The sequence below is a fragment of the Centropristis striata genome, chromosome 1 (assembly GCF_030273125.1).
Source record: "Centropristis striata isolate RG_2023a ecotype Rhode Island chromosome 1, C.striata_1.0, whole genome shotgun sequence".
In the NCBI taxonomy this organism is placed as follows: Eukaryota; Metazoa; Chordata; class Actinopteri; order Perciformes; family Serranidae; genus Centropristis; species Centropristis striata.
The window spans coordinates 44,487,243-44,559,331 of record NC_081517.1 but is presented as its reverse complement, the minus strand read 5'-3'; the positions used below and the strand labels follow the sequence as shown (position 1 = coordinate 44,559,331).

The following is a 72,089-nucleotide window of genomic DNA, read 5'->3' as shown; positions in this document are numbered from 1 at the left end:
GACTGAGGAGGACAGGGAGCTGCAGGATGGGAGAGACCCAGCAGAGGACTGTGAGCCGACTGCTCCACCTGCTCAGGTACTCTTTCTTTTCTTTTTTTGGCTTCAGTCTTTCATTTTTTACTTATTACCTTTTTAGCAACTCCTTTTGAAGACATGGGGATAATATCATCTTTTGTCCAGGTGCTCCAAAGTTTCACAGTAATCATTGTTATTGGGTACACACAGTGGTGGAAGAAGTATTCAGATCCTTTACTTCAGTAAAAGTACTATTACTACACTGTGAAATTACTCCTCTACAGTAAAAGTCCTGCATTCAAAACATACTGAAGTAAAAGTACAAAAGTATCAGCATCAAAATTTACTTAAAGTATCAAATGTAAAAGTTCTCGTTATGCAGAATGAACCCACTCAGATTGTTTTTATATATTCTAAATATGTTATTAGAAATTTGTATTGATGCTTTTATGTAAGCAGTGTTTCTAAAGATATGGCTCATTTAATTACTTAAATACTGTTATAAGATTTAATTTAAAAAAGTCTAATCACTTTATATTTTGATGGGTTTTTTTATGTTAAATCTCGACTTGAAAGTAAATAAAGTTGTCAGCTAAATGTAGTGGAGTAGAAGTAAAAAGTTAAAATGCATAAAATGGAAATTCTCAAGTAAAGTACAAGTACCTCAAAATTCTACTTAAGTATAGTACTTGAGTAAATGTACTTAGTTACTTTCCTCCACCGGCTGCACATATGTTAAGGAGTTCAAGCCTACTATACTGTTTAATGCAATGTTGGTTCAGTGGGAGTGCAATTGTCAGCTCCTGTAAAATATGTATATTTAAGGTGTGTCTAACCAACACTCCATCTCTATACATCTTCTGTGTCTGCGTCCCAGTCTGGCTCACAGAACCAGTCCGGACCAGATCCTGAAGACCCGACCCCCCAGCTCCACCCTTACCACAGCGGTGCAGATGACGACTCCCCTGCAGCCACATACTCAGGTCAGTCTCACTTAGTCAGGCGGCTTAGGAACGGATTTGAGAAGAACGGGGACACGTCGGACAAAAGCACCACATTTTTTCCACATGCACTCCATCACCATAAGTTTCAATTTTTGATGGGAGCCACTTCGCCAAGATTGCGAATCGGAGATGGCAGCCATATAAAATCTATGAGAACCAATATATCTTCCAAGCCACTCAGAAGGTCAATCTTGGTGTCAAAATCTACATTTTCTGGGTCAAAGAATCATTTAAAGCTATTGAGAATATCACTAGATGATTATTTGATCAAATAGATCAGTTTGTTTCGGCCGTCTATTTACATAATTTCCAGCTCAATTTTCAACCACTTCGGACATATATTAATATAGGTTATAGACAGTACATGCATTCTGAAAAATGAACATGCTAGAAATAAGCGTGTTGAACACTTAAAATAATAAATTAACTCTTAAAACCAGATAAATGAAAGCTGCCAGCAGTGATGAACTGGCCCGAGCAGAGTGACCTGATGATTATTTGGTTCTTACCAAGATAAAAAAAAAACTTTAGATTTAGGAGTATTGGATCATTGATCTTGTTTTTTTTAGAGTTAGTTTCTTTTTTTAAGTGTTCAACATGCTTAGATTTACTGTTTTATCTGGTTTTTAGACACACCTTTTTTGCAGTGTACGAGGTCTGTATCACACAGCAACATTTATGCATTTTTACAGTAAATTAGTTGTTTAGTTGTAAAAATGTCTTTTGTTCTCTGTGTTTCAGTGCAAGAAAATGTAGCTGAGGTGCGGCTGGGACTCCCCCTCTCAAACCTTAACGCATCAGAAGAGATGGAGGAGCAGGAGGAGGAGGAAGAGGATGAAGATGAGGATGAGTTCATCGTTCTTGACTCTGAACATGTCTGTAACTTCTCCAGTATTTTTGCAATCATTTTTATTACATTTATATATCTGGTCATACTGCTCCTCAAAGAGAATTGTGCTTTCTAATAACTACACAGTGTATCAGCACAGCTATTTTAATGTTGCAGAGAGTTGAATATGCTCCCAGTTATAGATATATCTGCAGTACTGTGAGTTTATAAACATCATACTAGATATTTTGCCCTCTGCCTGATGTCATGTTTGTCTGTTTTCAGCCGCTGGTCAGAAGGCAACAAGCTGCTCTGAGCCTCCAGCTCACTAATCAGCTGGAGAGGATCAACCTCAACCTGAGGGAAAAGGTTGGCTACTTCCTCTCTTCTTTTTTCTGTTTTTTCATTTTTCTTACCCCAGCTTTGCTCAGTTCATACTTGCATACACAGATATACACAATATGTAGTTCACTTCACATTTACATGAAGTTCAGGTTTTCCTGACTTACATCTAAAGAGCCTCAGTACGTCCAGAAGATGGTGCTGTTGGCCTGATTAGAAACTCAATTAAAATATACATATACAGTCATGGAAAAAATATTAGACCAGCCTTGCCTGGTACAGTTAAAGGTACATTTGTTTGGACAAGTGGTCATTAGTCATTATACATCTTTTTGGGAAATTTTGTCTTTTTTTGGGTCAATTTGTGTCTTTTTATTGGTCATGTTACATCTTTTTTGGTCATTTTGTGTCTTTTTATTGGTTATAATACGTCTTTTTTGTTCATTTTGTGTCTTTTTTTGTGGTAAATTTGTGTCTTTTTTGGTCATTTTGTGTCTTTTTATGGTCAATTTGTGTCTTTTATGGTCATTTTACGTCTATTTTGGTAATTTCACGTCTTTTTTGGTCATTTTGTTTCTTTTTTGGTCAAGTAGTTGTTGTTTTCTTCAATATCAGCTCTTAAATTAAACTGTTATGAGCTATTTTTGTTGTTATCAATATATTTGTCCAAACAAATATACCAGCCATTAAAATGAACAAGAAATTGGAGAAAAAGGGCGGTCTAATAATTTTTTCCATGGCTGTATATTTTGATCTTCATTCCCTAGATACATCTTCCTTTACCATCTGCATCAATAGTTGTAACCCATGAATATTATAATTATTATTTTTAAATGGTCCGCTGTGCATAATGAGTATTTTTATTACTTTTGCTACCTAATATTTTTGTATATTTACATTACAACGAATATCTCTTAGTGCAACAACATATCAGTGACGGTGTGTGCATGACAACAGGAAACATGTTAGAGCAGGGGTGGGCAATTAATTTCCCCAAGGGGCCACATACCACGAAGGTTGCAGGGGCCGGACCAAAACTCAGAACTAAATTCTGCTCAATATTAATGTAATTGCTTTATAAAATATAGTAAATTATCTGGTTTTGAGCTGCTACTGATAGGAATGCATGTTATGATAAGACTGTTAATGTGGAGTAAATCAAGTATAGCAGTAAAAGGTAGTAAATACTCCAATCACTATATCACTTTTCCATTTATTTTAAACACAACTGTAAATGACCTTTAGCAAGGTTCCTATTTATGTTTTTGTAAATTTTCAAGGTGTTTTACAATATTGTGATGCTTTTATTTTGAAAAGGTGTCATCCAGTGTAAAACGGGTGCTTTAATTTTGAAAGGTAGTGACAGGAAATAACCAGTAGAAAGGTTAAATGAAAAAACGGTAAATAATAACGAGTGCGTCGTAATTCATATAAAGTTAATATAAAGTATCAAAAAGGCTTCTATAGTGGCTGACTGACAGGACACAAGGTTTGTTAGAGTTTATTTTATTCTGTCATACATATAAGTGGCTATATTTGTTGTCTTAACTATAGTAAAAGTGCTTGTTAGCTCTAGTGCTAATGATAATGTTTGCTATTTTTTTTTTCAAAATAAAAGCACTGCGGTTATATGGATTTCTAATTTCTTGGTAACCTCACGCGGGCCGGACAAGGACAGCCAACGGGCCGGATGTGGCCCGCGGGCCGCCCAATGCCCAGCTCTGTGTTAAAGTCTGATAGAAAGAGAGACTCTTCATCAGTTTTTCTGTTTTCCTGTTTGCTCTCTTCCTCCCGCTGCTCCAGCTGGCCATAGAGAAGGAAGAAGATAACCACCTGCAGGAGATACGCATTGAGATGTTCAGGGTTCAGGAGCAGCTGGCCAGACTCCAGAACAAACAGGATGAGCGTCATCATACCAAGACACAGGCTGAAGCCAAACACCAGCAGACTCAGGATCAGCTGGAGGCCCTGAGGAGCCAGTTTTCTACCGCTAGCAGCCAGGACACCAAAGCTAAAGCTAGCGGTGAGACTCAGACTGGACGGTCTCTCCTCAGTGTAGATGCAAATTATATTCTATTCTTACTGTGCTGCACCATTTACAGGTGCATCTCAATACATTAGAATATCATAGAAAAGTTTACTATGTCAGTAATTCCATTCAAAGCGGTGAAATAACACATTATATAGATCCATTACACACAGAATGAAACATTTCATGTCTTCATTTATTTAACTTCTTCTGCTTATAATGATTATGGCTTACATTTTATGAAGACATAACATTCAGTGTCTCAAAAAATGTTTGAGACACTCAAAAAAAGACCAATTTTACGATCTTCACGATCTAATCTACGTTTTTTTTAAATATTCAAATTTATATTAGAATTTCAAATATTCGTTGACAGCCTGGTCAGACTCCTCTCCAATCTACTGTAACTTCACTTGTTCTGCTTATGATTGTAACTTACCCTTTGAAAAGTGAAACAGCTGCAGGAAATGATTGTCTCTGTAGAAGTCATCTATATTAAAACACATGGGGCGAGATTTTGGTGCAAAAAAAACCTTTTCCTCAGTTCAAAACACAATAAAGGGCTCGATTAAATCCGATCTGAAATTAAATCAGGTTTTGGTTTAACATTTTTGACATCATTATTGACAGATTTACAACATTGACTGGTGTATCATCTCCATAGTGTCCCAGTTACAGGCGGAGCTGGACGACCTGATGCTGCATCTGGTCTTCACACAAGGAGTCAGTGAAGATCTGCGCTCTAATGTCAAAGCCATGAAGAACGTCAGAAGCAAAGCAGGAGCTGAGAAGAGCCAGGCGGAGGAGCAGAAGTTCAAACAGGTGGACATTTGAACATTTCTCCTGTACTAGGCATCATCATTTATTATTATTTTATTGTTATTGATTGAAATCGTCTTGTTTCATCAGGATTTGTATGTGGAGCGTCTAACAAAGGACATGGAGAGGCTGACGCAGCAGGTAGCCATGTATGAGGCTCAGACCAGAGCTCAGGTAGAGGAGACACAGGCAGCCCAGGAGGCTCACTCACAGGTAAATAAATATATATATATATATATATATATGTATATATATATATATATATATATATATGGCGGAGGACAGGATATATACCTTTAAGATCCTTTAATCACCAAGCAGGTACTGGAAATCAGTGCAGCTATTCATTCTACAACTATTTATTATTGACAGGACTTTGTAAAGATCAAAGTGGCATTAATGTACATTTTGGCCACTTGGTGGAAGGTATACTATATATTACTATAAGGGTTACCCTTTGATGCACAACATATTTTAGCCCCTTCTAATGCACAACATGGGTCAAAAATGACCCTCATTCTATCCCCGTTATTTAATGTTGCTGTCTGTTTCTGTGCTCTATCTTTTGATATCAACTTATTTTATGATTGAATATTCCAGGTATTCTTTAAATATCCTGTTTTTGATAAAACAGATCATTATTTCTATTTTCCTCTCATACTTTATGAAGAAAAAAAAGTTTTTGTGTTATTACATAGCTAACTTCTTGGTTAAGTAGCTTGCTAAGCTAACTACTTAGCCAAGAAGTTAGCTAAGTACTTAGCTAACTTCTTGGCTAAGTATTTAGCTAAGTACTTAGCTAAGCAAACTACTTAGCTAAATACTAGTCAAGAAGTTAGCTAAGTAGTGAGCCTAGCAAACTGCTTAGCTAAATACTAGCCAAGAAGTTAGCTAAGTAGTTAGCCTAGCAAACTGCTTAGCTAAATACTTAGCCAAGAAGTTAGCTAAGTAGTTAGCTTAGCAACTGTCCAGCCAAAACTAAAAAAAATGGACTGAAAATGAAAACAGTGAGCTAAAAGATGCTAAATCCTCACTGCATCATCAGGTGAGAATTTTCTCTGAATTGATCAGTACAATGGACACATTTCAGGTTACTCATATTCTAAAAAATATTGATTATTGCAGTTCGCAAAATGTTTTGGCTTTTTTTTATTGTGTTAAGCTGTGTTAATGCTTATGCCATTTTTTAGTTCAACGTCAGCTCCTATAAAAAAACATTTAATAAACTGTGTAATCGACATCCAGACACTCAGACCCATAAAGACAAAAATGTCCCATTGGAACCCATTAAAATCAAAAAATTTTGAGCCCATGGCCATTACACCATAAAATCATGCATTCTATTATATGAGGCTTTAAATCTGGAGCCCTGGCTTTGAAACAGTAGTTTTGACTTTCTTCCACCAGATTGAGCCATTTTCTCTATTTTCTGCTCGGGGCCTTGCTGCTGTATTAAGGAGCTCTACAGTGTTTGATGCAATGCATCAAAAGAATTGTATCATTGTCCTCTAAGGACACCAGAACAACTTTTTTATAGTGAGGCATGAGGGTTAATGCATTAACAAATATATCGTATTTCTTATTAATCCAACCAATTATTGTAAATTGGTCTCAGAAGACAAATACATCATGATATCTGTGACTGTTATTATGTACAAGAACAAGTATTGACCTGATTTGATAAGAAACAACATCAGTCTCACACAACTAATGAACAGAGTATGGCCTTGTCTTCAAACATACAACATAGTTTTCATCTGTAGAATCAAATAATATAATATATTATGCATATTCTCATATTTTATGAGTGCTGGTGGAGTCTATACTGCCCTACAAAGTCTAACTGCAGTAACTAGCAAAAGGTAAAACTGAGAAAAACTGATTTAAATTTTTGTTTTTTAACCTTTTTTTAACTGGCCAGCCAAATGAGTTATAGGTAGGTAAGTGATATGACACTTATTTGTAAATATACTGATTATGTAATTTTTATGCTCAAAAATAATGGTGATTTATTTGACCTTTGACCCCAAAAACATAGTTACGGTATTGCTGTAAAAGGTTTTAATAGTAATGATAAACAGAGTGCAGTAACTATAATGTTGTTGTCTTCTTTCAGCTTTTATGTTTTGTTTTTAGTGAATAAACATTTTTAAATTGATTTTGTTATAAATGTATTTAAATGTCTTTAACAACTATATTCAAAAATTTGCATATTTTAGACTTAATCTTCTCTCAAATAAACCTATCATTTCTATTATTTTTATGGTTAAATTAGGATATATATCCAAAGCAGACCATGGTAAGTGCAATTACTGCTTTGGTTTTGTGTTGGATTTTGTAGTAACTGCAATTTTTATATAATTATTATTCTGAAATAAAGCAAAATTGAGATCTAAAACTCTGTCACAAGATAAAACAGACATGAAGGAGTTTATTTTTTTAGCTAAAACTCAATTTCGACTAAAAGTGTAGTTACTGCAGTTCAGCATGGTAGGGCAGAATACAGCAACACTGATGTGTGTGTGTGTGTGTGTGTGTGTGTGTGTGTGTGTGTGTGTGTGCAGGCTGAGATAGAGATGGAGTCTCTGGTGATGGCTCGTAAACAGCTGCTGCAGCAGTGGAGCAGCAGCCTGGTGGGGATGGCGAGACGAGACGAGGCCTTCAGCGCCATGCAGGACGCTGTACGGTGAGTAGAGGGGCATTATATTAATATATAATATACTACTGATCCTCTTTAAATGTTCTAATGCGTTCCAAACATACATAAGTGTTTCCCCTGCCACTATATTAGGGGGTAACGGCACTCCCCACCCCCCTTAACGATCAAGTTAATTTTATTTTCTATTAAGCACCAGATCACAACACAAGTCATTTAAGGTTACCTTTCCTTTATTTCTTGTCCTTTTAATTAACAAGCTAAATAAGCTTGTGTTATTTATCCTATTTACTCGACGGCATGTCATTTCTGTGTCTACATGGTTGGTGTTTTCAATTCTCGTCTACTCTCTGTATTGCGCAGACGTATATTGTAGAAGGATTAGCCACTTCAATATGATATTATTGTGATTTTAAGCATTTTGTGATATGGTGAGTGTTGACACAACATATTGAGATTTAACTGTTTAACTGCATTTTGTGTCCACAAAATTAAATTCAATCAAGAATTGTTTTGTCAAATAAGTGAAAATTCTCAGTCTATTCATCTCACTTGAGTCTTTTTATTTCTCCACAATGAGAGTCAAACCCACAGACTGACAAACAAAGTATTCAGTCAAACTGAACTCAACTGATATCAAACATATTGGATGACAACAACTGCAGCATTTTATCAAACTTTGAAAAACAACAAGCTTCACTGCTCTGAATTTTTATGAATGACACATAAAAACGCCTAATTTTGCAGCGTTATTTTGACAACTTCCCGACACGATATCCTGACACATGGTGCCTATAGATTCCTTAGATCTTCTAGTTCTATATGAAACCAGTATCTCCAGTATATTCCTAAAAGTGAGCCCGATTCAGTCTCCAAAAAAAACCCAGAGAGAATACTGATAAATAAATAAATATCAATACTTGGTGGCCATGAATCGATATAATATTGCCACACAAAATATCGCGATACTATGCTGTATCAATTTTTTGCCCACCTCTACTAATAATATCCCTGCAGGAGACATGCTTTGCTTCTTCAGAAAGCAAAGCAAAAATATATATATAGATGTTTGTAGAAATATATTGAAATGCAACACAGTATTTGTAAGACAAACAATGTTAACCTGAGATTTAAAAATAAAGAATCTTAATGAAAGCAGGCCTGTATTGATTGTGTGCTGCTGCCTTTGTTCCCTCAGCACCGTGGAGCATCAGGTGATCCTGCTGGACAGAGAGATCGAAGGTTACAAGAGATCCATCAGTGAAGAACAGGAGCAGAATGAAACGTTAACCATGCAGCTCAACTGGTCCCAGAAGGACGGAGAAACCTCCAAAAAGCTGATCAGTCAGAAACAGGCCCAGCAGGAGGCGCTACAGGCTCACTACAGCACCTGCCTCCGCACTCTGAGGGAGACGGAGCGCTCCCTGGCCAGGCTCACTAAGGTACAACAACATAGACAGGACTAACACTGTTAGGACAACAAACACTGTTAGGACAACAAACACTGTTAGGACACCTCTATACCGGACTTATCCAGAGAGGTGTCTATGGGCTGAAATATGTGCCACCAGAAACTGAACTTGAATTATTAGGGACCGAGCATTAACGGTGCGAGGACCCTATTGTAATTGAAGGAATTATTATTATTTTTAGTCCAAATGAATCGCCTTTTTGGGGCCTTTAACATATCCCAAAACTCACCATTTTTGGAATATAACTCGATCGCCCCCTACATTTCATTTATATTTGAATTTGAATTGGTTAACTTGTATAACTGCATTAAAAAACTGAATTTCAATGCAATGATTCAAATTGAACAATACAAAATTCAATTTATGTGATTCAAATTCAGTTTTTTAATGCAGTTATTCAAGTATATTCAGAATCACATAAATTGAATTTTGTATTGTTCAATTTGAATCATTGCATTGAAAAACTTAATCTGAATTGTAATTTGAAATTGAAGAATTGTAATTTGAAATTGAATAATTGTAATTTAGAATTGAAGAATTGTAATTTAGAATTGAAGAATCGTAATTTGAAATTGAAGAATTGTAATTTGAAATTGAAGAATTGTCATTTGAAATTGAAGAATTGTAATTTGAAATTGAAGAATTGTGATTTGAAGAATTGACTGATTTATTAGTTTGGAACTGAACATTCAGTTCTCACAATTCAAATTCAGTTCACAAAATTCAATTTCAATTTTCCGGGTAGTTGAAACAGAGCAATCGAGCACAGGAAACAGAGGTGCTGCTTGTTTTTAGTCTTAATTTTTTACATTTGAATGTCATTTTACATGTGTCTCTTTTAAATGCTTTTAATGTTCTGTGTAAAGCACTTTGCATTGCCCTGTTGTTGAAAGTTGCTATACAAATAAACCTGCCTTGCCTTGTCTAGGAAACCAGCAGCCACCAAGCGGAGGTGATGGATCAGAGGAGGCAGCTGGAGAAAGAGAGCGCTGTACGTCTGGAGTTAGAGGACAAGATCATGAACCACATCCAGCAGAAGCTGACTCACAACAAGGCGGCCCAGTACGCCCAGCGGCTCAGCAGCAGGATCGCCACGCTCAAGAACGACAAGGTGAGAACTTCTGAACACATGTTAACCTGTTAACCACATACCAGAAAGTAACCTCCATAGAGTCCTTCCATACACATGTACAGGTACATCAAATTCAAAATTAAAATATTGTGGAAAAAGTTCAGTATTTCTTGTCAATAATTTCAGAAAGTGAAACTTGTATACTATATAGATTCATTACACATTAACTCTCCTGTACCCTTTGGGTCCTTTTTGACCCCAAGTCATTTTCAACATACGATTAATAAAGTTTAACTTTCATAGAATTGCTTGAAATCTTTTCCACTATTACTATTGAAAAATATATTCAGGTTTTATTACTTTTTTTCTCTTGATATGAGGCCTAATTTTGTATATTTGACTAAAATTGACCTTATAATATTATAATATATAATATAATATATATATTAATAATATAATAATATGAAAATTATATATCGATGTGTTGGTCATGAGTTGCCTTAAAAGGTGAAAAAAAAGTTGTCATAACTGACTAGACTAGACCTTAGACTAGTCTGATGTCATGGGGTCCTTTTTGACCTGAAGACCATGGGTGTGATTATTTTTTTTATTTTTGCTGACATCCAAAAATGAACAATGCTTTCAAAACATAAGTTTCCCTAAAAGTTGACATAACCTACTCTGTGCATTCCCATCAACAAATTATTATTTCACTATAATTATTTTAAAAAAATTCAGGTTTTATTATTTTTTTTCTCTTGAAATGAGGCCTAATTTTTTTTGGTCATGAGTTGCCTTAAAAGGTGAAAAAAAAAGTTGTTAATATTTTTTTTCTACATGTCCAGTCTAAACCAGTCTAATGTCATGGGGTCCTTTTAGACCCCTGAGGACCTTGGGTTTTATACTTTTTTTAGGAGTACACAAGGGTTAAGGCACTTCCTTATTGGCTTCACTTTTCAGCCCTGAAAGCTGCCCTGTAATAAAGATATGTGTGATTAAAAACTTTTTCATCATCTCTTCTCTCCTCTTTTAGATTTCTCAGTTGTGGCAGCTGGAGAACGATATAGTGGCGATGGGACTGGAGAGCAGCAAGGTGGAGCAACTTCTGGAAAGTCTGAGTCAGACCAATGAAGCCCTCGATGAGGAGATTACAAAGTACAACAAGTTACTGACGTCCAGCCAGACCAAGATTTCTTCCTTTGTGACGCTCATCGGGCAGAAACAGGCCACCATCACCAACTACAACAAGCAGATCTATCACATCGCAGCCAGGACCGGGGTAAAACCTTCTGGGGAAGCAGCATTCCCTGGTTGTCTGTTGTTATTGTTTAGTATGAAGCAGTCAAAGGGTCTCAAACTCAAATTACCTGGGGACGCTGGAGGCAGTATCAAAATGACCAAAAAAAGACACAAAATTACTAAAAAAGACACAATATGAGCCAAAAAAAGATACAAAATGACAGAAAAAAAACCTAAATTATAAAATTATTTTAAAAAGACACAAAATGATTTTAAAAAGACACAAAATTGTTACAAAAAGACACAAAAGACACAAAATGACCCAAAAAAGACACAGAATTACCAAAAAAAAGACAAAAAATTATTTAAAAAAGACACACAATTATTTTACAAAGACACAAAATTGTTACAAAAAGACAAAAAAAGACACAAAATGACCCAAAAAAGACAAAAATGACAAAAAAAGACACAAAATGGCAGAAAAAAACAAAATTACTTAAAAAAGACACAAAATTACCAAATAAAGACACAAAATTATTTTAAAAAGACACAAAATTACTAGAAAAAAGACACAAAATTATTAGAAAAAGACACAAAATTATTTAAAAAAGACACAAAATTATTAAAAAAGACACAAAATTATTAAAAAAAGACAAAATTTCCCAAAAAAGACACAAAATTATTTAAAAAAGACACAAAATTATTAAAAAAGACACAAAATTATTAAAAATGACACAAAATTATTAAAAAAAGACAAAATTACCAAAAAAAGACACAAAACTACAAAAAAAAGACACAAAATTACCCAAAAAAGTAATTAAAGGGACCTTCCACACACAACACGGTAAAGTGCCATTCATATAAAACTCACATTAAACTTTCATATCAAGGTGGGGGCCACAAAATATCGTCACAAGGGCCGCTAATGGCCCGGGGGCCGCCAGTTTGAGACCCATGGTATAAAGTCATCATAAACTGTCGTAATGATCAGATATAAGAATCACATTCTGCCTTTTTAACTCCCAGAATGAGGACCTGAGTCCTCTGCACATCAAAGTGGAGGCCTTAATGTCTCAGATGAAGGAGCTGACTGCCAGGATCAAGAGTGACAGGCAGCTGTGGATGAAGCAGCAGGGGACTCTAGTGGGTCTGACCCGGGAGATACAAACCAACAGCAAGGACATGTTCAGACTGCACGCAGAGTACACCGGCAGGCAGCAGAAGAAGATCTGCTTGGAGAGTAAGTCATGTAAAGAAGAACACACTGCAAATACACTGCAAAAAAGGTGTTTAGTCTAAAAACCAGATCAAACAGTAAATCTGAGGGAAATGATCTTGCTGCATGGACAGATACTTTACCTTGACAAGATTTATTAAATTAAGATTATTAAATCTAGAAATAAGCATGTTGAACGCTTAAGATAAGAAATTAACTCTTAAAACCAGATAAAGTAAAGCTGCCAGCAGTGATGAACTGGCCCGAGCAGAGTGACCTGATGATTATTTGGTTCTTACCAAGATAAAAAAACGTTTTGTGTCTTTTTTACGTCTTTTATGTCTTTTTTGTGTGTCTTTTTTTGTCTTTTTGTGTGTCTTTTTTTTGTCTTTTTTTTCTCTTTTTGTGTCTTTTTTGGTGTCTTTTTTTGGTCTTTTTGTGTCTTTTTTTTGTGATTTTTTACATCTTTTGTGTCTTTTTTTGGGTGTTTTTTGTCTTTTTTTTGTCTTCTCTTCTTAGATTAAGAAATGTGTTAGATAATTGATCTTGTCTGACATTGTTATATTATTATGACATAATAATTAAGTACAACAATGCATGAGATGCTATTAAACCAACGTTAAGCGTCTTTGAGTACCTTGTAAAGCGCTCTCCAGATACACATGCTTCAAACACACACACACACACACACACATTTTGAGGTTAAAGGGCATAGGTTGCTGTATATGTGTGTATAGTGTAAACACACCGGCAGTAGCCCCCGTGGCCCTTTCAGAATTTCCCAAGAGGAAATTTTCTAGTTATTAATATTATTATTATTATTATTATTGTTAATGTTAACCCCACCAGGAGAGATTGAAGCGGAGCTCCGTGAGGAGATGGAGCTGGAGAAGAATGCGAAGATGCTGAGAGGAGATCTGCTGAAACTCAACAACCTGCTGAGTAAGAACGGACAGCTGAGCCAGGAGCTGGAGCAGGAGAACGTCCTGACCGAGACAGACTTCCTCCAGAGACTAAAGGCACGACAGGGACATTACTTTGGTTCTTCTTTTCTGCTGTTTTTAATAAGAATTGACTGTTTAATGTGACGTCATGTGTCCAGGAGGCAGAGCGGGAGTCCATCGAGATGCAGCTGAAACACGAGAAGACTCAGGAAGAAAAAGAGAGACTCCTCAACAGTCTGGTGGAGGCTGAGTCAGTCACACATTCATCTTCTGTTTATGATGGATGGATGGATGGATGGATGGATGGATGGATAGATGGATGGATAGATGATGGATGGATGGATGGATGGATGGATAGATGATGGATGGATGGATGGATAGAGGATGGATGGATGGATGGATGGATGGATGGATGGATGGATGGATGGATGGATGGCTGGATGGATGGATGGATGGATGGATGGATGGATGCATGGATGGATGGATGGATGGATGGATGATGGATGGATGGATGGATGCATGGATGCATGGATGGATGGATGGATGGATGATGGATGGATGGATGGTGGATGGATGGATGGATGGATGGATGGATAGATGGTGGATGGATGGATAGATGATGGATGGATGGATGGATGGATGGCTGGATAGATGATGGATGGATGGATGGATGGATGGATGGATGGATGGATGGATGATGGATGGATGGATGGATGGATGGATGATGGATGGATGGATGGATGGATGGATGGATGATGGATGGATGGATGGATGGATGGATGGATGGATGGATGGATGGATGGATGGATGGCTGGATGGATGGATAGATGATGGATGGATGGATGGATAGATGATGGATGGATGATGGATGATGGATGGATGGATAGATGATGGATGGATGGATGGATGATGGATGATGGATGAATGGATGGATGGATGGATGGATGGATGATGGATGGATGGATGGATGGATGATGGATGGATGGATGGATAGATGATGGATGGATGGATGATGGATGGATGGATGGATGGATAGATAGATGGATAGATGGATGGATGGATGGATGGATGGATGATAGATGGATGGATGATAGATGGATGATGGATGGATGGATGGATGGATGGATGGATGGATGGATGGATGATAGATGGATGGATGGATGGATGGATGGATGGATGGATGGATGGATGGAAGGATGGATGGATGGATGGATGGATGGATGGATAGATAGATAGATAGATAGATAGATAGATAGATAGATAGATAGATAGATAGATAGATAGATAGATAGATAGATAGATAGATAGATAGATAGATAGATAGATAGATGATGGAGGATGGATGATGGATGGATGGATGGATGGATAGATGATGGATGGATGGATGGATGATGGATGGATGGATGGATGGATGGATGATAGATGGATGGATGATGGATGGATGGATGGATGGATGGATGGATGATGGATGGATGGATGGATGGATGATGGATGGATGGATGGATGGATGGATGGATGGATGGATGGATGGATGGATGGATGGATAGATAGATAGATAGATAGATAGATAGATAGATAGATAGATAGATAGATAGATAGATAGATATAATAATAATATTAATACAGTATATAATATATAATATAATACTTAATAATAAATAGCAATCCACTTGATTAATTTTATTTCCTAAACAAATATACATATTCCTATTCTTAACTAGAAAGAAAGAAAGAAAGAAAGAAAGGAAGAAAGAAAGAAAGAAAGAAAACTAGTGAACAGTCCATAGACTCATTAGGGAAATGTTTACAGAGGTAATAAATAGGGCTGGGCGATATGGACCAAAAGTCATATCCTGATATATTTGTGCTGAATATTGATATACGATATATATCCTGATATTTTTATTGCAAAGTGAGAGCAAATGTTCAGTCAAAGTCATTATTACATTATTGGTAAAAAAGTGTATTACATTATTGGGAAATGCGCTTCATTACATTATCGGGAAGTTATTACATTATCAGGTTTTATTACATTTTCAATGGACTCAAGTGCAGATTTTTATTACATTATCGGGAATTTATTACATTATCAAGAATTTATTACATTATCAGGTTCTACAGAGGTGTTTGCTCACATTTAGCTCTCAAAATGCACAAGATTGATGCATTTTACTTAAAATTGTACAAAAATGTCCCCATTTAGCTCTTTCAGTTAATGACAGCTCACATCAGTCAGGTTTTATCTTTTTTATTTGTTTTACTCATTTACATAAACAGCTGATTCTACACATATTAGGACCTGTTTTTAGTGTTTTGTGTGTGTTTCAGGCGACAGATTCTGCTGTGGGAGAAGAAGACCCAGCTTATAAAAGAGACTCGTTCAACTGTGGACTCAGAAGTAGGCCAGGGAGACATCAAGATGATGAAGGCAGAAATACACCGTATGGAGGTAAACACATTGCACACACTGTGATTATACGTAGAGACAATAAACTAATATTGAGTTGTTATCCACTGTTTACTGTCTACGTGTGTGCAAACGTACTGTATGTACATACGGGCAGTAAAGTTTTAAAAGCAGGCGTGCTGCCAGTAACTCTTCTTAAGACGGGGAGATTCCTTGTTTAAAAAATGTTTGTTTAAAAAATAATAAAATCTCAATTTTGTTTACCCAAGTATTAACTTTGTTAGTTAGTTAGTTAGTTAGTTAGTTGCAAAGGGATTATTATGAGGAAATTTGCTGCAGAGACACATATCAAGATCAATGTTATCAATTCAAAACATATGTCAAGGAAATATTATGTGTTCACCTTATGAATCATGTGTTTTTTTCCATAATAAATACTGTGGGGCTTGGGAACAATTGGTCTAATATAACTATTATTTCAAGTCAAAGTTTATTCATGGAGCACATTTAAAAACAACCTCAGTTGACCAAAGTGCTGTACAGTTATTAAAAAACAATAAAAATCACACACAAATATTGTCATAAATAAAAAACAATGAACAATAAAATGCTAGAAAAACAATAAAATAGTAATAAAAATCCAAAACTATTATAACCTTGATTCAGAGATACTTTATTTAATTTGAACCATGCAGCATATGTAATTAAACCAACATTAACATTTTTAATCAGAGAACTGAAATTTGAGTGGGAATGAACTAGAGTTGTATCATCTGCAAAACATTATTTTGGACAAAGAATATTTGAGACATTTGATAAATCATTAATATAAATAAGAAATAATAATGGTCCAAGGATGGATCCCTGTGGGACACCTTGAAACTCATTTTATTATGTGTGAAATTATGTGTGAAACAGTGCAATAAAATAAAGATTTAATAAAGACACAATATTACGAACTAGAACATTTCTAAAGAAATTTTGAGTGTGCTTGACTCTCACCCATACATTATTAGATTACAATTTGAAGTGTTTTCAAAATGACAAAAAAACCCCACATGAAAACACACAAAAACAATTTTTTTAACAAAAAAGACATAAAAACACACTCAAAACACACACAAAAACAAATAAAACATTATTTTGGACAAAGAATATTTGAGACATTTGATAAATCATTAACATAAATAAGAAATAATAATGGTCCAAGGATGGATCCCTGTGGGACACCTTGAAACTCATTTTATTATGTGTGTGTGTGTGGGCAGGTGCGACTCAACCAGCTGATGAAGCAGCAGGAGAATCTTCTGAGGGAGAGTGAAGCTACGGTGGCGAGGAGGGAAACCATCGTCCTACGCAGAGAGGTCATAGGTCACAGCTCCCACAAACAGACCACAAAGGGCGAGCTGAGCCACCTCAGACAGGGCCTGCAGCGCAAGATCCACGACACACACAAGGTACATGTAGGGGGGTTTCCATAGTTACATGTCTTCCTGAAGCATGTTGCACAATCATCTCACAGTGTATGTTTGTCCTCAGCATGTGGCGGAGGCTGAGCAGGTGATCAGGGAGCTCCAGGAGAGCCAGGTGAGTCTGAGCGACAGGCTGGTGCAGCAGAAGCAGCAGCTGATTGAACTGTGTGGAACCAGCTACGTCCTGGACCCTGACTATGAAAACCTCCTGGACACCAAAGACAGGGTGAGGAGCACAGAGTGCACCATGAAAACACAGTAATACCATGGAAATATGCTGTAAATCACCTTTATAATGTTCGTCAACAGTTACAGGCAGAAGACTGAGGGTGCATATTTCAGTTGACTTCAGACTTCATAGTTTTCTGAAGTCCACGCCGTAATAATGCAGTAATTCATGCAGTAATTCATGCAAAATGGGGCCCAACTCTTGGTAATTTTGTGTCTTTTTTTGGTCATTTTTGTGTCTTTTTGGTCATTTTGTATATTTTCTTGGTTATGTTGCGTCTCCTTTTGTAATTTAGTGTCTTTTTTGTATCTCTTTGTTCGTTTTATGTAATTTGTTGGTAATTTTGTGTCTTTTTTTGGTCATTTTATGTCTCTTTTTGGTAATTTTGTGTTTTTGTTTTGTCATTTTATGTCTCTTTTGGTAATTGTGTGTCTTTTTTGTATCTCTTTGTTCATTTTATTTATTTTCTTGGTTATTTTGTACCTCTTTTGGTAATTTGGTGTCTTTTTGTACATTTTTGTGTATTTTCTTGGTAATTTTGTGCCTCTTTTGGTAATTTTGTGTCTTTTTTTGGTCATTTTATGTCTCTTTTTGGTAATTTTGTGTCTTTTTCTGGTCATTTTATGTCTCTTTTTGGTAATTTTGTGTCTTTTTGGTCATTTTATGTCTCTTTTGGTAATTTTGTGTCTTTTCTTGGTCATTTACATCCTTTTTTGGTAATTTATGCATTTCCTTTTGTTGTTGTTTTTTGTCTCTTTTGGTCATTTTATGTATTTTCTTTATAACAAAAGACGATAAATCCATTTACACTCAGTCATTTTATAGACTACAGGTACATCTACAGACTACAGACACTGAGTTTTTTTGTTTTCATTCTCTCTAAGCCAGAATCATCAAAATCACAAGAAATACAGGCTTGAAATATTTCACTCTATGTGCAATGAATCTATATAATATAGATAATATAGAGTTTCACTTTCTGAAATAATTGACAAAAAATATTGAACTTTTTCACAATATTCTAATTTTTTTAGCTGTACCTGTATATAACACTGGTTTGTACCAACAGTACATTGTGTCAGTGACAGACTCTTCATTGTCTTTAACCTAATACAGGTTCACGGTTTAAGCTGCCTAAGTTATAAATAACACAGAATGTGTCAATCAAGTTTCCATTCAGAGCTGAAATATGCACCCTCAGTCTCCTGCCTGTAACTGCTGACTAACACTAATAAAGGTGTGGTGAGAATGTTTATTAGAGCGTTTCTCTGGCTCATGTAGACATGGCTGTTGATTTGTTTCTTCAGAAACCTTTTTGTATCGCCGTCACTGTTTCCACCCTTGAAAAGCCGCTCCCACACACTGAATAACAAACATAACCACTCATTGTTTTCCTCCTTCTGGGGTCAGTGTTGTTAATTATTAGGGCCGGAACTCGATTAAAAAAAAAATCTAATTAATTAGAGGCTTTGTAATTAATTAATCGGAATTAATCGCATTTTAATCGCATTTTAATCGCATTTTAATCGCATATAAATATTTGACCTGAGAACAGTGAGAAGTAATTTTTTTCACATGGATTTTTAGTATACCATTGAATAATGACTGAATACATAAGCTTAAGCAACAAAAATATTGTTTATTTTTGTTCAAGTCCAACAGACCAGTGCAATTTTTGCCATTAAGTGTAGCAATAGCATATTTATAAATATAGTACATTTCATAAATCCAGGTAGCCTATAGGTAGGTAGACCTTCTGTAAACTAGAATACTTTGGTTTTTGAAGTAAAACACAATCCACGCTAGCTACCACACTAGCCGCTAGCTGCTATATGTTTAGCATTGAGGTGATACTTGAGGCTGGATGTGCTGCTATGGTGATATGTGAATTCCTTGTTGCCTAGCAACACAACCATGCTCTTATGGACGCTTCCATCCGTTGGTTTTTAGTAACTAAATGTCCCATCATCCACGGGGCCAACCAAAGGTCTCATCAGCTTCTTCCTTCATGTTCACTGTGGTTTGTTGCAAGGTTATAATAGTTTTGGATTTTTCATTCGTTTTTAGTTTTAATTTCGTTGTCAGTTTCTGTTTTCAAATTCAGTTCGTTTTAATTAGTTTTTAGAGTGAGTTTGCTAGTTTTAATTAGTTTTTATTTTCTGGAAAATGCTTAATAAATGTTTCCTTTATTTCCTTTGTCTGATCCATCTCAGCCCCAAAAAGTTTATTAAGTCATAAAACCAGATAGATGAAATAGATTTAATATCAACCAAAAAGGTTTACGGATGAAAAAAGTTGACAAAGACGAAAACGAAGGACATTTTCGCTATAATTTTAGTTAGTTTTAGATAGTTTTGTAACCACAAAATACAGTTTCAGTTAGTTCTCGTTTTTAAAAAAACTCTTGTTTTTATTCTTATTTCAGTGAATGAAAATTCTTTCTTTCTTTCAATTCTAGTTTTCGTTATATCGTTAGTTTTCGTTAACTATAATAGCCTTGTTTTGTTGTTGTCTGAACTCATGAACGCTAGTTGGTGCTCCAGTATAATCGGTCCTCCTGAAACTCATCCAGTGAGAAACGTTCCGCGGTGCAAAAATAAGTGCGATTAAAATGCGTCAATTTTAAATCGTTAATTTTTGTGTAATTAATTCATCATAATTAACGCGTTAAAGTCCCGGCCTTGTTAATTTTGCAACAAGTGAAAGCACCAAACACTCACTCTTTACCCCTCCCTCTCTCCCTCTAGAACCTGGCCCACCTGGTGGCTCTGCAGAGCCGCAACAAGAAGCTGCAGGGTGTGTGTGACGGCAGCTACCAGGCCTCGTCCAGCAGCCAATCGGTGGGAGGCGCTCTGCAGAGCCAGGCGGAGCGCCTCCACACCACCAGCTCCATCCTGCACCACGTGTGTGAGGAGTTTCCTGAGCTCCAGGAGATCCTCCGCAGGCCGTCTCAAGCTCTGGCTGCACGCACTAAACACCTCCTGCAGCAGGAGGCGTCCTGAGAGAGAGGGGAGGATAGAGACCAGACAGTGAGTACAGGAGGAGGGAGGTAGAATTAGCTGAAGATAAGAGGGAAAGATTAGATAAGTGATGACTGGAGAGAGTTTATTTAAATGTTTGCATTCTTTTATGTTTTGAATGAAATACAGATTGTGAAACAATGCATTAAAATAAAGACTTATGACACAATATTAGAAACTAGAAATTTTGAGTGTGCTTGACTCTCACCCATACATTATTAGATTAAAATTTGAAGTGTTTTTAAAAAAAAAACAATTTTTTTTTTAACAAAAAAGACATAAAAACACACTCAAAACACACAAAAAACCCACATAAAATCCCACACCAAAAACACACATGAAAACACACAGAAACACATTTTTTTTAAACAAAAAAGACATAAAAACACTGTCAAAACACACAAAAAAACACATAAAATCGCACACCAAAAACATACAAAAAACACGCATGAAAACACACCAAAGGAGTCCAACCAAGTATTGATGCAGGAGGAGGGAGGTAGAATTAGCTGAATATAAGAGGGAAAGATTAGATAAAGTTTATTAGATGAAGTTTATTTAAATGTTTGCATTCTGTTATGTTTTGAATGAAATACAGATTGTGAAACAATGCAATAAAATAAAGACTTAATAAAGACACAATATTACAAACTAGAACATTTCTAAAGAAATTTTGAGTGTGCTTGACTCTCACCCATACATTATTAGATTACAATTTGAAGTGTTTTCAAAATGACAAAAAAACCCCACATGAAAACACACAAAAACACATTTTTTAACAAAAAAGTCATAAAAACACACTCAAAACACACACAAAAACCACATAACATCCCACATTAAAAACACAAAAAAAACACATGAAATCCCACACCAAAAACACATCCAAAACACACATGAAAACACACAAAAACACATTTTTTTAAACAAAAAAGACATAAAAACACACTCAAAACACACAAAAAAACACATAAAATCCCACACCAAAAACACACAAAAACACATTTTTTAAACAAAAAAGACATAAAAACACACTCAAAACACACAAAAAAACAAGCATGAAAACACACCAAAGGAGCCCAACCAAGTATTGATGTATAGAAATGAACAGACTTTTCAGAAGCCTGACATTTGTGTTTAAAATATCCTTTTTTTATTGATCTTATGTAATATTCTAATTTTCTGAAACACTGAATTTTGTGTTTTCATTATCTCTAAGCCAGAATCATCATAGAGACGAGACAGTGAGTAAAGGAGGAGGGAGGTAGAATTAGCTGAAGATAAGAGGGAAAGATTAGATAAGTGATGACCGGAGAACATTTATTTAAATGTTTGCATTCTTTATATATATGTTTTGAATGAAATACAGATTGTGAAACAATGCAATAAAATAAAGACTTATGAGACAATATTAGAAACTAGAAATTTTGAATGTGCTTGACTCTGGCCTGTGACTCACCCATAGATTATTAGATTACAATTTGAAGTGTTTTCAAAATAGAAAAGAGGAGGAAGTCCTGTAAGATAATAAACCAGGTGTTGGCGTGTGTCTGTCTGTCTGTCTGTCTGAAAGTCGTGTGAAACTCGTCGGTTAGTGTAAAACTGCAGAGCAATCAACTGAAACCAACTGCTCCTGTGAAGCCACTGACAGGGAGCAAAAAACAGCGAAAAGTTCCCCTCGAACAGAAATAATTTTAGTCCAAACCGTAGCTCCTATCATTGATCCGACTTCACTTTGAGCATCCTGAGTTCTTCCTGAACGTCTACATATGTGTTTTGTGAAGAAAGAAAAATGAAGAAATTGTTTTTTTTAGAGCATTCAGAAGAAACTGGAACCTCTGCTTTCCTTCAGAAATGTTCCCTCCTTTTTCCCATGGTGGTCTATGAGGCTGTGGGTGGTGTTAGCGAATCATCTGTGGTCCTACGCCCAAACTATAACTCTGACAGCTTTACCACACCAATGTGAGGGAGAAGACACATTTCACTATGTTTATATCTATAAATCATTTCTTTAGTTGAGTGGCATTTACAGCATAGAGTGCAGTTTCCAAATTCATTTTTGACAGATTTTTCTCTTCCTCTGCACTCCGGTGATGATGTCATCCACTCTAGGCTCCCTGAATAGAAAGCAAGACAGGTGCAGCCTGCTTGTATTGCCTCAAGGTGTGATTATAATCCTCACTGTCTCAGTAGCTTCTGTGTCATTTACAGTGTTCATGTCGCACCGCAGGCAACAGGATTTTGTTGCATTATTTTCAAATTAATATTTGAGGTTTTCCTCCACTTCCAAACCAGGAAGTGATCTGGGGTGGTCTTAGCAGTTTAAACTATTGGTGGATATGTGTTTCATAGTATTGAGAGAAACTGATCACACCTGTCCTGGTTGACAATGGCAGTTTGTTGTGTTTACAATAGACCGTCACTATGGCAACACCTGTCACTCTGCAAAAAAGATTTTAGTCTAAAAGTTTAGTCTAAAACCATATAAAACAGTAAATCTGAGGGAAATGATCTTGCTGCATGGACAGATAATTTACCTTGACAAGATTTATTAAATTAAGATTATTAAATCTAGAAATAAGCATGTTGAACACTTGATGAGAAATTAACTCTTAAAACAAGATAAATGATCTAACACTTCTAAATCTAAAGTTTTTTTTATCTTGGTAAGACCCAAATAATCATCAGGTCACTCTGCTCGGGCCAGTTCATCACTGCTGGCAGCTTTACTTTATCTGGTTTTAAGAGTTAATTTCTTATTTTAAGTGTTCAACATGCTTATTTCTAGATTTAATAATCTTAATTTAATAAATCTTGTCAAGGTAAATTATCTGTCCATGCAGCAAGATCATTTCCCTCAGATTTACTGTTTGATCTGTTTTTTAGACGGTTATAATAGTTTTTTGGATTTTTCATTAGTTTTAATTTGGTTGTGATTTTTTGTTAGTTTTAATGAGTTTTTAGAGTGAGTTTACTAGTTTTAATTCATTTTTATTTTTTGGAAAATGCTTAGTTTTAGTTTAGTTTTTATTAGTTGTAGTTTAGTTTTTATTAGTTTTAGTTTAGTTTTTATTAGTTGTAGTTTAGTTTTTATTAGTTGTAGTTTAGTTTTTATTAGTTGTAGTTGTTTTGTAATGGGGTATTTGTTGGGTGCCAGATTTAAAAAAGTCACAATAACTGTTTCCTTTATTTCCTTTGTCTGATCCATCTCAGCCCCAATAAGTTTATTAAGTCATAAAACCAGATAGATGGAATAGATTTCATATCAACCAAAAAGGTTTACGGATGAAAAAAGTTGACAAAGACGAAAACTAACATTTTCACTATAATTTTAATTAGTTTTAGTTAGTTTTGTAACCACAAAATACAGTTTCAGTTAGTTATCGTTTTTTAAAAACTCCTGTTTTTATTATTATTTCAGTTAACGAAAATGTTTTTTCAAATCTAGTTTGCATTATTTCGTTAGTTTTCATTAACTATAACAACCTTATTTTAGACACCACTTTTTTTGCAGTGCAACCATTGAACTCAGCATTATATTCCACTTGTCTGATAAGAGTCAGCTTTTATTAGCTTCCTGCAGGTTTCCCTTGGAAGCAAAACTTCTGCTTCACACGACAGTGACGTCAGATGTTTTCAACACTTGCTAATGTGACTCTGCTGCAAGCTTTGCCACTAAATCTGGTCCCTGCTATGCTGTGGAACCGGCTCATCAGAGCACCATCTTCCACTAGATGTGTTAGGACTTTCCACAGCACCGGAGGCTCCTGTAGCTAGAGTCACTAGACCTGGTGCATGCAGGCACAGCATGACAAAACAAAGAGCTCATACAGAAAACTTTCTCCTCTGACTCAAACTCTTTCTCTCACTCCTCTGGTCTCAGTATCTAACTTCAATCTGAGCACGGACACACTAATCTCTCTATATGACAGATGATTTACCTCTCACCTACAGTACGTAAACTGGGAATTTCTTAGTAAAACCACTTCTGTAACATATTGCTGACCCGGTAAATAAAGATGGTGTCAGTGAAAATATTATTGATATCAACCAAAATACTATATTTTTAAACAAAGTGGAAGAAAATGAACTAATTGATATAGTAAATAAATGTAAGAATAAAAAGTCAACTGACTTCAATGATATTGATATGAGTTTGATAAAAAGTATTATTTTATTTATAGCCAAACCACTAACTCATATCTGCAACAAATCACTGCAAACAGGCATATTTCCCAATATTCCCAATGTCTATTATCAATTTTCTCTCTCTGTTTACATGTTGTTTACTTTGATAATTTTTTTTTTTTTCTGGTTTGTTTTGATGACGTATTGACCGAAATAAACAGATACGAAACGAAACGAAACGAAACTTCCACGGGAAAAACTAACATCACAATAATGTTAGTAAGCTCAGTCCTCAATAAAAAATATGCTTCTCCTCCATTTAGAACGTTTTTACTAAGTGCATGATGGGAAAAAATTGCTAAAAGAATCTATTTGTAGTCTTGTAAATAGTTACCCTGCTAGATTCACAGTGTGTCCTCTCTCTCCTCTCCCTCTCCTTCTCCTTCTCTCTCCTGCTCCTCTCTCCTCTTCTCCTTCTCCTCCTCTCCTCCTTCTCTTCAAAAATTACACACAAAAAAGACACAAAATGACTAAAAAAGACACAATATGAGCCAAAAAAAGACACAAAATGACAGAAAAAAAAACTAAATTATAAAATTATTTTAAAAAGACACAAAATTATTTTAAAAAGACACAAAATTGTTACAAAAAGACACAAAATGACCCAAAAAAGACAGAATTACCAAAAAAAGACACAAAATTATTTAAAAAAGACACAAAATTGTTTTAAAAAGACACAAAATTGTTACAAAAAGACAAAAAAAGACACAAAATGACCCAAAAAAGACACAAAATGGCAGAAAAAAAACAAAATTACTTAAAAAAGACACAAAATTACCAAATAAAGACACAAAATAATTTTTAAAAAGATACAAAATTACTAGAAAAAAGACACAAAATCATTAAAAAAAAAGACACAAAATTATTAAAAATGACACAAAATTATTAAAAAAAGACACAAAATTATTAAAATGACACAAAATTATTAAAAAAAGACAAAATTACCAAAAAAAGACACAAAACTACAAAAAAAAAGACACAAAATTACCCAAAAAAGTAATTAAAGGGACCTTCCAACACGGTAAAGTGCCATTCATATAAAACTCACATTAAACTTTCATATCAAGGTGGGGGCCACAAAATATTGCCACAAGGGCCACAATTGGCCCGTGGGCCGCGAGTTTGAGACCCATGATTTAAAGCAATTTTTCCCAGTTTTACCCTTTGATAGTTACTGCAGACTTTGTAGGGCAGTATATGGAGCATTAGCAGGTGACCCAGGGACATAGCAGCAGGTGATGAAATAGCCCTGGGCATCTTTTATAAGAAGTCATAATAAAAATAGCTTACATTTTGTCGGTGTAAATACGGGTCATTTTGACTTGTTAGCCGGTGCTGCCCCATCTTTAATCTTCTCCGTGTTCTCTTTTGACTTGAGACCTGTTAAGGCACATACTTCTGCTCAGCTAAACCCAGTTATGTAAACTGCTTCTTGGCTTCAAACCAAGTCCTTAGAGAGCAGGTTGTTTGTGAGGATTAATACCATCGTTAGGAGGTTCCTCCTCAGCCACCTGCATGATTACAGCTCTGTGTGTGTACTCTGACCTACATACAGTGTGTCACCTTAAAGTGAGACATGAAAGACGACATGTACAGTACACATCCACACTGTGTTACACTTCACCTGAGGCCTTAAAATGTCATTTGTAACGTCTTCCATTAGATTACTCAAAGTAGGCACAGTTTAATCGAGCTATGCTTAAAAATCGATATTGGCGTCTAATAGGACTTCTGTCCTTGTTCCAGTTTACATACAACTGAGAAAATTAAATAACTGACGGGAACGTGTCCTCCTCCTCAACACTGGGTGGCGATAGGCGTCGTTTCAGTGGGCTAATATGGCGCCTTCCTGTTCACCTCAGTTTGACACTTTGTGCCGTCTCAACTGACCGGCTAATGCGACCGGCTAATGTGACCAGCTAATGTGGCTAATGTGACCAGCTAATGTGCGACCGGCTAATGTGACCAGTTATGCGACCGGCTAATGTGACCGGCTAATGTGACCAACTAATGTGACCGGCTAATGTGACCGAGTTATGTTTGACCGGCTAATGTGCGACCTGTTAATGCGACCGGCTAATGTGCGACCGGCTAATTTGACCGGCCAATGTGTGACTGGCTAATGTGACCGACTAATGTGACCGACTAATGTTTGACCAGCTAATGTGCGACTGGCTAATGTGACTGGCTAATGTGTGACTGGCTAATATGCGACCGGCTAATGTGACCGACTAATGTGACCGGCTAATGTGACCAACTTATGTTTGACCGGCTAATGTGCGACCGGCTAATGTGACAGACTAATGTGACTGTCTAATGCAACCGGCTAAGGTGTGACTGGCTAATGTGCGACCGGCTAATGTGACCGGCTAATGTGTGACTGGCTAATGTGACCGACTAATGCGACCGGCTAATGTGACCGACTAATGGGACCGGCTAATGTGACCAACTAATGTGACCGACTTATGTTTGACCGGCTAATGTGCGACCTGTTAATATGACCGGCTAATGTGCGACCAGCTAATGTGCGACTAGCTGATGCGACCATCTAATGTGACCAGCTAATGTGCGACCGGCTAATGTGACCGGCAAATATGTGACTTCTTGGATGTTTTTGCTCTGAAGTCATACATCAGTTGGACTAACACGTTTACATGCACTCCAGTTGTCCAGTTCTAGTCAGATTAAGGCAATAATTCGTTGTTTTCAAGTTTCATGTAAACGTGCTGACTGTGATCACCAGTTAGAACCAACAAGTTCCTCAACCCCGACAGGACGTTGGACTCCTTGTGGTTTATGTCTTTTCAAAACTATGTTGTCATGTATTTTTGTGTGTTTGTTAGTTCCTTTTTTTAAAGCCTGTGTGTATGTTTCTTTCTGAAATAGCTGCCCCCTGATCTAGTTCTAACTGGTTTTCAGGAAAGGTTCAGTAAGAAGGCATGATGTGGTCTCTGAACCCAAAGCCAAATAGAAGAAGTGAGTCTTGCTCCGGATGAGGGCAGGATGTTCTCCCTTGATCTGCAGTTCAATAGAGGAACTAAACTTTAAATGTTCGTTGAGCACTCCTCTGCAAAGTCACTGAAGTTTTCTAGGAAATAATAGCTTTAACACTTCAGTTACAGCTAAGCTAAGCTAAGCTATATATGCCTATCCTTCAGAAATGTTTTGCTATTTCAACAGATCATTATATCCATTTTTCCTTTCATATTTAATATTTTTAAGAAAAAATATTGTTACTATATTATTACATCAAGTTTACACACATGGGTCAAAATGACCTTGTGCATTAGAAGAGTAGTGATACAAAAAGTGATTCACTGAATTAACAATGTGAGTATATGTGTAACTATGTTTGTCTTATTTTGAAGGTTTAACTTTAAAAGAGTTTTTAGAACCACCAGATTACATTGGAAAATCACATATTTTAACATTTGAGACTTTTTTAGAGCCACCAAATAATAATTTCCATTGGAAAAAACACCAATTTAACAAACTAGGATAGTTAATATTTGTGTCTTCTTTGTCAGGTTTTAAATTGGTGACAACATATAAACACCTTCTAATGCACAACATGGGTCAAAAATCACCTTGTGCATTAGAAGAGTAGTGATAAAGAAAGGGTTTTTATTCAAAAAGTAAGAAATGAAAACAAAAAATTAGGATGTTTGATGATCAAAAACAAGATATTTGAGGAAAACCTGCAATATTGAATGATGAAGGTAATTTATTGCAAAGATATAGAATATAAAAACTTAATCGGGTCACTTTAGACCATGTTGTGCATCAAAGGGTTAAAGCATGTAAAAATGTTCTGGTCGAACATCTCGTAGCAGGAGAAACACGACGTACAATGAACCTGAAAAGGAGAATAATAGGCGTTTTCATACCAGAGGAATTCTTTAGTAGTTTTTGGAACTCAGTTCTAAAAAGCCACCTTTTATTGTGTTCTTTTTATTGTGTTCGTACAAGAAAAACTAACGATCACCATCTTTCGGAAGCTGTTTTGAGGAACTTTTTTAGCTCTTATCTATATTCTCCCAGCACGAGAAACTGTGATTGATGTAAGTTTGAAAAAATGGAAGAAAACAACAACAAATAGGTCGAACCATATATATGCAACAGGTGAAAAACATGATTTTGAAGTCACTTCAGCGTTGCTATTATCTGCGAACTGGTTTTGAAACCCTAATATGTCTCCTTTAAATTGTCTTTGTCCCATTAACCCTCTATGGTTCGGTGTTGACCCATTTCTGGCCTGTCAAATTTGTATGTTTTTGAGTGATGCAATACTTTAAAAAAGAGGGAAGAGTATAGGGAACCAATAGCAATGCTTTAATTTGTCACATGACCTCCAGGCGGCCATATTGAAACCCTATTTTGCAGACTTTTCCAAAGGAAACAGCTTTGACATTTTGCGCCACAAAAAAGCTCTCAAAACGTCATTTCCTGGCATTTCTGGAAAAAAAAAAATATTCCTACTGATAGGTGAGTAAACCCTCATTTTCCATAGTTTCATGCAATTTATTTTCTAACTGAATAATGGAAACTTGTTAAAATGCAACTGTTGTCCCATATCGGAAACAAGATGAAGACGAGTGGAACGCTGAACTCAACGCTTTATTTTTTATTTTTATTTTTTGTCTTTATTGACAATTAAGGAACATTACAATCACGAGGTCAGACAAAAAGTGATTTCAAGAAACAAATAAATGTCATGAAACAAAGAACTAATCAGGAGAAATAATAGAAAAAATAATAATAATAATAAAAAAGAGGTGCATACATTGGTCACACAGAGAATACGAAGTACATAAAGTCTGTACATTCACTGATAATGATAAAAAAATCACATAGTTATTAAAAATTAAAGTTATACATTCGTCATAATAGTGAAGAAATATTTTTTAAAAAATTGTCTTTTACAATTCTGACTACATCCATTATGATATTCGCCTGTTAGAGTTAATTAATTTTGTGTTTTAAAGCCTTTCAGTGTAATGACCAGTTTCTAATTTCCTACTTCTACTCCCAACATTTTTATCCCTGTTGTGTTTCCTCGTATTATATTCTCTAACATGGTGTTTATTTGTCCTAAATAGATGAAGAGATATGAGGAAGACGAGCAGCTTTGTGCTCCTGTTACTGATTCCTGTATCGGGGGCGGGAGGATCAGATTTTGTTAACCCTCTTTGTTGCTGATAAAGATTTGGTGGAACCTTGACTGCAGAGCTGAGAGTCATCCTGTTTGACAAGACGCAGTAAGCATTCATTTTATTCCTGGACGACTTCCATCTCATCCTGTGAGTCACTGTTACAGTTTACTGGCACAAACTCTTTATAATCCCCTTTAATTACTTCCTTTCATCTTATTCATCATCAGTTGGAAATACAGAAATAGCTCTGTGACTCTGATAATGTTTTTTCTCCTTTGATTGCTCAAACTCCACTCAGATGTTATTGTGTAATAGCTTTCATTTGTTCAAAGATTCCTTTAAACTTTTTCTTTTTCAATCTCCATATTTTCTGGAGCCTGTAAAAGTCCTACAAAGGCTACACATAGGGTTAAACGGAGAAAAACTGCTTTAAAGTAAACATTTTGATTATTATTTTCATTTTGACTTACTGGATCAAATTTTGAACACAAAAAAATACAAAAAACACACATAAAAACGCACAAAAAATACAAAATACACATAAAAACACAAAAAACCCACAAATAATTACAAAAAATGCACATAAAAAGCACAAATAATTACAAAAAATACACATAAAAAACACAAATAATTACAAAAAATACAAGTTATTACAAAAAATACACATAAAAAACAAATAATTACAAAAAAATCACAAAACCAAACAAAAACACAAAATTACAAAAAAACACACATAAAACGCAAAAAAATCAGAAAAATACACATAAAAACACAAAAAAACACATACAAAACACAAAAAAATTACAAAAAACACACAAAAACACATTGCTTACAACATGCTTATTTCTAGATTTAATAATCTTAATTTAATAAATCTTGTCAAGGTAAATTATCTGTCCATGCAGAAGATCATTTCCCTCAGATTTACTGTTTTATCTGGTTTTTAAACACACCTTTTCTGCAGTGAGGCCAGTGTAATTGTCTACATCCTCCAGAGTCTTTGTGCCAGTTTATGATTTACAGTAGATTGCCGTTTGTTTGCATAAAGCCGTTACAGTTGAGGAAACAGTAAGTTGAGCTGGTGAGTTAGCTAACCTTTGACCTTGCTCTTATAAAGCAGAGCAGCCATTATTTCCTTCTTCAGACGAGGACTTTGCTCCTCAGAGCTCATTGTTCCTGTCAGCCGTGTGGTATGTGTTTGCTCTGCTGTGATTAGGAATTATTAAGGCGGAGCGGCGAGTCATTAAAGGTCTCTGTGTTCGTTTACACCAAAGGTTAGAGCTCCACTCCATTCACTAAACAAATCTGGCTCCATTGATGAAATGACGCAGAGCTTTATGATGTGATTAGATGTTGAATTAGCTGCTGAAAACAAACAAATGTTAGAAAGACACAAAGAGTGTGAATGGAAGATGTGTCACTCGCTGGACAAATGTTGTTTTAGTGTGTGTTCACTGCAAAATAAAGGTCTAAAAACCAGATAAAAAGACTAAATCTAAGGGAAATGATCTTGCTGCATGGACAGATAATTTTAATTGACAAGATTTCTAAAATTAAGATTATTAAATCTAGAAATAAGCATGTTGTAAGCGATGGGTTTTTTGTGTGTTTTTGTGTGTGTTTTTATGTGTTTTTGGTGTTTTTTGTAATTTTTTGTGTTTTTTATGTGTATTTTTTGTAATTTTAAGTGTGTTTTTGTGTGTTTTTTGTAATTTTTTATGTTTTTTGTTTTTTTTGTAACTTTTTGTGTTTTTAATGTGTATTTTTTTAAATAATTTTATGTTTTTTTGTGTGTTTTTATGAACTTTTAAAATAAGAAATTAACTCTTAAAACAAGATAAATTATCTAACACTTCTAAATGTAAAGTTTTTTTTTATCTTGGTAACAATCGTTTAACAATCTTATTTCAGGAAATCTTGTCAAGTGGAACTATCTTGCTGCATGGACAGATTCTTTCACTTGTTTTGAGTTCCTTTTCCCTCAGATTAAGTGTTTGTATCATGTTTATAGACACACCTTTTGTTGCAGTGTGTGTTCCAGCTGTTGTGTGATTGTAGAGCCAGACTCATGTTGTCTTGTCTGACAGGTTTCCCTCCACGCCCACACACAAACACACACACACACATGCTCCGGTAGAAAGAGTCACAGGGCGTGGAAAGAGGCTTTTATCTGCCGCTCTGCTGCTTCCAGTCAGTCAGTGTGCAGCCTGCTCTGCTTGGAGGAATGACTCAGTGACGAGTCTTCCTGCATGTTGGCTGCAGCCGTCTCTGCTCTAAACAGCGCCAGGATGTCGGGGGAGTGTGTTCCTGAGGGTCCAGACCTGGGCGAGATGGGCGAGGAGGAGCTCTGGGAGCTAATCAACGATAACCGCCACCGGATCTCCCTGGGGGTGCGGCCCTGCGTCCTGATCCCCTACCTGAGGCAGGCCAGAGTCCTCACCGAGATGGACGAGGACGAGATCCTGTCCTGCCACAACCTGACCAACCGCAGCATGAGAACCAGTGAGATTTATACCGCTTCACTTCTTGCTTCTGGGACTTTAACAGTTAAAGCCTGCCCCATGTGGCTTTATGCAGTTTGCCTCAGTTAATAGATGACAAGTGGATTCTACTTTATCCTCTTTAACTTCACCTCATTTGTTAACAGTTGCTGTTAAGTGTGTTGACAAAAAATAGAGGAAATTCCAGCCACTCTGCAAAAAAGGTGTGTCTAAAAACAAGCTAAGAACTCTAAATCAGAGGGAAATGATCTTGCTGCATGGACAGATAATTTAGGATTGTGAAATCTAGAAATAAGCATGTTGAACACTTAAAATAAGAAATTAACTCCTAAAACAAGATAAATTAATGCTGCCAGCATTAAAAAAACAATGCTGGCAGCATTATTGGCAGATAATTTTGCTATTTTTAGGCAAAATACACCTAATTTTTGTTCTTTTTTCTTCTTTTTGAGAGGTGTTTTTTTGCATTGGTCTACTTTTAAACCTTAAAAGGATACAACTCATACTGTTTAAAGTAAGAATTTTTACTACAACAAAAGCCTGTTCCATGTGGGTTAATAGATGACAAGTGGATTCTACTTTGTCCTCTTTAACTTCACCTCATTTGTTAGCAGTTGCTGTTGAGTGTGTTGACAAAAAATAGAGGAAATTCCAGCCACTCTGCAAAAAAGGTGTGTCTAAAAACAAGATAAGAACGCTAAATCTGAGGGAAAAGGTTCTCAAAACAAGTGAAAGTATCAATATATGTTTACTTGACTTCTTGAGATTGTTAAATCTAGAAATAATCATGTCTACAGATACATTTAGAAGGCTTAAAATAAGGCGAAAATGCTGGTTTTAAGATCAGCTTACTTACCCAAATAAGTGAAATATACTAAACATAAGCATAAAATGCTGGTTTTAAGATCAGCTTACTTACCCAAATAAGTGAAATATACTAAACATAAGCATAAAATGCTGGTTTTAAAATGAGATTGGTTAAAATTTTTACTTTTTACAGCCTCAAAATGAGTTAAAAACACTAAATATGAGTAATTACATAAAGTGTAAAGTAACAAAATTTACTACAGCAGTTAAAGCCTTTATGCAGTTTGCTTCAGTCAATAGATGACAAGTGGATTCTACTTTGTCCTCTTTAACTTCACCTCATGTGTTAACAGTTGCTGTTGAGTGTGTTGACAAAAAAAATAGAGGAAATTCCAGCCACACTGCAAAAAAGGTGTGTCTAAAAACAAGATAAAAACGCTAAATCTGAGGGAAATGATCTTGCTGCATGGACAGATAATTTAGGATTGTGAAATCTAGAAATAAGCATGTTGAACACTTAAAATAAGAAATTAACTCTCAAAACAAGATAAATTAATGCTGCCAGCATTAAAAAAACAATGCTAGCAGCATTATTGGCAGATAATTTTGCTATTTTTAGGCAAAATACACCTAATTTTTGTTCTTTTTTCTTCTTTTTGAGAGGTGGTTTTTTGCAGTGGTCTACTTTTAAACCTTAAAAGGATACAACTCATACTGTTTAAAGTAAGAATTTTTACTACAACAAAAGCCTGTTCCATGTGGGTTAATAGATGACAAGTGGATTCTACTTTGTCCTCTTTAACTTCACCTCATGTGTTAACAGTTGCTGTTAAGTGTATTGACAAAAAATAGAGGAAATTCCAGCCACTCTGCAAAAAAGGTGCAGCAAAATATGTTCACTTGACAAGACTTCTTGAGATTGTTAAATCTAGAAATAATCATGTCTACAGATACATTTAGAAGGCTTAAAATAAGGCGAAAATGCTGGTTTTAAGATCAGCTTACTTTAAAAAGTCACTTTTTACAGCCCCCAAATAAGTGAAATATACTAAACATAAGCATAAAATGCTGGTTTTAAAATGAGATTGATTAAAATTTTTACTTTTTACAGCCTCAAAATGAGTTAAATACACTAAATATGAGCAATTACATAAAGTGTAAAGTAACAAAATTGACTACAGCAGTTAAAAGCCTGACCCATGTGGCTTTATGCAGTTTGCATCAGTCAATAGATGACAAGTGGATTCTACTTTATCCTCTTTAACTTCACCTCATTTGTTAACAGTTGCTGTTAAGTGTGTTGACAAAAAATAGAGGAAATTCCAGCCACTCTGCAAAAAATGTGTGTCTAAAAACAAGATAAGAACGCTAAATCTGAGGGAAATGATCTTGCTGCATGGACAGATAATTTAGGATTGTGAAATCTAGAAATAAGCATGTTGAATTTCTTATTTTAAGTGTTCAAGGTGCTTATTTCTAGATTTAATTGTTCGACTGTTTCACTTGTTTTAAGTGTTTTGGTCCTTAATTATCTAAATAATAATAATATTACAGCTTGTTACTGAGGTTTTATGACCTATACTGAGTAAAAACATGCTGGAAACTAGAATATCAAAAGTTACAAAGCTGTTTCATCAACACTTACAAGTATAAAACTGATATTTCAAAGTAATAATTTCTGATTTCCATCAAGAAACCATAACTTTGACATAATTTGACCTCTTCACATACTTAAAACAAGCAGCCATATGGAATGAATTGTTTTATTATCAATGAAACAACAGAAGTGTGTATTGTTGTGTAGTATGTATGTAATTAACTAGTACATTGGCACAAATAGCTGTAAACTGACACTTGATGTTTAAACATTTAACGACAAAAAAAAAAAAAAAAAACACTTGTTATTAGTTAGAATACACTAATTCTAAGGTATTTGTGGGTTCATTGAGATTAGATATTTTTGCTTGTTTTGGAAAGTCTTAACAAGACAAATTTTCTTGTTCCATTGGCAGATAATTTTGCTATTTTTAGGCAAAATACACCTGATTTTTGTTCTTTTTTTCTTGTTTTTGAGAGGTGGCCTTTTGCAGTGGTCTACTTTTAAACCTTAAAAGGATAGAACTCATACTGTTTATATTCTGCTCCCAAACATCATAGTTCTCTATAGCAATAGGTATTATATTATGGAGTTTGCCTCAGTTAATAGATGAAATGTGGATTCTACTTTATCCTCTTTTACTTCACCTCATGTGTTCCCAGTTGCTGTCAGTGTGTTGCCAAATAATAGAGGAAATTCCAGCCTCGCTAATGCTGGAAACAAAAATGTAAAACCGGTTCTAAATTGTCTGATCCATTGGAATCGATGCCTCCGGGTTTATCAATTCCTTTTATCAATACCAGCATGTTTTTTTGACAGTTGCAAAACAATGATATCAAACTCAACAAAAGGGTTGATGTTGCTGGAAACGTGCAACAAGAAGGTGCACTGCAAAAAACATGAAGCTTTTATATATGTATATATATATATATATATATATATAATAATAATCTCACCTAGAGACTCCATTTAAACTTTAAACAGTAGACACAAGTCTTGTGTATCGGTGTATTAATCCCCGTTTCGATAGGTCATATAGTTTTTTATCAATCCCTGTTCAATGACCATGATCATTTTTGGAGAAATTCTGAGATTATAATGGGTGTGTATTGCACGGAATGTTCGTGTCACAGTGTGTGACATCATCGCCAGAGTGTAGAGGGAGAGGAAAAAATTGTCAAAAAATAAATTTGAAAACTGCGCTCCAGGCCGCAAATTCCACTCTACAGAAATAATTTATACATAGAAACGTGGGAAAATTATTCTTCTCCCTCACAATCCTCTGGTAAAGCTGTCAGAGTTATAGTTTGGGCGTAGGACGCACAGATGATCCACCAACACCACCAACAGCCTCATTGGCTCCCATATTAAAAACACAGGAAGATTTCTGAAAAAGGGAGATGTAACAGTTTTTTTAGATCGCTCTAACAAAGCTATTTTTTAAATTTTCTTAAAAAAAAAACATATGTAGACGTTCAGGAAGAACTCAGGACGCTCAAAGTGAAGTCGGATCAATGATAGGTATTATGGTTTTGCCAAAAATGCTTTCTGTTCGAGGCCAGAAATTCCAGTCTGTCCACCTCTGCTGTCACTGTTCCGGTGTCAGTTAATTCTGTTGATTGCCTTTGATCTTTGATGTGATTACAGTTACAGATACACACACACACACACACACACACATACATGCGCCCTTTCAGAATTTCCCCAGAGGAAATTTTCTAGTTATTATTGTTTTAGTTTTTCCCCCAAGATTGTTTTGTGATTATTGTAGAGAACTATTGCTTTCTTTCTGTGGAGATATGAACATTCAGTTTTTTTTACCACTGAAAAAAGACATTCATAGAGAAAGAGCTCTAATTGAAGGGTCAGGTTTGGAGTTGGAGACAACATTTCATCATCCTCTATCATTTCCAGGTTATATGTTGGACCTGCTGAGCACCCAGGGGAGGAACGGAGCTGTGGCCCTGCTGGAGGGTCTGATGATCCACTACCCCAACCTCTACACCCAGGTCACTGGACGCAAACCCAGCACCGAGCCTTCCAGATTCAGTGGTCAGTCACATCACATGAGACACATTTTGTGTCTTTTTTTGGTCATTTTGTGTCTTTTTTTTAAAAGTAATTTAGTGTTTTTTCTGTCATTTTGTATCATTTTTTTGTAATGTTGTGTCTTTTTTGGTCATTTTGTGCATTTTTTTTGTCATTTTGTGTCTATTTTTAAGTAATTTAGGTTTTTTTCAGTCATTTTGTGTCTTTTTTTTTTTAGTAATTTTGTGTTTTTTCAGTCATTTTGTGTCTTTTTTTGTAATGTTGTGTCTTTTCTTAGTAATTTTGTGTCTTTTTTTAGTCATTTTGTGTCTTTTTTTAAGTAGTTTAGTTTTTTTCTGTCATTTTGTGTCTTTTTTTTAGTAATTTTGTGTTTTTTCAGTCATTTTGTGTCTTTTTTTGTAATGTTGTGTCGTTTTTTTAGTAATTTTGTGTCTTTTTTTGGTAATTTTGTGTCTTTTTTTAGTCATTTTGTGTCTTTTTTTAAGTGTGTAGTTTTTTTCTGTCATTTTGTGTCTTTTTTTTGTAATTTTGTGTTTTTTCAGTAATTTTGTGTCTTTTTTTTAGTAATTTTGTGTCTTTTTTGGTAATTTTGTGTCTTTTTTTAAGTAATTTAGTTTTTTTCTGTCATTTTGTGTCTTTTTTCAGTCATTTTGTGTTTTTTCAGTCATTTTGTGTCTTTTTTTGTAATGTTGTGTCGTTTTTTAGTAATTTTGTGTTTTTTCAGTCATTTTGTGTCTTTTTTTGTAATGTGTCTTTTTTTAGTAATTTTGTGTCTTTTTTTGTCATTTTGTGTCTTTTTTAGTCATTTTGTGTCTTTTTTTAAGTAATTTAGTTTTTTTCTGTCATTTTGTGTCTTTTTTTTTAGTAATTTTGTGTTTTTTCAGTCATTTTGTGTCTTTTTTTGTAATGTTGTGTCTTTTCTTAGTAATTTTGTGTCTTTTTTTAGTCATTTTGTGTCTTTTTTTAAGTAGTTTAGTTTTTTTTCTGTCATTTTGTGTCTTTTTTTAGTAATTTTGTGTTTTTTCAGTCATTTTGTGTCTTTTTTTGTAATGTGTCGTTTTTTTTAGTAATTTTGTGTCTTTTTTCAGTCATTTTGTGTCTTTTTTTAAGTAGTTTAGTTTTTTTCTGTCATTTTGTGTCTTTTTTTTAGTAATTTTGTGTTTTTTCAGTAATTTTGTGTCTTTTTTTAGTAATTTTGTGTCTTTTTTGGTAATTTTGTGTCTTTTTTTAAGTAATTTAGTTTTTTTCTGTCATTTTGTGTCTTTTTTCAGTAATTTTGTGTTTTTTTTGGTCAGCTCAAAATTAATTTGAATTTGAGACCCCTGATTTAGACCCATGTTGTGCATTAAAGGGTTAATAGAGTATTTACCTCTCTGTTTCACCTGCTTCATGTAACTTCCAGGCCTGATAAAGTACTCTGAGCTGACGGAGTACCTGGTCCGAGCGGTGACGGGGATGCAGAAGGAGCTGCAGGAGGCGCGCTGCGAGGCGGGCAGGAAGAGTGCTCGCTGCGCCTCCCTGGAGCTGGAGATCAGGCAGATCATGGAGCTGGAGGAGAAGTCCAGATGTCTCCGCTCTGACAACGAACGCATGAGGAGACACTTGTGTTCTCTGCAACACGAAGTCACCAAGATGAAGGACGAGAAGTGTGACCTGTACATGCGCTACACGGCCGCCATCGAGGAGAAATCAGCCGTCAACATGCGCCTCCACGACCTCAACCTGCAGGTCAGAGAAGCTTTTATACTCACTAATACAAAGAACATGTTTCTCCTCCCTGAAATATACAAAGCAGTGATCTCAGGGGAAAGTCTTCTAAATGTCAGCGTTAGAGAGACGAAATCTGAGCCCTGAAGCTTGAAGCTCATACTGCTGATGCCTCCATAGCCAACATGAAAACACTTATATAATCTCTTTTGTGGCTCTACGCTGCAGAAAAGGTGTTTAGTCTAAAACCAGATCAAACAGTAAATCTGAGGGAAATGATCTTGCTGCATGGACAGATAATTTACCTTGACAAGATTTATTAAATTAAGATTATTAAATCTAGAAATAAGCATGTTGAACACTTAAAATAAGAAATTAACTCTTAAAACAAGATAAATGATCCAACACTTCTAAATCTAAAGTTTTTTTTTATCTTGTTAAGAACCAAATAATCATCAGGTCACTCTGCTCGGGCCAGTTCATCACTGCTGGCAGCTTTCATTTATCTTGATTTAAGAGTTAATTTCATCATTGTGTCTTTTTGGTGGTCATTTTTACATCTATTTTTGTTAATTTTGTGTCTTTTTTGGCCAGTTCTTCGCTGCTGGCAGCTTTAATTTATCTGGTTTTAAGAGTTATTTTCTTATTTTAAGCATTCAACATGCTTATTTCTAGATTTAATCATCTTAATTTAAGAAATCTTGTCAAGTTAAACTATCTGTCCATGCAGCAAACTATCTGTTTCTGTGTTTTGTTTTGTTAGTGTTTAAAAATAATAAAGTGTGTTAAAAAAGAACAACAAAGCTGATGGGGCTGTGACTATCATTGCTTCTACAATCTATTTCTTTTTTCAAATGCCAGCCAATCATCCTCAGTATATTCATTGTTCAAGTTTCCATCATGAGAGATGTTGTTGTTGTTGTTGTTGTGGCAGGTGTACCAGCTGCAGACGGAGCTCCAGAAGGTTCAAATAGAGAACGAGTTCCAGAAGCAGCGCTCGCTCAGAGTCTCAGCCTCCACCGCTGAGAAGCTCCAGCAGCAGGAGGAAGTCAGGAGCCTCCGAGTGAAGGCAGAGAACCTGGATCCTGTAAGAGTCATCACACAGTCAGCCTCTGTTAGTAGCAAAAAAAATTAGAATATCATGAAAAAGTTCAATATTTTTTGTTAATTATTTCAGAAAGTGAAACTCGTACATTATATAGATTCATTACCATAGAGTGAAATATTTCAAGCCTGTTTTTCTTCTAATTTTGATGATTCTGGCTTAGAGAGAATGAAAACACAAAACTCAATGTCTCAGAAAATGAGAATATTGATCAGAAGTTCAATTTTGGGGTCCACAGTTGGTATTTTTTTGGTCATTTTGTGTCTTTTTGGCCATTTTATGTATTTTCTTTGTTATGTTGTGTCTCTTTTGGTAATTTTACGTATTTTTTTGGTCATTTTTGTGTCTTTGTTTGCCATTTTTGTGTCTTTTTGGTCATTTTTGCATCTATTTTTGGTCATTTTGTGTAGTTTTTGTTCATTTTGTGTAGTTTTTGGTCATTTTTGCATCTATGTTTGTTCATTTTGTGTAGTTTTTGTTCATTTTTGCATCTATTTTTGGTCATTTTTGTGTCGTTTGGGTCATTTTTACATCTATTTTGTTCATTTTGTGTCTTTTCTGGTCATTTTGTTTCCTTTTTGGTCATTTTGTGTCTTTCTTTAGCCATTTTTACATCTATTTTTGGTCATATTGTGTCTTTTTTTACACAGTGTTTTCATTCTCTCTAAGCCAGAATCATCAAAATTACAAGAAAAACAGGCTTGAAATATTTCACTCTATGTGTAATGAATCTATATAATGTATGAGTTTCACTTTCTGAAATAAATGACAAAAAATATTGAACTTTTTCACCATATTCTAATTTTTTGAGATGTTCCTGTACTGTCCAGAGCCTCATGTGTCTTCACGTTTATATCTTCTCTTATTGTGCCTCTATCAGGCCCGTCAGGACATCCTGGCCCAGGACCTGGCCGAGGCCATCAACAGCCAGGTGGAGCTGGCCGAGCAGCTCCGACACTACAGAGAGGAGAACGAACAGCTGATCAAGGCCAAACAAGGGGTACGTCTGTCTGTCTGTCTGTCTGTCTGTCTGTCTGTCTGTCTGTCTGTCTGAGGTACCGTGGGTCAGGAAATGACATGCAAAACATCTACTATAACACAGCTGTTCTCAACCTTGTGGTCGGGACCCCAATTGGGGTCGCAAGATGATTTCTGGGGGTCGCCAAATCATTTTGAACACAACATTTTTGGTAATTTTGTGGGTTTTTTTGGTCATTTTGCGTCTTTTTTTGGGGTAATTTTGCATCTTTTTTTGTCATTTTGCATCTTTTTTTGGGGTAATTTTGTGTCTTTTGTGGTCATTTTGTGTCTTTTGTGGTCATTTTGAGTCTTTTAAGTCATTTTGTGTCTTTTTTTGGTCATTTTGTATTTGTTTTTTTAGTCATTTTGCATTTTTTTTGTGGTCATTTTGTGTCTTTTTTTTAGTCATTTTGTGTCTTTTTTTGGTCATTTTGTGTCTTTTTTTGGTCATTTTGTGTCTTTTTAAAGTAATTTTGTGTCTTTTTTTGGTCATATTGTTTCCTTTTTTGGTCATTTTGTGTCTTTTTAAAGTAATTTTGTGTCTTTTTTTTTTGTCTTGAACTGTGGGCGTGAGATTGTGTTCAGTGAGCGGGGGTCGCGGACAACATGCATGTTAAATTGGGGGTCGCGACTCAAAAAGGTTGAGAACTACTGCTATAACATATGAAGAGCCCTTTGATTATCACACTGCTACACAGTGGCATGATGCAGCATTTGGCTGGAGGAAAACGTCTAAATAAATATCTTTGAGTCTGTTTAGTGCTCATAAACATAGATGATTTACTAAACGGGTCAGTTCCAACCAGGAAAAGACCAAAATAGCCACAAAGAAACATTAAAAAACTACAAAGAGACACAATGAGATCACAAAAATATTTTCAAAATTACAACAAAAAGACTCAACTGCAAAGAGACAGAAAAAACTAAGAGACATGAAACAACTACAAATAGATGCAAAACTGGTCCAAACGACAAAATGTCCAAAGAAATTTCAAAGACACAAAATTACGTACAAAGAGACTCAAGATGACTTTAAAGAGACACTAAATAAATACAAAAAGACACAAAGACTAAACTTAAAATAGACTAAAAAATTACAAGAAAAGAACATAAAACAACCAAGAAAAGGGTCAAAACAACAAAAAGCAAAGCCAAAACTTTTACAAAAAGATCTAAGAAATTACAAAATGACACAAAACAAATACAAAGCGACACAAAATGACAACAAAGAAAAATAAAACAACAACAGAAAAGGCAAATCCTTGTAAGAAATTGTTAAATGGTATAACAAACATGGAAGAAGTACTCAGATAATTTACTGCAGCAAAAATACTAATACACACTGTGAAATTACTATGTATATTACTATTAATATATTTGTAGTATATGAAACAATCTGAGTGGGTTCATTCTGCTTAACGAGTACTTTTACTTTTGATACTTTAAGTACATTTTGATGCTGATACTTTTGTATTTTTACTTCAGTTAAATCAAAATTTACAAAAAATTACCAAAGACGAGGTAAAATAAACAAAAAAATAAACAAAATTACCTTTAAAAAAAGCCATAAAAGTTCCAAAAAAATACGTAAAAAGACAGAAAATTACAGGCAAAAACCCACAAAATTTTCAAAAAAAGAAACAAAATTACAAAAATGAATTAAAATAACCAAAAAAGACCAAAAAATACACAATAAATGACACAATTTTCATAAAAAGACAGAATTACCAAAAATGCATATATATTATAATATATATAAAACAATCAGAGTGGGTTCATTCTGCATAAAAAGTACTTTTACTTTTGATACTTTAAGTACATTTTGATGCTGATACTTTTGTACTTTTACTTCAGTAAGTTTTGAATGCAGGACTTTTACTGTAGTGGAGTCATTTCACAGTGTGTATTAGTACTTTTACTGCAGTAAAGGATCTGAATACTTCTTCCATCGCTGCCATCTGTTTCACAGATCCAGAAGTTTCTCTGATGTTTAGCAGCATGTTGGCTAACTCATCAAACCTCCACATCTATAATATATATATATATAATATCCCCCTTAAGGCCACTTTGTTGTAACGTGTGTGTGTGTGTGTGTGTGTGTGTGTGTGTCTGGTCCAGCTGGTGGAGCAGAAGGAGGCTCTGAGTCTGCAGGTGCAGCAGCTGACTCTGGACTGTAACATGCAGCAACAGAAGAGCACCGTGATCCAGAACCAGATGAAGGAGCTGCAGGCAGAACGAGACCAGGTAAGGAGCTCAGAGGAGAACTCTCAATGCAAGAAGGTCTAAAACCAGATCAAACAGTAAATCTGAGGGAAATGATCTTGCTGCATGGACGGATAATTTACCTTGACAAGATTTATTAAATTAAGATTATTAAATCTAGAAATAAGCAAGTTGTACGCAATGTGTTTTTTGTGTGTTTTTTGTAATTTTTATGTGTATTGTTTTGTAAATTTTTTGTGTTTTTTATGTGTATTTTTTGTGTGGTTTTTTTAAATATTTTTTTGTGTTTTTTATGTGTATTTTTTGTGTGTTTTTTTGTAATTTTTTGTGTTTTTGATCTTTGTTTTTTGTAATTTTTTGTTTTTATGTGTTTTTTGTATTTTTTGTTTTGTTTTTTTGTGTGTTTATGTGTGTGTCTTTGGTGTGTTTTTTGTAATTTTTTGTTTTTATGTGTTTTTATGTTTGTTTTTTTATTTTTTGTGTGTTTTTTTTGTATTTTTTGTGTGTTTTTGTGTTCAAAATGTTGATACAGTGAGTCGAAAATGAAAATAATACGCTTAAAATAATAAATTAACTCTGAAAACATCTACTTATTTTGAGCAATTGTGGCTTGAAAAGCCCGACTGTAGTAACGTTAAAATAAGCCATAAATACTTGAAACAAGCACGTTTTAGTGGATAGAAAATGCTTTTAAAATATAATTTAAACTTCATGCAACTAAAACTCTCAACTGGAGTCAATATTTTAGGTAAAAACTCACCATATTCAACAGTTGAATAGCTTGAAAAGCATGAAAAAGCTCACAATGTCAATCCTAAAAACAAGTCTTTACACAATAAGATAATTAAATAAGCACATAATAATAATACTAATGATTAAATAAGCACATAAAGCTTTAAATAAAGTCAGTAGATATCATCTTAAAACCTATTTTTATTCCTTGGCTTTTAACCACGCATGAGACTCTGCTCTTGTTTTAGTGTTTTATGGTTTGCATTTTTTCCTTGTTTTTTAATTATTATTATTTTTTAAAAGCAATGAAACTATTTATTTTAGTGTTTATTCCTGTTTTTATTGTTCTTGTTCTGTTTGTTTATGTACAGCACTTTGTTGCGGCTGTGGTTGTTTTAAAGTGCTTTACAAATAAAGCTGAGTTGAGGTAAATTATACCCAAAACAATATAATTAAGATAATATAGCTAGATAAAAGAAGAAAATACTTGGTAAGCTTCATGTTTTTTTGCAGTGTAGCTGTCTGGAACTCCCTGTTGTGTGTGGGTGTGTCGTTATTTATGTCTTTTTAATATGAGGCTTTTATTATTTTATCTCCTTTCCTGAACACTTGTTTCCGTCATTGAGCAGTATAACATACCTTACATGAACAAACAGTGTTTTAGTAGATTCCAGCTGTCAGAGCAGTAATGATTCATCTTAAAGCTGTTTCGCTGCTCTAAACATCATGCAGCGTTTCCTCCTGGAGGAATTCTCAACTCAACTCAACTTTATTTGTAAAGCACTTTAAAACAAGCACAGCCGCAACAAAGTGCTGTACATAAACAAACAGAACAAGAGACAATAAAATAAATAAAACAGGAATAAACACTAAAATAAATAGATTCATTGCTTTTAAAAAAAAAAAAACAATTTAAAAAACAATAAAAAGCAAACCATAAAACACTAAAAACAAGAGCAGAGTCTCATGCATGGTTAAAAGCCAAGGAATAAAAATAGGTTTTAAGATGACTTTTAAAAATGGACAGTGAGGAGGCTTGCCTGATGTGCAAAGGTAGCTCATTCCATAGTTTGGGGGCTGCAACAGAAAAAGATCTGTCCCCTCTGAATGAAGAGAACAATCCTCCCACAGCCTGACACCAGTCAGAGTTCAGGTAGCTGCTCTACTGGAGCTGTGATGTCATCACCAACAGGAACATGACGGCTCTGAGCTGTAATTAGTGGATCAGGCTGCACGTTGACATGTGACACACACCATCTGCATGTGACTGTTTGTGTTTCATGACATTTTAGAAGAAAAAAGACAAGTGGGAAAAATAAATCCCCCCTTCAGATTTTTTTTAAAGGCAACAAACTTGAAATCACTGATGTTTTCTTACATCCATTGTGTTGGATTACAGAATTATGATAAATACAATGCAAAAAAGGTGTCTAAAACCAGATAAAACAGTAAATCTGAGGGAAATGATCTTGCTGCATGGACAGATAATTTACCTTGACAAGATTTATTAAATTAGAAAAATTAATTAAATCTAGAAATAAGCATGTTGTAAGCAATGTGTTTTTTTTATGTGTTTTTTTGTGTGTTTTATGTGTGTTTTTGTGTGTGTTTTTGGTGTGTTTTTGTGTTTTGGGCGTGTTTTTGTTATGTCTTTTTTTTTTTTTATGTGTCTTATTTGAAAAAAAAAAAAGTGTTTTTTATGTGTATTGTTTTGTAATTGTTTTGTGTATTTTGTATTTTTTGTGGTTTTTATGTGTATTTTTTTGCATTTTTTGTGGGTTTTTTTTTTTTTTTTTTTGTTTTTTATGTGTGTATTTTGTATTTGTTTTGTTTTTATTTGTGTATTTTGTGATTTTTTTGTCTGTTTTTTTTTATTTTTTGTCTGTTTTTTGTATTTTTTGTCTGTTTTTTGTGTTTAAAATGTTGATCCAGTACGTCAAAATGAAAATAATAACCAGGTCATAGAGGTGAGATTGTGCTGAACTGTGCACTAAATCTGAGGGAAATGATCTTGCTGCATGGACAGATAATTTACCTTGACAAGATTTATTAAATTAAGATTATTAAATCTAGAAATAAGCATGTTGAACACTTAAAATAAGAAACTAACTCTTAAAATCAGATAAAGTAAAGCTGCCAGCAGTGATGAACTGGCCCGAGCAGAGTGACCTGATGATTATTTGTCAACTCTTATCAGTTATTTTTGTTGTTATCATTATATTTGTCCAAACAACCCTCAACACTCGGCCGTTACAAGCTAACAAACAAGTAAAATACAAATTAAAAAAAACAAATAAATAAAAAAATGCCAACCATTCTCATACGTCTGAATGGAAACGATATGAGAGGAGATTTTTCTTTTCATTGTTCATTGCCCTGCACGTAGCTGCTGCTCCAAGTTTCTGTCACATATTGATGTATTGTTCCTGAGTTGTGTCAAAAGATAGACAGACAGATAGATAGACAGATAGATAGAAGGCAGCAGCCACAGACGCCACGTTGACAACATCCTGCATACCAAACATGTTTGTGACGTGAAGCTGCACGTATTAACATTTCTTCATTCAAAGGATCTGACTGAGACATGTGTATCTTCACGTGTGAGTTACAGGAGGAACGTGACCAGTTAAACCACTGTGGAAATTATCATGACGGTGTGATTTATACACCAGGCAGAAACTCTTTTTTTTTTTTTTTTAAATAGATGTTATTGATTTTCATCAAAACAAAGACATAAACAACATTAAAGTGCTCTCTATAGTCACAAAGATATCGCAACAGATAGGAGAATAAACCACCATCTGAACCAAAATGACTTCAAGTACCTCACTCCAATAAATAATAAAATAAAATAAAATAAAATAAAATAAAATAAAATAAAATAAAATAAAACAAAACAAAAAATATATAAAGACATACAATAAATGAATAATTAAATTAAATTAAATTAAAAATAAATAAATAAATAAACTAAACTAAATAAATAAAAAAATAAAATCAAAATAAATAATTAAGAAAGGCAGCAATAAAAGAAAAGGGAGAAAAAAAAGAAGAAAAAAATAAAAAGTCTCAGTCACAGTCCCCCCAACTGTCTCATCGAAGCAAAATGAGAAATTATACAAATAACCAAGACAATAACAGGGTGGAGAACGTTAATAAGAATTAATTATGAATTGATTAAATGAAAAAGACAGATAAGAGAGTAAACCTAAAATAAATTAAATGAAACCATCAGTACAATATATATATATATATATATATATATATATATATATATACAGACATACGAGGCATAAACTCTGATTGTGTTTATGTGCATGAATAATAAACAAGGCGCTCCTGTCAGCAGACAAACCTTCTGTTTAACATAGTAACATACAGTAAACATGAACTCTTCCTGCCCTCCAGGCGTACCTGTCCAGGAACGAGGCCCAGACGGTGATCGCCCGTAACCTGGCGGAGAAGGACGCCCTGAGGTGTCAGCTGGTGGAGCTGCAGGAGAAGGTCTTCAGCCTGCGTTCTCACAGGAGCTCTGGAGAACCACACAAGACCTGTGATGTAATGTTTCTAACCCTAGAACATAATCAGGGTCCACATAAACACAACACATGTGGATATAATATTATGTTAATGTGTGTGTTTGTGTTAAAGGAGCCGGAGGAGGAGTGGGAGAGCTCCAGGTCCAGCTGTGAAGAATCCCCCCTATCTCTGCCCTCCATCCATCCCAGACGGAGGCTCCGCCGCATGGACGCAGTCAACCCCATGTCTCTGAGCTCCGGGAACTCAGAGGTACGGGTGTGTGTGTGTGTGTTAGAATATGATGAAAAGTCCATTTCCAGTAGTTCAAGTCAAGTATTGAGTCATATAGATGGACAGACTTTTCAGAAGAAACATTTCCATATTAAACATACTTTATAAAATTGGTCTTTTGTAATATTAACTTTTTTTTGAGAGACTGAATTTTAGGGCTTCATTAAATGTAAGCCTTAATCATAATTAGAAGAAATTAAATAAATTCTGTGTGTAATGGATCTATAACAGGGGTCTCAAACTGGCGGCCCACGGGCCAATTGTGGCCCTCGTGACGATATTTTGTGGCCCCCACCTTGATATGAGTTTAATGTGAGTTTTATATGAATGGCACTTTACTGTGTTGTGTGTGGAAGGTCCCTTTATTTACTTTTTTTGGTAATTTTGTGTCTTTTTAAAATAATTTTGTGTCTTTTTAAAATAATTTTGTGTCTTTTTTTTAGTAATTTTGTGTCATTTTTAATAATTTTGCGTCTCTTTTGGGTCATTTTGTGTCTTTTTTTTAAAATAATTGTGTGTGTTTTTATAATTTTGTGTGTCTTTTGGGGTCATTTTGTGTGTTTTTTGTAATTTTGTGTCTTTTTTTGGTCATTTTGATACTGCCTCCAGCGGCCCCCAGGTATTTTGAGTTTGAGACCCCTGGTCGATATAATGTGTTATTTCACTTTTTTTGAATTGAATTACTGACATAAATAAACTTTCTATCACATTCTAATTTATTGAGATGCACCTGTAAATAAAGATTATTCTGGTATTGGTACTGAAGCTTTGGTTTATATTAACACCCATTATATATTAAACATTATCAGATAAAAGCCAGGTGGAGATTTTGTATCTTCTTATAACAGTTAGTGAATTTTTGCCTGATCATTTTATCTGATTTGAAGAAAAAAACCTTGATTACAGTAAAGAATAAATATTTTCGTGTTAATCTGTATTTCTGTGTGCAGGGTGAGGATGCTGTAGGCAGTAGTGTCCGATCCAGAAACGCAGAGCCTCCCTGTTCAGAGTCGCTCCGCAGGAGGACCGAGTCTCTCTATGAGGACTGCAGGTCTGTTCTACAATTCTACAATTCCACAATGTCATTTATTAGACGCTTTTATCCAAAGTGACATGCAAATGAGAGAAATGTCGTCGAGTTTAATCTCGCGAAATCTCTTCGTCACACCCCTGGTAACTTGAGAAGAGAAGGGGACCTAGCACTGATCCCTGAGGCACCCCAGTGGAAAGGTTTTGTAGTTTGGACACTTCTCCCTTCAAAGATACTTTAAAAGATCTCCCTGCTAGGTAAGACTCGACCCATCGGAGGGCAGCAAGGTTATTATAGTTAACGAAAACTAACGAAATAACGAAAACTAGAATTGAAAAAACATTTTCGTTAACTGAAATAAAAATAAAAACTAGAGTTTTAAAAAAACGATAACTAACTAAAACTGTATTTTGTGGTTACAAAACTAACTAAAACTAACTAAAATTATAGTGAAAATGTCCTTAGTTTTCGTTTTTGTCAACTTTTTTCATTCATAATTCAGTGTATTTATTTGAACATGCAACACATGGTGAATATGTTTACTGAGACTGGGATGTTTACACTAGAACCAAAATTCAAAACACCCAGAACTGTAAGAGTTAATAACCTTATTGGGGCTGAGATGGATAAACCAAAGGAAATAAAGGAAACATTTATTATGACCTCTTTGAATCTGGCACCCAACAAATACCCCATTACAAAAAAACTAAAGCTAATAAAAACTAAACTAAAACTAAGCATTTTCAAAAAATAAAAACTAAACTAAAACTAGCAAACTCACTCTAAAAACTAACTAAAACTAACTGAATTTGAAAACAAAAATTCACAACAAAATTAAAACTAAAACTAATGAAAAATCCAAAACTATTATAACCTTGGAGGGCAGAACCTGAAATACCAAGTTCTGCGAGTCTCATGCAGTAGGCTGTTAGCTCAGATTGCTAACGCTGTTAGCATTAAACCCACCAGGAAGGATGACTTGGAGGTGATACTGACCCCTGAAATCCTTTCTGTTAATATGACGGCATCTGTATCCAGCTGGATTATAGATTTACAGTAATAAATGGAGCTAAACTAGGATCAAATGATGCACAGAAGGATACAAATGAGGTCATTACAGAAAACATAAAAAGCTGCAAGCAGAAGGTTTCGGTGGCTCTAATATTAACTCTGCTCAGGAGAACTTTGTGTTCCAGGAGACAAAAGATTCAGCTTTGTCATCATGAGGCTCTAATCTCTATAATCTCTCCAACCCACCAAACCTGTTTCAGGGCTGCAGCACGGCATTTTGCACACTCAGCAATAAAGTAATCTCTAAACTCAGAGTTATCAGTGTTTGTTTACATGTTTGTTTGTTTGTAAGAAAGTGACAAAGAGAAATGTGACCAGCGTGTTCATGTCTTTTTCTCTCTACAGCAGCAGCTTGGAAATATTGGAGAATGATTTTCTGTTGGACGACTATGTGTTCATCCCCAGTGGTACGTAGAGAAAGTAACTAAGTACATTTACTCAAGTACTCTTGAGTACTTTAGTACAATTTTGAGCTACTTATACTTTACTTGAGTGTTTCCATTTTATGTAACTTTATACTTCAACTCCACTACATTTCAAGGCGAATATTGTACTTTTTACTCCACTACATGTATCTGACAGCTTTAGTTACTTTTCAAGACCAGATTTAACATGAAAAACATGATTAAGTTCAACTCCAACTTTGATTTTATTCTCCTAATGGAGATTTGATCTGCAGCATTACATCACATCACCATGACAGGACTATTATACTATACTATAATACAAAAAAACATCCACACCACAAATGAGAGCGAGGTCCACCTTCCGCACTAAACCTGAAGCTAAAAAACAAGCTAAAACATTATAAACAGCAAATGACATAATACATGTTAAGTTAAGTGTACAAAGCTGTAGGAAATTAAACTGTAATAAATAAATATTAAATCCATGATAATCCAACATATCTAAGAAGGATACACATAAAAACAAGTTCCTGAAGTAAATTAAGCTCAATTTAAAGTGATTAGACATTTTTTAAATGTAACCTCATAACAGTTTATTAGGTAGTTAAAATGAGCCCTAACTTGACAAAACAAAATAATTCTAGATACATAAATGCATTAATAATAATAAATCCTATAACATATTATATATAAAATATATCTATATCCCTCACATTGGTGTGGTATATTATATAAATATATAAAAAAGTCTGAGTGGGTTCATTCTGCATAACAAGTACTGTTACTTTTGATACTTTAAGTACATTTTGATGCTGATACTTTAGTACTTTTACTTCAGTACGTTTTGAATGCAGGACTTTTACTGTAGTGGAGTCATTTCACAGTGTAATATTAGTACTTTTACTGCAGTAAAGGGTCTGAATACTTCTTCCACCTCTGGTATAGAAAACATAATTTCTTTGTTTAAGTTTCTGTGTGGAGTGGGAGGTTCTCTGCTGTAGTTTGCAGGACTTTCTTTAGCTATTGTTCCTTGTTGAACCATTGCCAGAGCTGTAAAGTGACACGTTAACTCACACACATTATTACCAAGGAAACAAGCTTAATGCCAAATAAATAAACAGCCTCTCTTTTGTTCAGTGGGGAGTGAAGAGAAGAAGACACCGAGGCTTTCCTCTCCTTCTGGCTCCAACACTGACGGGTGAGACGTCCACTGCACCAACAGTACTGTGAAAAAATATCATGTTACATAAGCATTTTTGTGCAGAACAGACAGCAGTCTGCCTAAATAATAATAAGTAGGACAATGTGTCTGTGTCAAAGAAATGCCATAAAAGTATATATTTAAATATTACAATTTAAATATTGATACTTTAAGTTCAATTTTAAGCAACTTCAAAACAAGATAAATTATCTAACACTTCCAAATCAAAAGTTTTTTTTACTTGGTAAGAAACAAATAATCATCAGGTCACTCTGCTCGGGCCAGTTCATCACTATTTGCAGCTTTAATTTATCTGGTTTTAAGAGTTAATTTCTTATTTTAAGTGTTCAACATGCTTATTTCTAGATTTAATAATCAAAATTTAAGAAATCTTGTCAAGTGAAATTTTCTGTCCATGCAGCAAGATCATTTCCCTCAGATTTACTGTTTGATCTGGTTTTTAGACTAAACACCTTTTTTTGCAGTGCAGAAACTGAATTTGAATTGCTTAACTTGAATAATTGCATAAAAAAAACTGAATTTGAATCACATAATTTGAATTTGTATTGTTCAATTTGAATCATTGCATTGAAAAACTGAATCTAAATTGTAATTTGAAATTGAATTTATTAGTTTGGAACTGAACATTCAGTTCTCACAATTCAAATTACATTTTTTTGTGACGAACAATCGAGCATTCGAGCACAGATACACAGAACGTATCCATATTTCAGCCCATATACACTACCGGTCAAAAAACACCCCAATTTTTCCAGTTTTTATCGAAAATCAAGCAGTTCAAGTCAAATCAACAGCTCGAAAGGGTACAAAGGTAAGTGGTGAACTGCCAGAGGTAAATAAAAAAAGGTAAAATATAATGTACATTTCATAATTGTACAAGTAGGCCTTTTTTCAGGGAACAAGAAGTGGGTTAACAACTTAACTCTATGGAGTCTTTGGCTATTTTGTCCATTTTTGAATTCTTTTCATGTCTTTGTAAGTCATTTTGTGTCTTTTTTTGTCATTTTGTGTCTTTTTTGGTCATTTTGTGTCTTTTTTTGTCATTTTGTGTCTTTTTTTGGTTATTTTGTGTCTTTTTTTAGTCCTTTAGTCCAACATAAAATGTGATTTTGAATCTTTTTTTTAAAACTATCATGCTCAATAAAGAATTTTAAATGTTGCAAATGTGCATTAATTTCAGAGTACACTGAGACATTAAACTGCATCATTTTCAATTAAATTCTGGAAAAGTTGGTGTGTTTTTGACCAGTTAACTTTTGACCAGTAGTGCAGTATGAAAAGTTCCTCTCTTGCTCCGTGAACATTTTTCTATTCCATAAAAATAAATCCTTATCCTTTCAATATGTGTTTGATTTGATAATTGCCTGATGAATCATCCTATCCTTTCCTTCCTCTCTGCAGCCTGTCCAGAACCTCGGTGCCTCCCTTCCTGTTGCGTTCTCGTCCCAAAGCGATCCGTGTCAGCGGTCGCGTCCTCAGCATCTCCTTCCTGGGCGACGCGCTGCTCAAACAGCTGTCGGTGGTGGGAGGCAACAAGAGCGGCGTGTTTGTGCACCAGGTGACAGAAGGCACCGCCGCCCACACTGTCGGCATCAGCGCCGGGGCCCAGATAGTGGAGGTGGGTGGCAATGTGTTTCTGAACACTCATTTTAATCATTCCGCCTACCGTGAGGGCGTTTTTTAATTGAGTGTGCTTGAAAGAGCCACTATATACTATCCACCGGGCTTAATCCTAGATTTTTGTGTGCTTGCTTGCAAAAGCACACTAATTGTTATTCTGCGGGCTTCTTTTGTGTGCTTGCTTGCAAAAGCACACCAATTGTTATTCCGCAAACTTATTTTCTGTGCTTGCTTGCAAAAGCACACTAATTGTTATTCTGCGGGCTTCTTTTGTGTGCTTGCTTGCAAAATCACACTAATTGTTATTCCGCAAACTTAGTTTGAGTGCTTGCTTGCAAAAGCACACTAATTGTTATTCCGCGAACTTATTTTGTGTGCTTGCTTGCAAAAGCACACTAATTGTTATTCTGCGGGCTTCTTTTGTGTGCTTGCTTGCAAAAGCACACTAATTGTTATTCACCGGGCTTATGTCTTCTTCGTATTCTTCCGTTTCTTCCATGTTTTTTTCGGTCGACTACTCCTCTCAGAGTTTTGGTCTCACATACACTAAAAAGGTTTCAAATCGACCGGCTCGGCCATGACAAGTGTTTTCAAATTATTTGGCAAAAACATGCAAAAAAATCCCGCCAATGTAACCCTATGTAGAGGCTAGAGTGGGTGACATCATAGCTAGAGTGGAGAGGAAGAGAAAAAATTGTCAAAAAATGAATTTGGAAACTGCGCTTGAGGTTGCAAATGCCAATCTACAGAAATAATTTATACATAGAAACGTAGGAAAATTGTTCTTCTCCCTGACACTGGTGTGGTAAAGCTGTCAGAGTTCTAGTTTGGGCGTAGGACCACAGATGATCCACCAACACCACCCACAGCCTCATAGACTGGGGGGTTTCTTCTGATCGCTCTAAAAAGACAATTTCTTTATTTTTCCTCACAAAACACATATGTAGACGTTCAGGAAGAACTCAGGATGCTCAAAGTGAAGTCAGATCAATGATAGGAGCTACGGTTTTGACAAAAATACTTTCTGTTCGAGGAGAACGTTTTGAGTTTTTTTCCTCTCAGTCAGTGGCTTCACAGGAGCAGTTGATTTCAGTTGATTGCTCTGCTCTGATTGGTGGCTGCCACCCCCAAAACATACACAATTACTGAAAACTGTCAGTTTACACTAACTGACAAGTTTTAGACACAAACTGACGAGTTTCACACTTTCAGACAGACTGAAAGACAGACAAACACACACACCAACATCTGCTTTATTATCTTACATGACTTCCTTCTCTTTTCCATTTTGAAAACAGTTCAAATTGTAAACTAATAATGTATGAGAGGGTGAGAGTCACGGGCCAGAGTCAAGCACACTCAAAATTCTCAAAATTCTAATTATTCTGTTGTTCTGCAGGTGAAATACGAGCAGAACCGGAAGGCTCTGAGGATGGTGCTGGAGGATTCTACTTTAGAGGAAGCTATGTGGGCTCTTGGACAGGTCACAGGCCTCTGCCACCTCTCCCTCCGGCCTAAACAAGATGGTACGTCCCACAACATCAGCATGAAACACTTTTACATTCTCAATAAAACAACACACGACCACCACAGACTGATAAAACATCTGCAGCATCTTACTACAGATGTCCAGAGATCTGAGCTTCAAGAAAAAAAAGAGGCAGCTCCGCCCCTTTTTGTAGAGAGCGTCTGTGTTTAGGGACCAGTCCAACTTATTATCCAGGTATACACCTAAATACTGAGAGCAACACCTCCATGTCCACCCCACAGGTATTCACTGGCTGAAGGGGGGCTTGAACCTGTGGAAATCTCTGATCATTTCCTTAGTCTTTGAGGTGTTCAGTAGGAGATAGTTCTTCTGAAGGCTTTTATCAGATCACTATATTCACATTCCTGTCCATTCCTGATACACGCCACAACAGCAGTGTCGTCGGAGTACTTCTGGATGTGGCAGGACTCAGAGTTGTATCTGAAGTCCGGTGTGTACAGTGTGAACAGGAGTGGAGCCAGAACAGTGCCTTGTGGAGCCCCTATGCTGCTCATTAATGTCCCTAGAAACACAGTTCCCCAACCTGACATACTGTGGTCTTCCTGTCAGGTAATCTGGGATCCAGGAGATGAAGGAAAGATCCACTCCCATCTCTGTCAGCTTGTTTTTGAGTCTCTTGGGTTGGATGGTGTTGAATGCGCTTGAAAAATCAAAGAACATGATTCTCACATAAGCGCCAGTTTCCTCCAGATGAGCAACTGCATGGTGAAGCTCTGAAATTAAATTAAATAGTACCTTTTATCAAATTATCCTTCACATTTCACTATATTTCCAATGACAAATTCATTTTTACGGGCTTACTGCAGTACAGTGGCATTGGAGCATATTGTGTGTTGATACTGTAATTCCAAAATCATGAAACTACATAATAAGGGAAGAGCAACGTCATGAGGCAGGACTGTATTATAACAATCACAGTGACTTTATCTTGACATAAGCTGGAGATAAAGGTTTATGGTTTCAGCTGTGATGAGGCCATCAGGAAGCAGGTTGTTTCTCTTGAGATTAGAAAGATGGCCAGCTGCCACCTGAGGGGACTGTATCAAAAACGGGATTTAATGTTGCTCAGTCTGCTGTGTTGACGAGGGTGTCTTTGTTTTGCATCGTTCAAAGAATTCATCGCTCTCTAAAATACATGACAAATAATTTACAATATGCAAGTTAAGCCTCTTTATCAAGATAGGACAGCCCTGTTTGTAAGTCGGTGGCTTGGTTCAAACCCCTACAGGTCAAATTTTCCTTTAACTTTTCGGCATGTAGTTTCAGTTTGATAAATTGTTACATCTGAAATGTACAGTGGAGCTAAAAGGGCGCAAAAGGAATAAGTTGTTAAACCAGTTGGTAGCATCTTAGCTCCCTGGGGTCTATCCTCTCTAACTCAATGAGGATTCTGAATGGGTTGGTGGTTAGATGCCTGAAATAAGGTTGTCTGTGGTTATCACAAGCTGAAGAGATGTTCATGTTTTGTCGTAGGACATAAAATATTAGTTCATACCCCAACTTGTAGATTTTGTACGTTTTATGTGTCAGGTAGATCCATGATGGAGTCTGAGATGTTTTGATTCAACCACGTTTCCGTAAAACACAAGAAACTACACTCACAGTATTCTTTCTGAGTCTTCACCAATATCTCCAGTTCATCAGTCTTGTTGGGCAGAGAGTTGAGCCTTAACTTTTGCCCCAGCACAATATAAAAAAACATCAAAATCCTGTAGGCTAATTCTAAATAGATCCCATGGTGATGCTAACTTCCAGGGTTGTAATACAAAAATACATCATTTGGTTTCCTCTCAATATAACTACACCTGAACACACTGTGGCAAAGTGTGGTAAAGACTTCATTGATTGAAAAAATCTCAAATTAATGGTAAAGTTACAAATTTATGAGAAAAGAATTAATGGTAAAAAAAGTGCAAATCCACGAGAAAGAAATGCACAGATTTATGAGATTTGAAGTGGTGAATCTGGGAGAAAAAAGTTTGAAAAAAGTTGTTTTTTCACTTTTTTCTCACAAACCACTTTAAATCTCTTAAATCTGCGTTTTTTTTTCTTGTAGATTTGCCACTTTAATCTAGTAACGTAGCCTGATCTTTGCTGATTAGCTGGAAGAAATCCATGTGGTTCTACGACCTCACAGAGAGACATGGGGACCCAGTTAGATATCCACTGAAGTTACCAAATATAGTTCTTCACCCGATCAAGGGTTAAAGTGTCTTCCTCTGCCTCTTCAGACTATGAAGCGCTGCTACATCACCTGCAGAACAGCGACACATCGTCCGGAGACTCCTTCTATGTACGGGTCAACATGTCTCTCCCTGCCGGTCCTAACGGGTCGCTGTCCGTGTCCTGCAACGACATCCTTCATGTGACCAACACGCGACCTGCTGGCGGCGAGGACTCGTGGCACGCCAGCCAGGTTCACCCCTGTCAGCTGCTGGACCTGCAGAGTGGAAACGTACCCAACTACTACAGGTTGGTACACTGATACACAAACAGGAGGGACAGGATTAGCTCAGTATGTAAGTTAGTCAGAATCATCAGAATACTAGAAAACTAAAGTAAATGAGCATTGGGCTGTACGAGGTATCCAGTCAGAGTATTATCTACAGCAGATGGACGGGTCAGCAGCAAAGCATATTTTAATCACCAAACAAAGAATTAGTATCAATTTAAATGCAGTTTAGAATATTTTCACTGCTTTACCTTGCCATCAGACGGTCCTTTCCCACAGGGAACTGAAGCTGGTATGCTAACTGTAAACAAAGTGTCCACTGATGATCATAAACAAACCAGCATGCTAACTGTACATAAAGTGTACGCTACTGATCATAAACAAACCAGCATGCTAACTGTACATAAAGTGTACGCTACTGATCATAAACAAACCAGCATGCTAACAGTAAACAAAGTGTCCACTGATGATCATAAACAAACCAGCATGCTAACTGTACATAAAGTGTACTCCACTGATCATAAACAAACCAGCATGCTAACTGTACACAAAGTGTACGCCACTGATCATAAACAAACCAGCATGCTAACAGTAAACAAAGTGTCCACTGATGATCATAAACAAACCAGCATGCTAACTGTACATAAAGTGTACTCCACTGATCATAAACAAACCAGCATGCTAACTGTACACAAAGTGTACTCCATTGATCATAAACAAACCAGCATGCTAACTGTACAAAAAGTGTACGCCACTGATCATAAACAAACCAGCATGCTAACTGTACATAAAGTGTACTCCAGTGATCATAAACAAACCAGCATGCTAACTGTACACAAAGTGTCCATCGATGATCATAAACAAACCGGCATGCTAACTGTAAACAAAGTGTCCACTGATGATCGTAAACAAACCAGCATGCTAACTGTACATAAAGTGTACGCTACTGATCATAAACAAACCAGCATGCTAACTGTACATAAAGTGTACGCTACTGATCATAAACAAACCAGCATGCTAACTGTACATAAAGTGTACGCTACTGATCATAAACAAACCGGCATGCTAACTGTACACAAAGTGTCCATCGATGATCATAAACAAACCAGCATGCTAACTAGCTAAAGTGCCTGCCACTGATCATAAACATTATAACAATATAATGTAACAATACAATATAACATTATTATAATTTTTTTAGAGTGACCCTTCAATAAAGACAGTTGGATTCAGAGTATCAAAGTTTAAGTTGAATTTAATTAAATCTTGTACAAGAGGAGTGTTTAAATCATGCAACACAGCGAGTACGGTTACAGAGAAAAAGGCTTGCATGATAGTCAAAAACTGTTGGCTTATATGCCTCCTATAGTGGAGGTTTCCAACGTCTAGTTGACTGTCTGATACAGATGCTGTTATTCTCAGTTCCCCAAAGTCAAAGGTATGGTCAACAGAAATACATCTGATGCATGTCTGACAACCCCCTGTCATGTGTACTTCCCTTGATCTAAACATATAGTTAACCTCATCTAGCCTGCCAGCCTTTAGCAGAAACACTGGTCTGATGTAACCCAAAGCCAGTACCTCCACATGCAGCAGGCAGGGACACATTTGCTTAATATGATTAAAACGTTGGAAAAACCCCAGATTAATACAATGTTTATAACACTAACTGTAAGGGACTGTCTAGGGCCGGCTCACATTCAAATTAGGAGCGTTTCGGCGAAGGAGACCCGCCTCATTCCGGGTATTTGACTATAGAGGAAACACACCTCATAACACAAACATACAAACTGTGTTCTGGAAGGTTAAATGACTTTTTTGTCAAAGGAGTCTAGTGGCTTTGAAGAGAGCATAGACAGATATAACAGCTTTGGAAAGCCCCGTATTTCCATTTACGTGTTGCCACCCTCCACAGCAGTAAATTGCTTAGCTTCTGTGTTGATACACCTTCCTCCTGCCAGGTAATACACTGTCAGTGGATAAGTACCTCATAGAACCCCACTTTTAAAAATCTAAACCATCACTTTTAGGTGTAAATTTGAATGATTTTCTGCTGGTCCACAGGGCACAGCGACTTCTGATTCGAGCCATTGAAGACATGAGCTTTCAGACAAAGAAGTCTCCAAAGGTGAGAATAACCTGAACTACTGCCACCAAGTGTTCCCATCAGAAATGTCCCTGTGCTAACTGCTGGGGGTATTCCTCTCTCTCACCATGCAGGACGGCCGTGTGGTGGACCAGAAGAAGCAGAAGGCCGTGAGGATAGTCGGCACAGGACGGCAGGGCAGGAACCCACTGTGGGTCAGTGTGGAGGATGAAAACACCAAGAGCTCAGAATCAGGTACAGTCATCTGCAGCAGCATCGTCACAAACAGGATCTGGTTTTAATAATATAATAAGTAAAAAAGTACTCAAAGTCACTTAACATAATTCACCTATGGCTAAGCCACACCCCCAAACGCGATGATCAATCCCAATCACAGTGCGCATAGCTAACTCAATACACTTGGACATTCTCTGCTTCCACATCCATTGAAATGCATTGGAGTTAGTCCGTTTTCAGTCGTTTTTATGTGTTTTTTCTTGAGATTTTAAGTTTAAAATGGTCAAACGGTGTGCATGGGGTACATGCAACTCTGACACAAGGTATAGCCCAATAATATGGGAGCAGTAACACACAAGTGTGCCGTAAGAAATCATCAGGTGGGCCGTGGAAGACTATCCAATTTCACGCGTAATCAAGTAATATAACCGGAAGAGAATCAACATCTCCTCATTAATGACTGGAGACAAATCCAGGGACTCCGTCTTAACGAGCGCTAACGAGGTCGGCCGGCTCGTTAACAAGAGCCTCTTGTTAACGAGCCGGCCGACCTCGTTAGCGGCAGTTAGCTACAGTTAGCTCTGTAGCAGTACAGTGTGTATGTGCTGCTGCTGCAGGAGGTGTTCACTTAGCGATCTCTGTTTGTTTACAACAAGCACCGGAGTGAGCGATGTCAGTGGGGTGAAACGACGAGTGAAAACCTCTAACCTGTTAATGAAGGCCCTTTTGGTGACTTCGAGATGATATTTCATCTTTCTGTCTCCAAAAATGATTAATTGCCTCCTGTGAAATTTCTCCGACTGTCACAGCTGCCATAGCGCCCGTCACCGAATGTTGACAGTTTGTCCAAGTGAGTGGAGGGGGCGGGGCTTAGCCATAGGTGAATTGAGACAAACACAAAATGCAGAAAAAAACAAAAAATAAACAGAGATCTGATGAAAAATTTTGAGTTCAGGTCTTGTAAGCTGTCTTGAAAAGGTTTTTAGTTGAGTTTTGAAGGCGTGGAGTGAGTCTGAATTGTGGATGTGAGTAGGGAGGGAGGTCCAGAGGGTTGGGGCAGCAGTGGAGAAGACTCTGGCATCTGAAGATCTGAAGGTTTGCTTGGTCCTGGTGATGGGGGTCAGTAGGTTAGGGTTAGGCCTATTTGCCATGGAATTTGGCAGCAATGGTGGAAAAAGTAACAGAACGGGGAACATAGGACCCTTTTTGGGAAAAACGGGGAAAAAGGGTTCTATGTTCCCCGGTCTCATATAAAGAGGGGAACATAGACACACTCCTGTTTCGGAGGAGGAGGAGGAGGACGCTGTTTTCTGTGCTGTTTGCTAAACATTCTGAATTACTTTCTTTGAGGACATTTATTTTCATCATCATCAGAAATTTTATTGAGTAGGATAAACCCCTTGAGAGGAATCCTCTGGTTTTCGAGGGGGTCCTAAAGTACATTACAAAACAAAACACTCAACAATTTACAGACATACAACAACAAAGACAACAGGCATCAACACAAACATAACAAACAAAAAATGAACACAAGAATAATCACAACCTCTCAATGGCCACAAGTTGGCCATAACATTAGCCTAGTAAAACTGAAAGAAGTAACATAATATTATTGTAAATTGAAATTGCATTTAAAAAAATAAAAAATACATATAGACATATCTGAAACTAACTCAAAATAAGAAGACAGGGCATATTTAAAACTATGAAAAGACGTCAATGATTGTATGTTTAAAGGAAGATTATTTCAGTCCGATGACGCTTTTATTTTAATCACGGTGTATTTTATTTCCTTCCTAGGTGATACATCTGCACCCAAAAGCTGCCTGACCCTGATGCCCTACAGCCTGGTCACCCCCCACTTCCCCCCCATCTGCAGGCCGGTGCTGCTGCTGCCCACCATCCTGGGACACATCCTGAACAAGAAGCTGGCTGCCTGGCAGGGCTTCCAGCTCTGTGAGCCTGGTGAGGAACACACAGGGCTTTATATTGAGTCAGTGGGTTTTATTTCATGTCTGTTCCTGCTGCAGCACCTGTCCTCACCTGTAGACACAGAGCAGGGAAGCACTATAGATAGCTCTGTTTGACTTGACAGCTCATGTTTGTCTCTGGCTGCAAACCAGGAAGGAAATCAACTTTGTGAATAAATAGTAATAGAAAAAGGTCGAGGCTACAAAGACAGAACATGTTTGCCTTGTCTTTGTGGGGAAATCTGATCATTACATTACATAATCAGTCACATTGAGGCATCAATCAAATGATAAATGTTTGTCCTGGTGCCTTAATCTGGAACATTTTGATGAATTAAATATATACACTGTAAAAAAAATCTGTATAATTTACGGTAAAATACCAGCAGCTGTGGTTACTAGAACTTAACCATAAAAAATACATTACGTGGACTTTCTACTGTAAATTTAAATGTAAATATCAGCAAAAACTGTAATTTTGACTGAATAATCATGTTATTTTTAGGCTTATTGTGTCCTTGTGACAATATGGAATTTCTCCATTGATTTTACATGAAAATGTGTGTTTTCTACAGTTTAAAAGTTTTGTACTATTCCTTGATTTACGGTCATCAAAAGTCTTTGCTATGGTGATATTCAATTTTTCATTTTACGCCCTTTTCCTGAAGCAATTTGACAGAGTTGCACTGTGATTTCTACATTTTTTTTTACATAGCGAACATTACAAAAGAACATGACTAACCTCAGTAAGGGCAGCATTTATATATAAAGAAAGAAAAAAATTTAACGTTGAATGTGTTCAGTTGTCTTTATTCTTGATAGAAGCTCATGGACAAGGGATGCATTTGATGCAAAAGGATATAAATGTTATTTTTTTCTCCAGGTGCACTTGTAAACAAGATTATCTATTGATATTAAGGTTGTTTACAAAAATATGTATATTATTGTATATTTGAGTGTTGGAAAGAACCAGGTGAGTTAGATTGTTGCTCGAGAATTATCTTCAGTTTTTTGCGATATGGTCTAATTCCATATCACATGTGAAAATCTATGGATATATTTTTTATATGGATATATCGGCCAGCCCTAATGCCTTACCTGCTCCTCCCTCCTGCTCCTCAGAGGTGCTGAGTCCCAGCGAGCATGCCGCCCGGCTGCAGAGGTCAGAGATCCTGGAGGAGTCGGACCAGGGGAGGAACTGCTGCTACACCCTGCAGAGTGTCGAGAAGATCATGAAGAAGGTCAGAACATTCAGCACGAAAATACATCTTAGATCTGGATACTTTTATTGGAGGCTGGTAGCTCAAAAAGTCAAGAATAGGGCTTAGTGTCTACACCAGGGGTCTCAAACTGGCGGCCCGCGGGCCAATTGTGGCCCTCGTGATGATATTTTGTGGCCCCCACCTTGATATGAAAGTTTAATGTGAGTTTTATATGAATGGCACTTTACCGTGTTGTGTGTGGAATTTTTGTGTCTTTTTTTGGTCATTTTGTTTCTTTTTTAAGTAATGTATTTTTTTTCTGTCATTTTGTGTCTTTTTTGGTCATTTTGTCTTTTTTGGGTCATTTTGTGTGTTTTTTAAATAATTTTGTGTCTTTTTGGTGATTCTGTGTATTTTTTGGTCATTTTGTGTCTTTTTTGTAATTTTGTGTCTTTTTTTTGTAATTTTGTGTCTTTTTGTAATTTTGTGTCTTTTTTGTAATTTTGTGTCTTTTTTTTGTAATTTTGTGTCTTTTTGTAATTTTGTGTCTTTTTTTTTGTAATTTTGTGTCTTTTTGTAATTTTGTGTCTTTTTTGTAATTTTGTGTCTTTTTTAGTAATTTTGTATTTTTTGGTCATTTTGTGTCTTTTTTTTAGTAATTTTGTGTCTTTTTTGTAATTTTGTGTCTTTTTTTTGTAATTTTGTGTCTTTTTGTAATTTTGTGTCTTAGTAATTTTGTATCTTTTTTGTAATTTTGTGTCTTTTTTTTAGTAATTGTGTGTCTTTTTGTAATTTTGTGTCTTTTTTAGTAATTCTGTGTATTTTTTGGTAATTTTGTGTCTTTTTCTAGTAATTTTTTGTCTTTTTCTGTCATTTTGTATCTTTTTTAGTAATTTTGTGTCTTTTTTTCATAATTTTGTGTCTTTTTTAGTAATTTTGTGTCTTTTTTTAGTAATTTTGTGTCTTTTTTTGGTCATTTTGATACTGCTTCCAGCGGCCCCCAGGTAATTTGAGTTTGAGACCCCTGGTCTAGACAGTCCAGACCATATCTATCTATCGTGTGAAAGTAAATTTATTTCTTATATCTCCAGTACCACAGCTCAGTATTCTGCCTGTTTATGAAGGAGACATCAGACTCTCAGAGCTCATTAAGACTTTGTGTCTTCAAAAATAATCACAATGATGATGAAAACATGAATAAATGAACCCATATTCTCCTCTTCCTCCTCCAGGGGACTCACTGTGTGCTGCCGTTGGGGCTGGACTGTGTCCGTCGGCTGCACAGAGCTGATATCTTCCCCATCATCATCTTCATCGGCCAGTCTGCTCGCAGCGCAAGGAAACTGAGGTAAACTCTCCTTCTTAACGCTGACAGAGCTGACTGACTTCATGATGTCAGCACTGAAACGTTTTTACCTGATGACTCCACTGTTATCTGACATGTTGTGGAGACATTTTGACCTTAAACTGACTTATGAATAATCCATGTAGAAGTCTCAAACTAGACACTGACTCACAGTGAGGAGGAGAGAGAAGATCACGCAACACATAATATATTAACTGTTGATCAGTGAGGAACAGAGTTTAACAATAATCCACATGTTTCTTTATTTCCTGTACTGGAGCATGTAGATGGGGAAAACGAGAGAAAGTGCCTTATTGGCTGCACTTTACACATGAAAAAATTATTGAGTGCCCTCTAGAGTGCCCCTTCATACAATGCATTTGACTTAAAAGTGTACAAATTTTCTCCCCGGACGCCCCGAGATGGTTCAGTTTGATGGTTTTAATTGTTAGTACCATATCATTAATTACTTTGATCTGGATCTCCTTTAACCCTATAAAGCCAAATGTATCATATTTGTTACACAATAACTTATTTGAAAATTTGTGAGTTGTCATTTTATTGCATTTTATACATTATGCATTAAATAAAGCAACATACAGTCTTTTTCTCATTTAGGTAAACTAGGTAAAAGTTTAACTGACATAATTAGGTATATTAAGAGTAAAATTGAGATATCTCTCGAATAATTCAAAGAAATACTTTTTTTTTTGCTGTGTATTTTTAGATGGCAAGAAAATTGAGCATTGATGATGTGTTGGAGATAAACAAACTGAGCAACAAATTGCACAAAAATAACAGATGTAGCAAAAATGAAATGCTGGTTCCACTGGTGGATCTGTCATTGCTGCATGAAAACTTTATATCAGCAGATGTATGATGTTGTGTTATATGGAAAAATATATATTTTGTATGTTTGAGGAAAATGTTAAAAAGAAAGTCAAAGTCTTAATAGGTTAAATATTTTAGGTTTTATATGTTTTTGTTAGTTCAAGAAAAACAAACTGTGAGCAACAAATTGCACAAAAAGACCCAATGTATCAAATATGATACAAATTAGAATTCATATATATGCAAATTCATATATATATTTTTTTTAATTTGTCAGCAGGTTTTTTTTTTTAAATAGAATTTTCTGGCAATTATTTCATGGTTCAGGCTTTATAGGGTTAACTTAATGCTAATCATAATCAAGGATCAGGACTATTTCATCAAACATGATGCATCAGAGCTTCTTGCTGCTGGAGGGGCCTCATGTTGTGCAGAATGGCCCTTTTTATTTTTTCACCCAAACAGTCTGAGTCTGCCACTGATCAGAAACACATCTTTAATATGATCTTTATTGATCTTCACCTCCAGGTCCAAGCTGCAGCGCCGCAGCCAGTCGGAGGAGCGTCTGCTGGCGTGTTCCAGGAACGAGGAGCCGCTGCTGGACAAGCTGCCGTGTCTCTACCACAACATGTCTCCAGACTCGTGGTGCGACCAGAACTCGCTGCTGACCGGCCTGAGGACCGTCATCTGGGAGGAGCAGAAGAAGATCGTCTGGGTGGAGCCGGACCTGTGGTGAAGAATCTCAGGAAACATTATAGTGGGGCAGCAGGCAGAGCTAACCTCTTGTTTATTTTGTGATAAAAGCACTACATTTGGTGCAAATATAGCTTAATATATTAAAAGAAAGACTGGATATTGGGCCATATTGCCATGTTCACAATCTGATCACCTCCAAGCTGCTGTTTACATGTTTTTAACACTTCAAATATTAATTACATAAAAGTTCAAATGAAAATATAGTTTGTGACAATGTAAAACAATATAAAATTAAATAAAATGCAACAACATGTTGAGATTGCCTCTGCATTTTACATTAATAAATGAAAAATAGATGTAAAAATGACTAAAAAGACACAAATAACCAATAATAGATGTAAAATTGACGAAACAAGACACAAAATGACCAAAAATAGATGTAAAATTGACTAAACAAGACACAAAATGACCAAAAATAGATGTAAAAATGACTAAAAAGACACAAAATGACCAAAAATAGATGTAAAAATGACTAAAAAAGACACAAATAACCAATAATAGATGTAAAATTGACGAAACAAGACACAACATGACCAAAAATAGATATAAAAATTACTAAAAAGACACAAATTTACCAAAAATAGATATAAAAATGACTAAAAAGACACAAAATGACCAAAAATAGATATAAAAATGACTAAACAAGACACAAAATGACCAAAAGACACAAAATGACCAAAAATAGATATAAAAATGACTAAAAAGACACAAAATGACCAAAAATAGATGTAAAATTGACTAAAAAAGACACAAAATGACCAAAAATAGATGTAAAAATGACTAAACAAGACACAAATGACCAAAAATAGATGTAAAAAAGACTAAAAAAGACACAAATGATCAAAAATAGATGTAAAAATGACTAAAAAACACACAAAATGACCAAAGATAGATGTAAAAATGACGAAAAAAGACACAAATAACCAATAATAGATTTAAAATTGACTAAACAAGACACAAAATGACCAATAATAGATGTAAAATTGACTAAAAAAGACACAAAATGACCAAAAGACACAAAATGACCAAAAATAGATATAAAAATGACTAAAAAGACACAAAATTACCAAAAATAGATGTAAAAATGACTAAACAAGACACAAATGACCAAAAATAGATGTAAAAAAGACTAAAAAAGACACAAATAACCAAAAATAGATGTAAAAATGATGATGTTTAACCAACTGCCGGCAGCCATTTTTAAAAATGGCTGCCACGGCAACCAGGGTCTGAATTGGTGATGGCCCAATATCCAGTTTTGTTCCCAATATAATTATCAACACATCTGCCAAATTTGGTGCTTTTATCCGCCCCACTATTAGGACTTATGATTTCTCTTTTTATTAACATGACATTTAAATAGCTTTACAATAAGTATTTTTGTAAACATGAGTATGTATCTATGATACTTATGAGTAACTGGGTGAAAGAAGGGCTCTGTACTTTTAGAGTAAATTAATCATTATTTAATGTACCCAGACATGTTTCTGCTCTGTGTTGCCTCCATGTTTGAGGCTTTTGTTTAAACTGGTTTGAGGTGTCCACTAAAAACAGACTGTAACGTCTTGAATGTACTTTATTATCTCCACAATGTGTTGGAGGTTATTTCCCACTATGAGGGATTTTCTTTTTATGCTCTGGATCTGTCGTCTATTGTGCTTATTACGAATTCTATGGTCTGTACACTGCAAAAAAGGTGTTTAAAAACCAGATCAAACAGTAAATCTGAGCGAAATGATCTTGCTGCATGGACAGATAATTTACCTTGACAAGATTTCTTAAATTAAGGTTATTAAATGTAGAAATAAGCATGTTGAACGCTTAAATTAACTCTTAATGAATTGACACTCAAGTCAACGTATATATATTATTTTTGCTCAATACTGCCCTACAGAGTCTAACTGCAGTAACTAGCAAAGTTTAAAACTGAGAAAAACTGCTTTAAAGTTTTTTTAATAAAAAATGTTTTTTAACTGGCCAGCCAAATGGGTTATAGGTAGGTCAGTGATATGACACTTATTTATACATGTATTGATGATGTCTCACTTTTTACTTTATTGCTATCTAGATAATAATTTCCCTATCAAATAAACGTATAATTTCTATTATTCTTGTCTTCTCTATTCAACACGATGAAGACATACAAAGTGAACTTACTGCTGTCTGCTTTGGTTTTGAGTCAGATTTTGTAGTTACTGCCATTTTTACATTATTATTTCTCTGAAATAAAGCAAAACTGAAACCTAAAACTTTGTCACAAGATGAAACAGACATCAAGGAGTGTGTTTTTGAGTGTGTTTATTGTAATTTTGTGTGTTTTTTTGGTTTTTGGGAGGGGTTTTTGTGTGTTTTTTGTATTTTTGCGTTTTTATGTGTGTTATTTGTAAAAAAAAAAATTGGGTTTTTTTGTGTGTTTTATTTGTTTTTTGTAATTATTTTTGGGTGCTTTTGGTGTTCAAAATGTTGATCCAGTAAGTCAAAATGAAAAAAATAATAATCAGGTCATATAGGTGAGGTTGTGCTAAAAACCATGATACCAATACCTCATGGTAAAAAGTCCAAAACTTGTTCTTTAGTTAGAAACTTCATGCTTTGTCAATAATTAAATCTAAGTATTTTTATTTGGGTGTAGTAAAATTTTAAAATTGTAAATTGTGAGATAAATGTGACTCATTTCAGAAAGTGGTGTCTGGGTGAGATGCTGATTTAGAATAGTTTTACAGCCGTCCAGCAGGGGGCGCTGTCGCAAAACACAAGAGGTCCAGAACTGCAGACTGACCGCTTCCGGTGGGGGCGGGGCTTAAATGCGCTGACGGTTTGCGATATTAACTGCGTCACCACAAGAGGGAGCAAGATAGCAACGAGATATCAAAAAGATGGCAACGAGATATCAACGAGATATTAACGAGATATCAACAGGACAGCAACGAGATATCAACAGGATAGCAACGAGATAGAAACAGGATAGCAACGAGATAGCAACGAGATATCAACGAGATATTAACGAGATATCAACAGGACAGCAACGAGATATCAACAGGATAGCAACAAGATAGCAACGAGATAGCAACAAGATATCAACGAGATATTAACGAGATATTAACGAGATAGCAACAGGATAGCAACGAGATAGAAACAGGATAGCAACGAGATAGCAACGAGATAGCAACAAGATATCAACGAGATATTAACGAGATATTATCGAGATAGCAACAGGATAGCAACGAGATAGCATCAGGATAGCAACGAGATAGCAACGGGATAGCAACGAGATAGCAACGGGATAGCAACAAGATATCAACAGGATAGCAACGAGATAGCAACGAGATATCAACGAGATATTAACGAGATATCAACAGGACAGCAACGAGATATCAACAGGATAGCAACAAGATAGCAACGAGATAGCAACAAGATATCAACGAGATATTAACGAGATATTAACGAGATAGCAACAGGATAGCAACGAGATAGAAACAGGATAGCAACGAGATAGCAACGAGATAGCAACAAGATATCAACGAGATATTAACGAGATATTATCGAGATAGCAACAGGATAGCAACGAGATAGCATCAGGATAGCAACGAGATAGCAACGGGATAGCAACGAGATAGCAACGGGATAGCAACAAGATATCAACAGGATAGCAACGAGATAGCAACAGGATAGCAACGAGATATCAACAGGATAGCAACGAGATAGCAACAGGATAGCAACGAGATATCAACAGGATAGCAACGACATAGCAACAGGATAGCAACGAGATATCAACAGGATAGCAACGAGATAGCAACGAGATAGCAACAGGATAGCAACGAGATAGCAACGAGATAGCAACGAGATAGCAACAGGATAGCAACGAGATAGCAACAGGATAGCAACGAGATATCAACAGGATAGCAACGACATAGCAAAAGGATAGCAACGACATAGCAACAGGATAGCAACGACATAGCAACAGGATAGCAACGACATAGCAACAGGATAGCAACGAGATAGCAACAGGATAGCAACGAGATATCAACAGGATAGCAACGACATAGCAAAAGGATAGCAACGACATAGCAACAGGATAGCAACGACATAGCAACAGGATAGCAACGACATAGCAACAGGATAGCAACGACATAGCAACAGGATAGCAACGAGATATCAACAGGATAGCAACGACATAGCAACAGGATAGCAACGAGATATCAACAGGATAGCAACGAGATATCAACAGGATAGCAACGAGATAGCAACAGGATAGCAACGAGATATCAACAGGATAGCAACGAGATAGCAACAGGATAGCAACGAGATAGCAACAGGATAGCAACGAGATATCAACAGGATAGCAACGACATAGCAACAGGATAGCAACGACATAGCAACAGGATAGCAACGAGATATCAACAGGATAGCAACGAGATATCAACAGGATAGCAACGAGATATCAACAGGATAGCAACGAGATATCAACAGGATAGCAACGAGATATCAACAGGATAGCAACGAGATAGCAACAAGATATCAACAGGATAGCAACGAGATATCAACAGGATAGCAACGACATAGCAACAGGATAGCAACGAGATATCAACAGGATAGCAACGACATAGCAACAGGATAGCAACGAGATATCAACAGGATAGCAACGACATAGCAACAGGATACCAACGAGATAGCAACAGGATAGCAACGAGATAGCAACAGGATAGCAACGAGATAGCAACGAGATAGCAACAGGATAGCAACGAGATAGCAACGAGATATCAACAGGATAGCAACAGGATAGCAACGAGATAGCAACAGGATAGCAACGAGATAGCAACGAGATAGCAACAGGATAGCAACGAGATAGCAACGAGATAGCAACGAAATAGCAACAGGATAGCAACGAGATAGCAACAGGATAGCAACGAGATATCAACAGGATAGCAACGAGATATCAACAGGATAGCAACGACATAGCAACAGGATAGCAACGAGATATCAACAGGATAGCAACGACATAGCAACAGGATAGCAACGAGATAGCAACAGGATAGCAACGAGATAGCAACAGGATAGCAACGAGATATCAACAGGATAGCAACGAGATATCAACAGGATAGCAACGAGATATCAACAGGATAGCAACGAGATATCAACAGGATAGCAACGACATAGCAACAGGATAGCAACGAGATAGCAACAGGATAGCAACGAGATAGCAACAGGATAGCAACGAGATATCAACAGGATAGCAACAAGATATCAACAGGATAACAACGAGATATCAACAGGATAGCAACGACATAGCAACAGGATAGCAACGAGATATCAACAGGATAACAACGAGATATCAACAGGATAGCAACAACATAGCAACAGGATAGCAACGAGATATCAACAGGATAACAACGAGATATCAACAGGATAGCAACGACATAGCAACAGGATAGCAATGAGATAGCAACGATATATCAACGGAATATTTGACATTTGGAGCGACGAGACTTATATCAGGCTACCTACAATAAGTCTGAACCTGGAGTTATTTTGTGGGGGACGTTTGACCTGGTTGGACCTGCAGCTCGAGCTTCATGGACAGAGAAAGAGCGGGAGACAGAAGGTAGGTTAGCTGCTAGCTTCATTAGCTTGGTTGGACTGTGTTAGTTCTGTAAACTGGCCCAGAGTGTCTCAAGTGAATATGGCAGCGACTGGATGCCAGTTTGTTATTATTTATTTTCTTCAGTTGTGCAGACAGCTAGGTAGGTTTTATCCTGGGCCGATGATATATATGTATTTTTAATTTTTAATTTCTATTTTGGTTTACTGATTTCCAAATGGCCAATAAAACAGTAGAGAGGGCCAGGTGTCTGTGGCCCCTTCTGCTGTCAATCAATCAGTCACGGCACAGACGAAATAAAAATGAAACGCATACGAGTCGCGGTAAAATGATGAGAAAAACAAACAAGCCCTCCAGGCAAACGCTGCCAAACACGCTAAACTAACTGAAATATTTAGTGCTGCAGCAGCAGGACCTTACCTTACTGCCTGGCTCAAATATCATGAAGTCAGGTTAATATCTTTATTGTGTTAGCTTGCTAACTTTCTGAACACAGCTCATCAATGTATCGTATAGACCAGCTATTCTCAACCTTGGGGTCGGGACCCCAATTGGGGTCGCGAGATGATTTCTGGGGGTCGCCAAATCATTTGTTTTAGTCTTTTTGGTCACTTAATGTCTTTTTTTGTTCATCTTGTGTCTTTTAAGGTCATTTTGTGTCTTTTTTTTGATCATTTTGTGGTCAATTTGTGTCTTTTCTGGTCATTTGGTTTCCTTTTTTTGGTCATTTTGTGTCTTTTTTTTGTCATTTTGTGTCTTTTTTTGTCATTTTGTGTCTTTGTTGATCATTTTGTGGTCAATTTGTGTCTTTTTTGGTCATTTTGTTTACTTTTTTTGGTAATTTTGTTTCTTTTTTGGGTCATTTTGTTTCATTTTAGGGTGATCTGAACTGTGCATGTGAGATTGTGTTCAGTGAGTGGGGGTCGCGGACAACATGCATGTTAAATTGGGGGTCGCGACTCAAAAAGGTTGAGAACTACTGGTATAGACCATCTACAATCGACCATCTAAAATGTCATTTATCAGACGCTTTTATCCAAAGCGACAAACATTTCAGA

The 72,089-nt window shown here is 35.9% G+C and overlaps 2 protein-coding genes across 2 annotated transcripts in view; both read left to right on the top strand.

The window, feature by feature from the left end:
- ccdc40 (coiled-coil domain containing 40) overlaps positions 1-21,025 on the top strand; it is a 23,828-nt gene extending 2,803 nt beyond the window's left edge. Inside the window, exons 2-19 of the mRNA XM_059343655.1 lie at positions 1-76; positions 893-998; positions 1,761-1,894; positions 2,134-2,217; positions 3,994-4,213; positions 4,884-5,041; positions 5,129-5,251; positions 7,603-7,724; positions 8,893-9,136; positions 10,095-10,277; positions 11,272-11,517; positions 12,504-12,717; positions 13,543-13,712; positions 13,796-13,887; positions 15,966-16,086; positions 17,313-17,501; positions 17,584-17,742; positions 20,493-21,025. The exon at positions 1-76 is cut by the window's left edge and continues 63 nt beyond it. Coding sequence (XP_059199638.1) covers positions 1-76; positions 893-998; positions 1,761-1,894; positions 2,134-2,217; positions 3,994-4,213; positions 4,884-5,041; positions 5,129-5,251; positions 7,603-7,724; positions 8,893-9,136; positions 10,095-10,277; positions 11,272-11,517; positions 12,504-12,717; positions 13,543-13,712; positions 13,796-13,887; positions 15,966-16,086; positions 17,313-17,501; positions 17,584-17,742; positions 20,493-20,747 — 2,896 coding nt within the window. The 3' untranslated portion in view covers positions 20,748-21,025. The remainder of the gene's footprint in view (positions 77-892; positions 999-1,760; positions 1,895-2,133; positions 2,218-3,993; positions 4,214-4,883; positions 5,042-5,128; positions 5,252-7,602; positions 7,725-8,892; positions 9,137-10,094; positions 10,278-11,271; positions 11,518-12,503; positions 12,718-13,542; positions 13,713-13,795; positions 13,888-15,965; positions 16,087-17,312; positions 17,502-17,583; positions 17,743-20,492) is intronic.
- Positions 21,026-32,048: 11,023 nt separating this feature from the next.
- Positions 32,049-65,911, top strand: card14 (caspase recruitment domain family, member 14). The gene is made up of 19 exons (XM_059329344.1): positions 32,049-32,605; positions 36,923-37,060; positions 38,460-38,785; positions 39,699-39,851; positions 40,750-40,869; positions 43,008-43,133; positions 47,253-47,633; positions 48,605-48,705; positions 50,101-50,162; positions 51,300-51,360; positions 52,786-53,002; positions 54,404-54,530; positions 56,785-57,025; positions 59,070-59,133; positions 59,226-59,346; positions 61,129-61,293; positions 62,421-62,539; positions 63,733-63,848; positions 65,205-65,911. Exons 1-19 carry the CDS (start codon positions 32,353-32,355, stop codon positions 65,410-65,412), a joined length of 3,099 nt encoding a protein of 1,032 aa, XP_059185327.1. The 5' UTR covers positions 32,049-32,352; the 3' UTR covers positions 65,413-65,911.
- Positions 65,912-72,089: the final 6,178 nt, after the last annotated feature.

What these genes read in the sequence shown, in the direction of transcription:
- card14 (XM_059329344.1), top strand. Translation starts at nt 32,353, where the DNA reads ATGTTGGCTGCAGCCGTCTCTGCTCTAAACAGCGCCAGGATGTCGGGG. An exon ending in AGGCAGAGAACCTGGATCCT is followed by an intron (nt 39,852 to 40,749) that starts GTAAGAGTCATC and finishes TGCCTCTATCAG; the next exon opens with GCCCGTCAGGACATCCTGGC. An exon ending in AGACAAAGAAGTCTCCAAAG is followed by an intron (nt 59,134 to 59,225) that starts GTGAGAATAACC and finishes CTCACCATGCAG; the next exon opens with GACGGCCGTGTGGTGGACCA.